Below are 72,089 nucleotides of genomic sequence, written 5' to 3' on the forward strand. Positions count from 1 at the left end.
CTTGTCAAAGACAATCATCAAGAATTTAGAAAGGGAATGGGTAAAATGAAGACATCTTCTCAAACTTTACTATTCCACCCATGTTCATATGTATAAGCACATACATTTATGCAAATAAATGCTAATAAATAGTGTGTAATGGCAGGAAATAAATGATGACTAGATGACACACAACTCACATTCCTGTGGAGGACACATGGACATGGAGCTGTAGCAGTGTGTTTGTGTGGTGCAGTGAGTCCTAATGGAAAGGCTCATTATAGTTAAAAAAAAAAAAAAAAAAAAAAAAAAAAAAAAAAAAAAAAAAAAAAAAAAAGCTTAAGAGGACCACAGATACTGAGAAACCTCCTAACTGGTGAGTTTGTAATTCTCTAATTTTCTCAAGACAAAATAAAAAAATAACCTGGCAAGTATGTATCTGGAGACATCCAAAAAAGTGAAAAATCCTGTGTGGTGGACACACATGTTGATGCTTTACTGGAATATGCACAGATATGGGCACATTTTTGTTTTGAATTTGAAACTTTCATTCCAGTGATTGAGCTTTTCTCTCAGAGGAATACTCAGATTCAAACTTTAAATTATAAACGTCAGATCCTCATGGTCTTCTCTTTTGGGGCAATAATTCCTGTGGACATATGGAAAATGATTTTTGAGTCATATAAGTCAATATCTGATAAAATGGCTTTAGCAGAAACTTTCCAAGAATTCACCTTTTGGCTGAAACTAGCCTGCAGAGTTAAAAGCCCAGAAGGGAATCTTGGAGAAAGTTATGAATGAATGGGTTCTAGTTTATTGTGGAAATCCAATTGTAACCAAGTACTACACTGTGTCTAGACTGACAGGGTTTGGTTGCCAACCACGCAGCACTCAAGTTTCACAAGAACTCTGTCTGGAAAAGTACACAAGATGCTGGATGGTGAGAACATACCAAAGGCCCATGTGTACTGTGGCCAGTGCTGGGAAGGTATTCTCCTTCCTCCTTCACAAAGGGGTGCTTATGGGTAATCAAGAAAAGAAGGAATACTGTTCAATGGACACAGGAACGTGCTGGAAGAACAAACTATTGGGGAAAAAACAATGATTTTAAGTATTTAAAATAAAATCTTTGTATTGTCTTATTTTAATTACTGTTTTGTTACTATTTATTTCTAACAATGTGTTTTGTTTTAGGTTATTTGACAAACTTATTGCTCTATGATGATTTATAATAACCTTGTTTATGATAAAATTAGCAGGTGATTGTCTCTCCTGACATATTCCCCAAATGAGCAAATTACAATTCTGTAGATCCCAAGAGGCTTCAGGGGAAATTCAAATAGAAATCAGATATAGTTCTGTCATAAAGGAATTCCTTAAGAGCTAAAAAAGAAACATCTTTAAAGGACTCCGTTTCTAACAGAATAATAAACACAAAATATAATGCTTATAGTTTGAGATTAATATCTGTATAATTTAGAAATCACCCACAAGATCATAATTTGACATAGCTGGACATTCTAGCAATGTGATAAGACAGCAGTTTATTAATGCTCTTTGTGTATGCACATACACACCTGTATATATGCATATGCAAGATCTTCAAAAGTCCAGCCATCTTCCCAAGCACTGATTTTATAAATGACTTTATAAATCCTAAAAGAAAAATTATTCACCAGAATTTTTAGAACCACTTTCAGCGCATGTCTCCAGAGTCAAATAGAGCTGTCTTCATCATTTTTACGTATAGACTTCCTCAAACACTAAAAAGAATGATAATCGCCTAATTATAAATTCACTGTTAATATAGCCTTGGAGCTGAGAACATTTAACTCCAGTAGTTAGTTTAGTCTGTGGTAAATTCTCACTGTTATTTAATGTCATTTATCACCTGCTGTTTTGTCTTACTGAGAACATCCTGCCTGCCCTATGCTGTCTACAGTACATGGACCTTCTGTGACTTTAATGTACTCCGAACAAAGGCTCCAAAGTGCTGCTATCGGGAGGATTTTGGCAACTTGCCTCAGATAAGTTTAAGCCATTTTACTGCCTGTCACTCAGTGCTGTACAAATTGAACTCAGAGGAGAGGTAAAAAGGGCCTATCAGGCACTTTTTTTTCTGGGAAAAATATGCTAATAAAGCGCCCTCAGCAGGAAGCAGTCCATGTCTGAAAGAGTTTTGTCAACTCTGAATTAATTTTGTGTGTTAAGAAACACGGGGTGCTTCTAGAGCCAGTCTGTGGTAATTAATCCTTCCTGTTTCTGGAAGAACAGAACTGTAATAAATGCAGCCCAGATTTAACAGATGTGTGCACACAATGTCTGCTTTATGAGGAGTAAAACAAAATGATAGGTACAGAACAGAAAAAAAATTGTTGATTTGAAAAAAACTAAAACAAAAGGAAAAGAAACTGAAAGAGAATGGAAATCTGGAAGATTGGAATTCCCAGAGTTTATGCAAATAGACTCCTCCTTTAAATGCTCACAGACGACGTGGTTTTGAAAACATCTGTCCATAGGATTCAATGCTGTGTGAGGAGACTGAAAAAGACAGATGTTTCGTATTCCTTAGAAATTTAAGAAGAAGAAGAAAAAAAAAGGCATGCAGACATTGGGAATGGGAGGGCGCTTGCTTTGTAGGTGTGGTTGGTGTTTGATTCTTGTAATTAAATGGTGACTTAATAGTGGGATACATTCTTGTTTTACATGTACTTCATGCTAATTGTAACTAGTAAGATCTTAATGCACACTATCAATCCTTTAAAAAAAGCAAGTACTGACAAAAATGTATTCATATACTTTTATGCAAAAATGCTTAAAATCTGTACATATATCTTTGTTTTTTAAAATAAAGTTGTTTGATTTTTTTAAAAAGGCAAATATAATATATTTTATAAATACAAAAAAGTGGGATATGTTTTTCATTATATTACTTCTTTGTTTTTTTTTTCTGCATACTTCATTATGGAAGACAAAGTCAAATGATTTCATCTGTAAATTTAAGACCTGTTGTGTGATGATTTGCATGCTTTTGCTCTGGGCAGAAGTGTTTGACTATGGAGGCAAGGCATTAAATACGTAAATTACGTATGCTACTAATTCAGACATTCAATATGTTCAGACACCTAAGTCTTACATTGAGGGGAATGGGGACAGTTCAATATGCAGTTCATTAAAACAACCCTCTTTTGGATAAAGTGATTTTAGTTTTAAAGTAACAAAGCAGTATGACCAATCTTACACATTTCTTTTTTTTTTTTTCAGTCCTTTTTTCTTTTGTCCTTATACCTTTCTTTTTATCTTATGAGACTAATTCTGCATGCCTGCCTGGGAGTCATTATTTGAATACAAGCTGGAGTGACAGTGAGAACATCCAGGTAATAACAGTCATTCTTGGTAAGCCAGCTTTAAACAGATGTTAGGACTTCTCTCTTGTTTGTAAAGAGGATATTTAAGCCTATATATAAAGACAAAAATCAAAGTTTTCAGGTCTGATGTGAAGACTGTGATAAATCAATTTTTTACTACATTGCACGTAGCCTGTCACAGAGAACACACACACACACACATACACACACACACACACACACACACACACACAAACATACACACACACACACACACACACAAACATACACACACACACACACACACACACACCAATTTAACTGTTTCCAACAAAATGTGTTACTTGTTTCAAACACAGCACAGCAGTTCTGTTGATTCTTCAACATCATCTTCAAATAAGTTGCTTCACAAATTTCCACATCAATTTTACAAGGGAAACTTGTGCTGGAGAATTTGTCTTATTATCTTCAATTTTGCTAATTTTTTTTCTTAGTTATGTGGGAAGCTTCTCCTTTATAGTTTCCACACTGCTTTGGGTATACACCAAATACAGTCGCTTAACTGTTATGTAAATTTGTTGAAGTATTTCAAAGAAATGTAAAACTTGAGTTCCATGATTTAAATCAAAAATGATTTTGAGAAAATCGAAATTGTTAAATAAAATACATTTTTTTTTAAAAAGTGAGGAATAGGCTTTGACACAATCTGAATATCTTGTTTGTTTTCAAATTGTTGTTTTTAACTTGATAAATAACCATATTTAAAAAGTCAAAGTCCTACCTAGAAAAATAATTGGTAAATCATTGTTGGTATAACACCCTCATCTGCTCTCTTTTTGAACACCAGGCAGGTATGGAGTACAGCAATGTACAGAGGAAACATACTCACACAGTAAATAAAAATAAAGCTTTGGAATTATAATGAATAAAATTCTGCTACCCTTGAATTACCTGGCTACTTTGTCTTGGTTGAATAAACTAATAATTGATCATAGCACTCAGGAATAAATAACCAAGCAAAATATTGACCATGTGTATGACAAATGGAGCACTATTTAGTTAGAAAGTAAAAATAATATTTTATAATTTTTGAAAATGCAGGTGGACTTGGAGGAAAGTATAGGTAAAAAATCCAAGTAGAGAAACATATTCTATGTCCCCTATATAGACTCTAATGTTTAATAGCAATATCACAAAAATTAAGTTAGAAACTATCAGAGTAGTTAAAGTAGTCAACATTTACCTTGATAAGAATATCAGTTTTTTCCCCCAATTCATTTGTATCTCTTAGAACCTGACAGCAGAAATAAAAGACACTCTATTAAAAAAACAAAACAAAACAAAACAAAAAAAAGCAGATCCAGAAGTAAAACTATAAAGATCAAAAGGCTGCAAAACTCAGACACCAACATTGTCACTATTTCTTAAGAATTTATACAGCATTGCCATTCACTGCAAGGTATTTAGTTCCTAAAATGCTCACATATTCCTCACACACCAATATTACATACATACCTTGTAGAGTACTTCTGAAAAGCAAACTTTTCTAAGCACTCAACATCACTGGTGATCACTATGGCAAATCTTCTCTGATACTCTGTCTCATAATCCTTCAAATGGGATGTTCATTTATTTATAAAATCACGCTAATTGGAAAATAATGGAATTTACATAGTTTCCAGGCATATTTGAGAAATATTATTTTTGAATACTGAAAACCTATATTCCAAGTCTACATTCCCCACTCACTTTCCAAAAATACCTAAAAGTAAACAAACACACTCTGATTGTGCAGTTTGTTGTAACACAAGTGTTCTTGTGTTTTAGCCTAAAGTTGCTTGGTTCATTTGAACCACATACCTCTAGACATCAGGTTTAGTGAAGGACCTCCCCTGACTGTGCATCTTCATCACAAATTTGGTCTTCCCTTGATGCTGAAGCAGATGCAATGAGAAAAAAAAAAGGCATTTACAAAAATGGATAAGAGAAATCATTTTCTAGAATGACACTCCTTCTGTCTTCAGATAGCAAGTCCTAACCGTGATCCACTAACACAAGTATTGTGCAAATCTGAGAATAGTCATGAGGTATATTCAAAATGTGGCTTACACTTCCTACTAGATCTGGACTAGCATGGTCTGTAGGGAAAAGATATATGTAGAAGTTTAATAGACACCATTCAGTAAGGTCTATGAAAGAACTCATTTGAAAAATCCTACAAAGTTTGATTCCACTTAGCAAGGAATTTCCCATTCTAGCATGTGCTACTCACAATATCTCAAGTCTATCTCTACCCAACTTTTCAGAATACATCTGTTTGTCAGGACAATTGAGCACCTTTGTGGTGGAGCATGCCTGGTAATTAAAGTTTATGACTGCAGCTGGTTCTGTGCCTTAACTTTTAACCTTAGGTTGATGGGAAGAGCTATCCTTAAAACATCTGGGTGCCTTACTGAAACAATAGCGTGGTTTCTGTGGTAATCTTGTATAATTTCTGGCGAATAGTAGGGTACATTTAAACAGTTCTAATGGAGTGAACAATACTGTTTTAAAGGGCTCTGATCATTACTTATCTTCCAGTTGATTATAGGAATCTTGTTGGAAGCATTCAAAGGATTTTTAATTTTGAGTCTCTTTATGTCTTCAACCTAGCGATGACACTAATTTCCCCCATTGCCAGTGAAAGGAAGCAGAGTTTTGTCCTCAGACTTTTTTGTTCCCTGTGTCATGTCTTTTGTGTCTGCAGATGGGGCTGATTAATTCTAAGGCCTTTACAGCATTAAGAAATAATTTAAATAAAGAGACATAGTAAAGACAAGTAAGTGTTTCTGTTTAAGCAGAGGATTACCAAAAACACATACACAAACAGAAATGTATTCAATTTTTAGTGTTATTACTTGAAATGATACTACTATTTGCTTTACGTACAAATGATATTTATTTACCAACCACTGGTGCAGAATTCCTTCGACAGTCCTGGAATAAGTAAAGAGCTAGAAAGCAGAATAGCCTCACTCTATTCCAAGGTCCAGCCCTCATAGAACAAGATAATTGTTTGTGATGGGTGAAAAGTATCAAAGGAAAACACAGCACTTGTTTATTCTGTAATTGTTACCAAAAACATAATGAATCTCATTCAATGTCTTACATATGACAGTTTTGTTTAAACACAAAACTACATCTTGTAGCATTTAGGCAGGTGTCTATAATTGAGACTTCTTTTTGCTTAAACAGTGTGTCTCCTGCAGTATTTGTTTAATGACAATCACATCCTAGCTGTGTGTCTTAGCAGATTATTTGATCATCTGTGTTTAGCAGACAGTTGGGGCTCTCTTGTGGGAATGCAAACTTACTCATTTTTGTCAGTAACAGTTTTGTGTGAGAAGTTCAATGGTGTGACATCTAAATGGACCATCTCCTTGATGGTCCAGTGTGACTATCTAGATGAAGCAATATTTGCATGTGATCTGTTTTTTTTTTTTTTCAACAGACCTAAACCAGGACAATCAGGTATTCATTTCTAAAACTTTCATTCACCAACCTGTGAAAGTCAGCATCAAAGGTTACAGGATATTTTACAGATGAGAAGCACTGTGGTGGTACTGGTAGTTTCAAACTCTAGACCAGTACAACTCCTTACCTGGGCTTCCTGCTAACCTATCTCTCCTTAAATTCATATGCACATGGTTCAATGATTTTCTAAGGATGCTTTGATTTTATGACTTCAGTCTAAAGATTACAGTCATGTTCAGATATTAGATTAAGATTTTTTGAGTATTTTATTTCAAAAGTTTCTATCTATGGCTTAAATAGTTTATGAGAAATTCTATGTCAAATGTGTATCCCATTATTCTGTTTTTTGGTATTTGCTAATTGTCTAATTAATGAAATCCTAAATTATTTGTGCTATAGGCTAGAAAAATACTAAAATAAAACATAAATGAAAACATTGAATTTATAAGTAAAAACATTCAGACCAAAGAATGTAATCGTTTAACATAAAAGTATAAAATGTAATAAATAAAAAAGGAAGATTCTGGGAAAAATAACTTTTGGTTGAGAGTGGGTAGTGTGCTGAGATTTTGCTTTGAGTATACAAGTATGGCCCATGAAGTCTCAGTAGAAGTATACAATTTGGAGATTGTTATGTGTACAGAAAGTAGGACTCTATACCAGGGCTGTGGAATCCCTGCCCAACTTAATCAAGTTCTCTACTCTACTCTTATGTGTACTGAAGTTAGACATGTTGAGTAGATCATATACCATAACGAAGTGTGTGTTCTACATCTTCTGATAAGTAGTGCAACTAAAACTCAAGTCCCAAAAAGTCAGCAGGTGAGGATTAAAATAAATACATACATTAATAAAAACCAAGCTCTAACAAATTGATAGTAATACATGTATGTATCAATAATTTATGTAAAAAGAAAGAGGCCATGAATTTGGAAGACAACAAGAAGGAATAGAAAGGAAGGAGGATTGTATATTTATATTATAATCTCAACAAATAAATGCAAAGTTCAATAATGAAATCAAAGTTTACAGTTGAGTTTTCTTAGTGATAGAAGTATGCTTCAAATTCCTTAGTACTTACTTTCTGTATTATTTATTTTAAAAAATATACATTTCTCCTTTCCTTAATCACCCCCTATAGACCCCCACAATGAACACCTTCCAGTTCCTTTCCTTCTACAATTCTCCAATTTGAAGATTTCTAAAGAGTCAATTCTGGGATCGATATATCAAAGACAATGTCTATCACTTGTTTGCCTTGGTCTGAGTCACCTAATTTCAGAATGATCAGTTTCATGTCAATATCTTAACGTAAACATTTAATTTTTCTTTAAGGTGGCTATGTCTGTATACACAACACTGAAACCTGATGAAGTAAGCCAAAACACTTGTATATATCAAGGGATAAAGGTAGAGTGGGGCTCCATGTCTCATCCTTAGTGATCTTTTTAGTTGTTGTGGTTGTTTTTGTTGTTGCTTAGGCAGGTTGATGTTTGATAGGAGAGGGAGAGCTATTCTCATTATGGATGTGACCCTGATAGGCTGCCAGTGTGCAAGGGGTGGATCTATAAATGTGCACATACTGTCTAAACAAGAGGACTCAGAAACCTAAGTATAGAGCATGTGAGGTTGGGAAGTGGACGGGAAGGAGGAACACTGAAGGAATTAAACAGTGTGAATATGGGTCCATTTGATAAACTCAGTGCATGTATATGTGAAGCTCTCAAACAATAAAAAAGATAAAATAACATTTTATATCTGCATTTAAAAAATCATACAGCCTTACAGAAGGTGGCTGAGATTTTCTTTCAAAGTATCACTTGTTTTTTTGTACTGATAAGCACCTCAGGCTGATTTTTGAAAACAGGAAGGATGACCTAAAAATACCTCTTAATACTTATAAGGCTTTCAGAGGTCATGTGCCTATTGATCAATAATGACCCCAGGAAATTGGTGGATATTTTTATCCTGTAGCAAAAGAAAATAACAAAACAAAACAAATCCTAAAGATAGTCTATTATTGTCCATTTGGATATTTGTGTGTGAGTGAGTTTGTGTGTGTGTGTGTGTGTGTGTGTGTGTGTGTGTGTGTGTGTTGGAAGATCAGTAACATGCATGAAAAGAGTTCATTTGAACTTGTATAAAATGAATATGTTTTTGTTTATATTAAAACAAAAAATTGGTGAGAAGTTATATCTGTGGTAGTGAACATCTCAAAATAATATGAAATAAGAAGCAGGAAGGTTGTTTGGTATTGTGTGTGGGTTTGTGGAGGCACTGCCTTGACTAGACTCTACTCCTAGTTTCCCTTGCTGCAGATTAATGATTTTTCAAGTTTAAAATGAGTGATAGACATGTATTGAGTCTGCCTACTTTGATTATTTCAAACTGTTCAACATTTTGAAATTTTCAAATTCCATTTTTTATAAAAATATCCTTTAGTTGTTATATTCATGCCTCAGATGATGCTTGCTAAGCATTATGTTTTATTCTATCTCTTACCAAAGTAAATTAGGTTGAGTGGTTGTTTAGAGTTTGGCATTGAATGAATCCTAACTTAAATTTAAATTTTTCCTCTGAAAATATTATGACCAAGACTGAGCGCAGAAAAAGTATCACTTGGATAACTTAAACAATTCTAAGCACCTCTTTCAATGCATTTATTAGGTGTTTGCAGATACATATGCTACCTAAAGATACACAGGAAGTCTGGGGCCTGACAACTGATGAGTATGCATGCGTGCGTGAGTGCATGTGTGTGTGTGCACATATATATCTGTGTGAATAAGCATACATATATGCATATGTACCAGACCTGTCTTCTAAATCACTGTTTAATACCTTAAATGATTATGTCTTTAACCATGTTAGGTCCTATATACCACTAATAAAGAACTACAAATGTTAGGTATTCGAATAATATACTTCTCATTTTATTTCTATAGATATTTAGAGATTTATATATTTATATCATATTGTAGTTAATTATGATTTACTCATTATATTTTTCCTAAAGGAACACAGTAATAATGCAAATGAAATAATTTTAATTTAGTGTTATTTGGTGTCTATTGACCATAGATATGAGAATCTGTTTTTATCCATTTTGAAAACTTTAAAAATAAAAAATCACTAATGAATTTGATCCAGAGATATGCAGCATCAGCCTCGAAACTTTTGGCACTTTCCCTGTAAATGCTTCAGTGCATATGAGCATACAGTCCTGACATGATCCCGGCCAACGACTTCCCATGCCTCTATTGTCTACAACCTCAGTGTAGGACTCTTATTCTGCTGTTCCTTGCCTCCCTCTTTCATATCTGATTCATACAGATATGTGAAGGGTGCCTCTTAAAGTAGTTTTTCCAGTACCTCACCTCTCATTTGTACCATTTAGTGCAAATATAATTTCATACATGTCTGGAAGGTCAGGCAACATCAGTTTCTAGACTGTAGTTTTTTCTTCATGAGAACAGAAAAAATATTTTTAACTCCAGATAGACTTTATGGATAGAGTCCAGTGATTTACTGTACATTTGCTGACAAAATCCATGAGTGACTGATGTCATCTTCATGAATTCCTCTTTCCTGCTTGAATACATTGTGCTATTTATAAGTTGCCAGCTTGATTTGTGAGCAAGTGATTTTGAAGAGTGTGAAAGCTGTCCTTGATAGTATACTTTAAGACCATCAATTTTCGAAAGAGTCATTACTGCCCCAAATAGTCATAATTATATATAGAAATGTGCTGGACAAAGTATTTACTCTACAAACATTTAAACACACACACACACACACACACACACACACACACACACACAGTAGAATAGTTCAAATGATTTATGTATGGAGGAAAAGAATAATGATTTGGGATTTATGTTTTTACCCTATGAGCACGTTATTCCTGCTACATGACAATATGTAGAATTATCTAGAAGACATACCTCTACAGAGTTTCAAGAAAGGTTTGATTAAAAAGAGTCAAGTGTTACTAAATTAAGGCAGCCCCATTACATATGTTGGGTTCTCAAAGCGAATAAAAAGGGAAATAAAGTAATTGAGCTGAATAGCGGCATTTTTTTCTGTTTCCTGTGGGTATAGTAAAACTACCTCAGTGCATTGTGATTAGATCTTTTACCTATCTGATGCCACACCATACCACCATGATAGAATATACCATCTCTTTTTCTGAAAGGCCAAATAAGTATTTTTTCCTCTCTCTCTTAACTGTTTTTCTTTCTTTCTCTCTTTCTTTCTTTTTTTCTTTCTTTCTCTCTTTCTTTCTTAATTCCTTTCTTTTCTTTCTTTCTTCTTTTTTCTTTCATTTGATTGTTCCTTCTTGCTTTTCTTTTTTCTTTTGTCTTTAGAGTTATTTCTGTAGGGTACATTGTCACACTGGTAAGAAAAGTTACCAACATACCCTCTTAATTGAAAATATTTTACATTTGTTGTTACAATAAAAATATTCCATAATATTGTTAAAGGGTGTGGCTGTTTCCAATTAAATTTTCTTGATTAGATGCTATCCAGGGGTTTTTCAAAGGCTGTGCTTTATGGAACACAGGGTGAACATACTGCAAACATACTTCAGAAGTATATTTTCTCTTTCCTGGAACCTTTGTGGAAAGGTTCAATCTGACGACAGCCTCATTTATGATTTTATTCAGGTATTCAAAACCTGCCAGGGACTAGAAATATTTTTTTTTAAAGCTCAACCATTATGCTTGCAGTGACTGCTGTTTATGAGGTGGTCCCTAACCACTTCTCTTACTTCATAGTACTTATTACAACAGCACTGTCGCATACAGTTTCTCCTAACTTTAAGGAGATGAAGGAAAAATCATCAGCTTTTAATCTGAAACAACCTGATTATAAGGCTCTTTGTCTAGTTGTATTATTCTGGAAAGATCTAGTTTCATCTCTGTTGCCATGATAAAATATTATGTAATCAATTTAAATGAGGAAAAGTTTTATTTGGTGAAAACCTCTATGCCAGAGTCACTCACTGAGGGAAGTCATAACAGTAATTCAAAGAAAAACTTGAAGCAGAAACCCTGGGGGAATGTTGCTGTCTGGCTTATTCACCAAGCTATATTTAAGTATTTTTCTTATCAAGCCCAGGACCACACATTTCTACTATAACCCTTTTCAAATTGGTCTGAGCCCCTCCTACATTAGTTAAATATCAAGACTTGATCTTTCCTCAGTGGAGACTTCTCCCCTAAGGTAACTCTTAGCTGGGTCATGATTCGTAATCTAGCCAGGTTATCAGAGACCTGCATGGTTTCCATCTTAGAGTCTATTCATACGTCAGTACCTTTATTTGAGCCAAGTGGTTACTTACAATCTTAGACCACCTCTTTCTTTTGAATAATTTGTGTTTAATTTAACTTTAATAGAAAGGAGATGTTCTAGTTCTACCTGCCTTAGGACAAAACATAACACTTCCAGAAAAAGTTGTGATGCCTGAGTCAGTTTTACAATAGGCACAAATAGGGTAGTCTGCATTTACAGGTAACATAACAGTGTTTGTTATATTCATTTTTAAATAAACAGCTTGTACATGTACTCACTTGATACTGTCTATTTATTTTAGACAGTATCACATACTCTTTCATGATGATGGATAAAAGCTCAGAACATCACAGAAACATGGCATTTATACCACTCACCTCCTTGTTAGTCTTTAACAAACAGTTCCACCAACTTGGGACTAAGCGTTTAAGTATTAGAGTGGAGGGCAGTTGTTCTCGAAATTCCTAATGCTTGGACACTTTAATACAGTTCCTTATGTTGTAGTAACTCCCAACCATAAAATTATTTTCATTGATACTTCTTAACTGTAATTTTGTTACTATTAGGAATCATAATGTAAATATCTGTAAATATTCCAACAGTCTTGACCCACATCATAGTGCTGTTTGACCCCCAAAGGGGTGGAGATCCACAAGTTGAGAACTACTAGATGGGAGGTCGTTCTCATGCAAACATCAGAGTTCCCATTCTGAGGGAGTGTCTTCCTCCCTAGTTAAAGGACTTGTTAATATCTTCTGAGACACACCCAAAAACATTTGTTTCCTAAAGCAACAAATCTATGCAAGCTGATAGGTACTGGAAGCTCTAGATAATGTGATAAAATACTTCAGCATTTATTAAGCCAATTTAGCTTTGATATTTTATCAACACCTTACAAAAGCCTTAAACAAGAACTTCCAGAGTGTAATGCATTTTTATATTTCAGATAATTATAAAACATTTCATGGGTAGAAATGATTAATTCTCCCAAGATAAACGTTAACGAACATTGTCTCTTATAATATTAAATTATCGCTCATTATGTTTACATTTATTATTGAAGAATGAATCATATTCTGACCTAATAATGTCATCCTTTAAAATATAATATTTCTGTAGGAATACATAATATAACTATTTTTGTCTTATAAATGCTTTACTTTTACTTTAATATTTAAGTTAATGAATATATTCTACATACTTTAAAAAAAATAGTAACTATTTTGCCATAATTCAGTTTCCTTCTCCTGTTTTTAAAATATCTTTCAGAGTATTTATAAAAAAGCAAAGCTATTATTTAAAAATCATTATTATAAAGTGCTGCAGATGTTTGATAAACATAAAGTTTGATTAATAAATGATTTTCATTAAATTTGTTGTTATTCTTGAATGTGCATGAAATACCTTTGTGTGTGTGTGAGTGTGTGTGTGTCTGTGTCTGTGTGTGTGTGTGTGTGTCTGTATGTTGGTGTGTGATTTGAGTTCACTTGTCTTATTTGTGTGTTATTCCGAAAGTTTAGTCTACTTTCTGCTTTGGGATACAATCTTTTTTTGGTTGTAATCTCTCATATTACACTTGTTGAACATTCCAGAAAGCTAGATAGATCCATCTGTCTTTGCCTTCCCAGGCCTGGTCTTGTATTAAGCCTATAATGTCCATATTATAAAGTATATTTTGGTGTCAAAATCAGACCTGGTACTTGTTCTACAATCACTGTACTAACTGATCTATCATCCCAGCTTTCTAATGTTCTCTTTTGTGTGTTTGAGAATTATCATAGTATATTTCTATTTCTAATATTACTTTTTAAAAAAGTTGTATGTGTTCATAGTTACATTAAAGCCATCTTTGACATATAAAATGTTATTTTAAATAAAACTATGTATTTTTTTCATTTCAGAATTCACTTAAAGTACTCCAATCTCTTGGAAATAATTTTTATTGGAAACATTAATTGCTATATAGAATATCAAGAATACAGAAATACAAACAGAATTCTGTAATGCATTGCTGCCTCGTGGAAAATATGATTGCTGTCTTTACCAGTGAATGCTTCCTAGATAGTTATCTCAAGTTCTAAATTCTGTTCTGAAAGTTTGGATACACTTTCTTAACTGGCTGTGGGAACCTTTGGAGGAATCTCTGTTCTTAATTTCTAAAATAAAAACCCTTAAGTTGTCTCCTTCTTTGCCCTTCTCTATATGCCATGTTTCTATAGCTGACATTTTATAGGCTTTGTTATTTCTCTCATCTTCTTAATTTGGCAGAAATATGGGAGTCATTGTTGACCTTTTTCTTCCTTTCACTTTGTATTTCAATAACTCCTCTTTCTCTAGCTCCTCAGTTTTTCTTTTATTTTTTTTCTTTCTCTTTCTTTCTACCTTTCTTTCTTCCTACCTTTCTTTCTTCCTTCCTTCCTTCCTTCCTTCCTTTCTTTCTTTCTTTCTTTCTTTCTTTCTTTCTTTCTTTCTTTCTTTCTTTTGTTTTCTTTCTTTCTTCACTCAATCTAAGCCCTCCTCCCAGTCCTCCATTCCCTCTTCTCTTCTTCCCTGAGAAAGCTTCGGCCCTCCCTGGGTATTCTCTGTCCTGGTTGTACTGGCTGGTTTTGTGTGTTAACTTGACACAGGCTGATAAAGTTATCACAGAGAAAGGGGCCTCCCTTGAGGAAATGCCTCCATGAGATCCAGCTGTAAGGCATTCTCTCAGTTAGTAATCAAGGGTGGAAGGGCCCATTGTAGGTGGTGCCTTCCCCAGGCTAGCATTCTAGGGTTCTATAAAAAAGCAAGCTGAGCAATCCAGGGGAAGCAAGCCAGTAAGCAGCACCCCCATGGCTTGTGTATCAGATCCAGCCTCAAAGTTTCTACCCTGTGTGAGTTCCTGCCCAAACTTCCTTTGATGATAAACAGCAATGTGGAGGTATAAGGTGAATGAATCCTTAGTTCACCAACTAGCTTCTTGATGTTTTGTGCAAGAATAGAAACCCTGACCAAGACACTGGCACATCGAGTCTCTACAGGGATAGGCACTTCTCTCTTTGAGGCCACTGACTAGCAACAGCTTTAAGGATAACCATGATCCATTGTTCATGATCTACATATGTGTAGGGATTTGAGGGCAAGTCTAGCTTATGTGTGTTCTTTGGATGGTGGTTCAGCCTCTGAGAACCCCCCATAGGTTCAGGATAGTAGACTCTGCTGGTCTTCCAGTGGAATTCCCATCCATTTTTAGGGGCCCTGAATCCTTCCCTAAACTCTTCTGTAAGAGTCCCTAAGCTACATCTAAAGTTTTGTTGTGGGTTACTGCATCTGTCTGTTTCAGCTGCAAGAGTGAGCCTCTCAACGGACAGTCATAGGAAGGTCCAAGTGAGGATAATTGAATCTCACTTAGAAGGGGGAATAAAATAGTTGAGTCACATGGAGAAAAAGAATGGGTGGGAGAGGGAATAGGAAGGAATCGGGTGGGGGATTCAGGATTAAATGTGGAGAGAAACAGGGGAGGTGTCCAGACGACCATAAGAATGAATGGATGGGGTCAGGGTTTGAGGGACATCTGAAGCAGGTGCTAGAGAACTGGACTAGGGGAAGCTACCAGGAATCAACAGGAGTGACATTACCAGACAATCACAGCAGTGGGGATACAGAACTTGAAAAGAACACCTCCTATAGCCAGGCAGGAACCTCGGAAAATCAATAGGGAAATAAACCCACACACACACACACAAAAAAAAAAAAAAAAAAAAAAAAAAAAAACTGGACCCCAAATATATCCTGTCTACAAGAAATGCAGGAATGGTGAATGGAGCAGAGATTGAGAAAATAGCTAAGCAGCAACCGGCTCAAGAAGAGACCCATCCCATGGGCAAACACCAGCCCTTGACACTATTAATGGCTTCTATATTAAAATCTTGGCTTTGTATACAAATTAGGGACCACCTACAAACATGGATATTGATCAGGACTCCTGTTTATTCACAGTTTTCAGTGTCTCTCACTACACTGAAGAATAACACAGTCTAGGTAGGCTCCCATGTTCTGGAGACAACAGAAAGCACTTCTCTAGCTCACCGCAAGGCTATGTTACCCACTCTCTTCTTTCCCATTCAACTGTCATTCTGTAATCTACTTTGGATTTTTTTTTTTTTTTTTTTTTTTTGTCACTCTAGGTCCCAAGATTGTTTTGTAATTCTGATCTTTATTGTTGAAAGTGGGTTTGTATTTAACTTCTTGAAAGGCTTCTTTTAACATCCAAGTTAAAGCAGATTGAGCTCTACTATTTCATCCCTAAACTTTATACATAGTATCTCACTGTGTGTGCTGCTTTGTTTACTCATGTCTAGTAACAAAAACAGGCACTGTACATTCTTGGTTGTCTTGTGTTCTCCCTTTAGATAATAACATCCATCATTCTGGTAATAAAAAATCTCAAATAGAAAACACATGAAACTACATTTTTAAGCAGTGTCTACACAGGCACTTGATAATGAGTTTTCTGGATTATGAATGATACCTTATTATGATAAATATATTACCACACACATAGTTTTTCTCTTTGATTATACAACTCTATGTTTTGTCTCCTAACACTCAAAGTCATAATGTACAAAAGTATAATCTATTTACTTTCTCTCTGTTTTCAAGCAGAGCCATATATACAAGCTGTGAATGCTCATAACAGTGACAAATGAGAAAGAAGGAAAAGAGAGAGCTCAGTCTTCTGGATACTGGACATAATCTAAGGCAATGATTCTCTTCTTATGGCTTTTAAGAAAAGATTTAGCCATCTAAAAATTGATCCATCTTTTAGAATAATTTGTCCAATAAATTTTAAACAGTGTTAAGTAATGTTAGTTCAAGATCTAAATAACACTGAAAATGTAACTGGGTTGAGTTTTTCTAATGCACATGTGTATTTTAATCTGCCGAAACATCAACATTATTATGTAATGTTTTCTTCATCTTAATTATCTTCCTCATCATTATCTTTTGGTGAGTATGTATGTGTGTGTCTGTGTTATACACTGTGGTTGTGGTGATCAAAGAAGGAAGTTAGCTGCCCAGTTCTAACCCTTTTCACCTTATGTTTTACTGAATCTGGAACTAGTCAGAAGGCCAGCACCAAAAGATCTCTGTGTCTCAGCCTCTCCTACACTCCAAGACTCCAGGCTAGAGGTGCAAGTGCGTGCAATTTTCTGTAGCTTTCTTATAGGTGCAAAGAAATTAAAATTAGGTCCTTATGTTTGCACAGCAAGAGCCCATACCCACTGAGCCATTTCCTCATCCTAGTAATACAGGTTGGCCATGGAAACTTATGTCTGAAACCTCACTATTACATAAATGTTTCCTGTTACAGCTACAGGCTTCTATATTCACAGATAAGTATACAATTAGTGTACAATATTTTGAGGGTTGACATGGTTTATGTATCTAAACACTGACTAGTCTTGTATATAAATAATATATGTAGAATAAAACTTGCTGGTAAGATGCTTATAAAGTCTAGGGAAATGGGTTCGACTAGGATCAATAATTTTATGTTCCCATTTGAGCTTTAAAGATGTTTAAATCTAAATGTGTTGAGGCAGACTGAATACTACAGGGGCCACATTTTTTATTACAAGATGCGATTTTATCTTATACCTAAAATATTTTCATTAAATTGGCTGCAATAAAATGAGCATGAACAGATCAGAAGATGGCTCAATAAATACCAGTTTGTTGTACAGGCTCGAGGATGTCAGTTGTATAGGCCTCAGGGTCCAAGTACAGATCCACAGGACAAGCATGAAGAAGAAGGAGTCGTCTTTTTTCTTCTTTTGAAGCAGTACATAGTTTATTCAACTCATTGTAACTATTGTCAGCATTCTCTTTCAACAGACATTATCTTGTTTGCTGAAGACTCTTCTAACAGTCCAAACAGTGTTCAGCCTGCCAATGTAGTGTCCACTTAAGCACACCTTATGCACCAGATGAACCAGTGTACACACAGCTAACATGGTAGCAGAATAATGTCCAGAGGTGACCTGTCTGATTACAAATAGTAACAATGTATAGTGAGTGCTAAATGAAAGGAGACTTTAACAGTTACCTTCAAGGAAAAAGGGGCATGAGCCAAACTGCAGTCAGTCTATTGACTGAAAATGACATCCATGATCTGTTACTGTGGGCCCGGCTTTTATTTATAAAGTTTGTATTGAATGGTATAGTTAATGTTAAATAAATATATGGTAATTAAATTATAATACAATTAATCAGCGAGCAAACATTTAGATTCTTATACTTATATCTATCTCTATTAGAAATAAGTCAATACTTGTTATAAGGAATAGTCTTAAGTATATCTGTACCACTGCAGGCAGAGACACAGTATGGTTAGAGCTTTCTGACTGTCCATGTACAACCTGTTTCCTAGGAAGGCACTGTCTCAGGGAGTAAAATGTAAAGTAATAGAGCAGTGCGTCTGGTCTTCTCTAGCATTCACTGATCTGTGCATCCTACCATACATACATATGTATGCAGAACCCACCAAAAGCATATTCACATCCAGGGAAAATAATCACAACACACACACACACACACACACACACACACACACACCCCACAGAGCCCACAAAAATTAACATGTTGCCTCTCTTTTTATTTTGTTATTTTATTTTGAAGCAAAGTTACAATTAATGCAATGAAATGTTTCCTGTGATGTGATTTAATAACTGTTTAATTTCTACCTTTTGTTAATATTAACATTGACTCACACTTGTGCATGAACTGTGCTTGAGACAATAAAAAGAAATACAACTATTAATTTGCATATTTTAAAATAGTTTTGCATTTTAGAGATGATGATTAGAATTTAATCTTTCAAATAAAATAATAACATAATATTGAGCAAATAGCCAGTAGTTGACAAGTGTATTTTAATAAAATGAATATGTTAATTTAGTTTGATATGTGGCTCATAATAACCTGGTCAACCAGTAGGGCTTAGTGCAAGTGAGAAAAACTGAAGAAATAATTATCATCACATACCCACTCCAGGGACAAGCTTTACACTCATCTCCTCAAGCTCACATAAGTCACTCTGGTTAAACCCAGTGGGCTTCAAGGCAAAAAGTCCTGAAACTGGGTGGAAGGGAGGGTGTTAATGGAGGTGAGAGGAGGGTGGGTTGCATTTGGGGAGGAGAATAAGGAAAAGAAGAGGGATGCACATGATGAGACTGTATTATTTGCATTATAAAATTGTCAGAGAATATACTAATACAAATTCATTATTGTTATTTGTACTGGTGCAATTATGCCATCTACACAAATCATTGCAAAAGAAAAACAACATTCTCTTCACTTCTTTACTTCTCGTTATTTGACTGTATAATGAGTTTCCAGTGGCTAAGTCAGTTGTGTGTTCTGAGGTGGGATGTTTTCATGAGTTAACAGAGCTGAGCATCACCCATGGTGCATGCCCCATTAGCTTGGGGACATTGTAAGTGAAATGAGCATGTCAGCAAGGTCTTGTGTGAATTCTTACTGATTTGCAGGAACACTTACTTCTCCAGTCCCTAGTATAGCTCCCGAGAGCTGCTTAGTTAGTCATGGTCACTTTGTAGCTGAAGTAGTGGTATCATTTCACAGAATGAAATCTCCACCTTCCTTTTTTTCTATGAACGAAAGTAGAGGATAAATGTCAAAATTCAATATAGGCTCCAGGATTCAGTGAAAATAGTGTTTGTTCAGCCTGTCCCCTAACTACTGAAGATTAAGCCTTTAATGTAAGTGGGACATGAGCAAGCCTTGAGAAGAGCCATTGGGAGTTTAGGATGGATATGTCACCCAGGTTCAGCTTTTCCACCCTAATCTATACATCTATCTCTAAGCAGATAAGACATATGGAAAGCTCAGTAAATCAGAGTGGGAGATGTAGACATAAAAAAAAGCTTCCTGAATTTAAAATTTTCATATATTTCAAAAAAAAAAAAGGCCTGAAATAAAGCAAAGAACTGTTGAGCATCTATCCATCCATCCTTGCTTCATGATTTCATGAGTCTGTTGTTTTTGAGACAGAGCTGCTTTTTAACCTTACTAAGCCCGATGTCATTACATTTTTGAACCTGGTTCCAAAATCACTTTATTTCAGCCTCAGCCTTTAAAGTGCAGGCATTTCAAACTTGGGACACCAAACTCACATTTTCTTCTTCTGTACCTTAAAGCATTCATTTAATATTCTCAAAGCTGATAAAGTAGATGGCTTAACAAAACCCAAATTAAAACCTTCTTCAGCAAATGTCTTCTAGGTAAGGCACACTTGTAGAGGAGCCTCATATGTCACCTTCACCATGAAATTTATTACATGTGTTTTAAGCTAGAGGCCAGAAATTTAACTCAGTAGTAGAAACCTGAGCAATATCCTAGGATTACTCCATAACACTAGCAAAAACAAAAATTAATGAAAATTGGTATTCAGAAGTATCACGTCCTGTCTAGATTTTGATTTCCTCAAGGTTAAAGATCATATTTTCTGTATCATTGTGTGCCCACACCACTTAAAGAACATCTTTACACAGGCACTTCATCACTTATTCACCAAGGTAAATGCATGCCACCTCTGAATAACACTCCCTAATGGGCCTGGAGATCAATACATGTCCATCTAATCGAATTGAATTTTGTTAGCAAGATACAGAAATGCATCATCATGTAAGGAATACATCTGACTAGATTACACAAAGACCAGTCTGTGTTTCACCTGACCCTAGGCATTCAAGAATATTTCCAGGTACCGTGGAAGAGACAACATGCGAGCTAAGAGGAGAATGTCTTAGCTCAGGAGGATAAGCTAAAACCATTTGACTATCAAGACCTGAAGAAACAAGGATTATCAAACAATCCCATGGTATATAAAAAATTGTGTCTAATCTCATATCATCTATTATTTAGTTCAATGCAGTAACTACAACTCAGCAAAACCACAGTTATCTGTTGATTTGTTAGGGTTTTTATTTCCATCCCAAGACTACCTTTTTTCCCTGATTGAGCACAGCAATAAATGCAGTGGTTTTCCAATGCTAGGATTAGCAACACATTCATTTTCCGTCCATTAGGATGATGAATGCCCTGTAGGTAGACGACAAGGAAATCCCTGGATTGCTGCCTGATCTTCCTGCTTTGCTGAGGATTCCAGTTAGCCCCCTACCACAGCCCTCCACAGGTAGCTTGGCTGCCTTCATCTGCAAATGTTTCAAGTGGATAGCTCCACAGCAAGCATTGTTACCTGAACTGTGAAGAGCTATGGTGTTTACATTGATACTGGCTGGGTGAAGATCCAAACCTGGTTGTTGTTTTTATTAACAGAAAAATAAAATTTGGTAAACATTTCTGAAAATTATGAGACAATAGTAAAACCTGTAAGTACTTCCAAAGTTTATGCAAAATATTTTAATGTAAATTTGTAATAAATGAGTATATCTCATGTAAAATTTAAATATTCATTAGAAGCGTTTTTAAAGTCCATTTGGCAGCTTGTTATAAGAATAAAATATGTGAAGTACAAATTAATTGGAGATTTCTACCCTACCTCTGATCATTCAGTTTCCAAATAAAAAAATCACAAAAACTTTATGTTTATAATAATGCTTATAGTATTAGAGCTGGACAGATACCAATCTTCTAATAACTGTCAATAACTCTGTGATTTAAGCTGCTCTTCCACCTGGGCTGCTCTTACTCTAGCTGGCAAGCTCTCATGGCCATATTCTCATGATCCATATAGTATAGCATCTTCTCTCTTCTCCTTTCTCCTCTTTGTGGTCTGTTCTACATTCTCCAAGCCCAGCAACCAAAGCCCTACCTACTTCTTTTCTGCTGAGAAATAGGATGTAGGCATCATTAAGAGCAACAGCTGCTTGTAATGTATACGCTATCTTTACAATCCCTTATTCAGTAACTAAAATATTATTTGGATAATGAAGTGATTTTTTTCTTGGATGGAAGCCTGTGTGATAAGAGGGGTTCATCCCCAGTCCTGTAGTCCTGCTGAAAGTTCATGACAAAGGAGGTTATAAATGCTACTGGTATAACTGCTAAACTTTCAGGAAACATTTGTTTTGCTAAAAGATGTTTTCAAACTGACACTTAAATCATCAAATTTGTAACTATAGACTAGTTCTGTTAACATCCTAATCAAAGAATCTGCTCTTTAAACCAAATTGGCTAATAAAGAGATAATGGTTAGTTAAAATGTTAAGAAAACAATATGGATCAATGTTCAATGTAACAAAAACAAACAAAACACAACAAAACAAAACTATATCAGTCTTCTCTGGATTAGGAAGCACTAGAGAAGAAAGATTTTTTTTTTTAAGGTGCTAGAGAAGAGCAACATTTAGGAGAACCATGAAGCACCGACTCATGGGCATTGCTTGGGCTTGGGACTCAGCTGTGATTGCCTGAATAAGCCCTACATAGACTAAGCCAGTGAGGATCCAGTCATAGATGGAGAGTACTTCTGGAAAAGAGGAAATCCATATATTTAGTGATATAGCTACTGATAAGTTGTTCATTGGATAGCTTTACCAATGCTCACAGGAGTGCCAAAAATTAAATCCAATGAGAAAATAAACATGGAAACAGACTTGGTGACAAAAATATAGGTGTTTGTCCAGGGTAGCTGACAACATGGGAGAAACACGAGAATAATATAAACTGTATATTATACACATGTATAAAATTGTCAAAGAATAAAAATAAAATATAAATTATTGGGAATGAAAGTAGAATACCACATGTGTTTTCTATGAATTCAACATCCTCTAGAGAGAATGCATCTCTTGGACCCCTTTCCTTTACTAACGACAAAAAGAAGTCCAGTTATAATGGCCAAGTATGTGCCTATAAATAAGCAGACAATTTAACATTACTCAATCACTACAATTATCTACATTTGTCAAAAATATTGTATCCAATGAGACAAGCCTAGCCTAGTCTCTGGGAAAGTAGAGAGTACTCCAATGTACTCTCTTTACCTTCTAATCATCATTTAGCTTTGTCTCCCACTTTGGTTCACTTGCCTTTTGACTTTTGATTATAATCTGGCTGCTTGACATACCTTTAAAATTAGTCTTTTGCAGGGTTTCAATCTTCTACACTGTCAGACCATGTTCCACTGAGAACTGAATAACACAAAAGGTTTTCTCCACCAAGGAAAGGGGATTTGTAACCAACAGTATAGCATTAAAGAAAACTGTATTATGTTCTAAGATTTGGTATTAAGATTGAGTTAAAAAAACTTTTGCTCAAGGTGTTAAATATTTGCCTTTGAAAAAACTACAATCAAACCTAAGGTGTTTTATTCCAGAAGTTTTTCTACTAATTTTCTCTGCATATGAGCATAAGTAAGATCATGTAAGAAAAGAGGCTTTCTTCTTCTAGCCGCCATAAAATGGCAATAGGTGTTTAAAGAGTCGTGGCTCCTCGTGAACCTCTTTGGCCCTACACTGACAAGCTCAGTGTTGTACAAGTCTTGTAGAAGGAATCACAGCTGTCCTGGGATCCAAGGCAGTGGCCATGTCTTGCCTGGGATATAGCATCCCACAGCAATTCTCTCCCTCCTCTATACCTTATCCTTTTTCCACTCTTCTCTTGTGCTGTTTCTAGAGTCTGAGGAGGGATGATAGAGGTGTCCCATTTATCAGGCCTCCAGTTGTCATGTGCATTAGTGGAAAGTTTACTACAGGGGCAAACAACCACTTTTTAATTGAGTCTAATTTTTAACTGAGGCTTTCTCCACAGGTGTGGTTTCATATACAGCTTGATAAATTTCTTCAAAATGCATGGCTTGGGAGCTCATAGGCCATAGAAGAGCAGCTACAGCTCTCATTTCACTAAATCGACACAAGATATCCATCAAATTGCCTTGCAAATAACTCATCCCTATAGATTAGAACTACTTTATGCTTTGGCCAGAGAACCCACCCTCTCCAGTGGGCAGTGGTAACAGCACAGACAGGTCAAATTACTAAGAATATTTGACTATTGATCAAAACTCATTATTTTGGCTCTTCCTCCAAAAATAGACATGAAAGGGGGAAAAACATAAACTATGGTTTCATTTTTAAAGGTTTTGAGTATCTATTTTATGTAAGGCCCTAGAAATTCACTGAGATTTCACAATGTACAGAAAGAGACACTTTACTGCCTCAAGGATCTTATGGTTTAGGAAGTCAGTTATTTTTAGTATGAAACATTTGTTAGCCTTTTTTTTTTCTTTTTTATTAGATATTCTCTGCATTTACAGTTTAGATGTTATCCCCTTTCCTCCAATCCTAGCCCCTCTCCCTCTCCCATTGCCTTCATAAAGGTGATCCCTCTCCCAACCACATTCTCAGCTCCCCTCAGTGCCTTTGCATTCCCCACACTGGGAAAATGAGCCTTCTCTGAACCAAAGGCATCTCCTCCTATTGATGCCAGAAAATGCTATCCTCTGCTACATATGCACTTGGAGCCATGGGTCTCTTTATGCAAACTCATTGTTTGGTGTTTTAGTCCCTGGGAGCTGTGGTGGGTTTGGTTAGTTTATAATTTTGTTCTTCCCCTGCGGTTGGAGATCCTTTCAGCTCCTTTAGTTATTTCTCTAGCTCCTTCATTAGACTTTCAAGATTAGAGAATTAACTCTTAAATCACAAGGAACACTCAGACTATAGTTTGTGAACCTCAAGGAAGAATCAAAACTACAGTGGCTAGGCCACACCTGAGAGAAAATCTGAAGACCCCAGCAAACTCAAGTAAGATGGCCAAGTACAGAAAATGACAGTCCATGTCTCAGTGTCTCAAATCTACTCTTGATGAATTGTAATCTAAACCATTCTTACTTGTAGGATTGAAAACACCAAACCAATGGGGAACCTATCTTGATTTAAGTGAAAAAATATTGTGAGTTCATTTGTATTCTATGTGGTACAACTATCACATTGTGAGAATGATCCACAAGAAAATCTTTAGAATGACATTGTTCAAGAGCATCAGGAAGCTATGTGAACTCTGAGATTATGAAGATTATTAATACATTTCTGTACTTATGGGGGTCAAGGTATCAGAGCCTGTGTTAGAAGCACTTGCCCTCTCTGTTTTTTCTATAATTCTAGGTTTTTCTGAAGAAATTCTTAAATTTGGAACTTCATAAGTAATTGTGACTTCTGTTTTCTGTTCCAGATTTGATGATTTCCCTGTTGCCTCCAAATCACTGTTAAATGTTTGACTTCAATGTTGGAATCCATAACTCTGTCACTCACATTAATCAAGTACTTTCTGGATATGGACCAACAAAAGAAGCATCATTACTAATATCCACCTATGTCTGAATTACATTTACAGCTGTGTCCAGTGCCAGCTGAATAGATTCTCTTTTGCACTTTACAAGTCGAGAATCTTCCTGCCAGCATGGGAACAGTGCCATCAAAGCCACAAGCCCAGTGTCCTGGAAAATTGTAGCAGAAATGCAATCTTTATTTTCCTGGGGTGTGGCTGTAAGATTTTTCTCCTTTACTTTTCTTCTTTTTTCTTTGATTCTTTATTTAAAATTCTCTTTTCTTTGCCATTGTTTCTCTTGCCTCTACTCCTTGTCTTTTACTAATTCTACTTATACTATTCAAAAACAGTCCAAATCCCTGGCGACTATGAGTAGTACTCTCTGGAGAAAAGACTTTTACAGGTCTGATTTAAGATGAGGAAATAACCACCAAATAGCAAAGAAGCCTAAATATATCACACATGTGTGAAATTTAATCATAAATTGATCCGGACTTCCAGTGAACCAACTTTTGAAAAATAAATGTCTGTGGTAGATGCCCTAGCAGCAGATCTATAGCACTTGGTTAACTTCATCTGAGAGTGCACGTAGAGTGTAACTAGATGATAATGGCAGCTCTACAGGAGTTTTATCTGTTTTCATCCATCTGTTTAACAGTCAGATACATTGTCAGCTCATGAGGGAAACCATATTTGAGAATCCTATGCTACCTGGAAGCTTGTGGACATAGGAGTGTGAGGAATAATGAAGAAATTGGGTGACTTTGTAATATTTAGTGCAAGAAAGCTCTTGATACATATGTTATATTGAACGTAAAACACCAACATGTGCTACAGGCTCCACATTCAGTCAAGTAGCATCACTGTTAGCATACACTTTTAATTGTGTACTTTCTGACACATTAAAACGGCTTTAAGAGTGCTCAGCACTGAAGTTCAAAGCATTAGCAAGACTCCCATTTAGATTCTGTCCGATACGTTTAAGACATACACTCCAGTTTTTAAAGACCTATTCAACATTATTGTATGCTTGCAAACAAGAAGCCTTAAAGTTTCCTGATGAAGATTCCCCTGGACATTTTTGCATTTAACTTTGCCATATGTTAGAGATGGAGGGCGCTCTGAAGCAGGACCTAGAATAAAGAGACCTTGGCTCATCCTTCTACCCAGCATGCTCACCCAGGCAAATACATCAGAATGTTCAAATGAAATATCCAATGACTTCTTTTGTGTGATCAATTTGTTCTATGCTGACTACAGTCTAGGGAACCCATCCTGATATGCTCATGAGAAACTTGCAATTTCCTCCTTTCCCCAGGGAGCCCTTGATTTTTTTCATCAGTTGGACACACAATTAACTTAAATACATAAGCAATGCAGACATAAAACTGAAAGTCTGATAAAAATCAGAAGTACTGAATGTTCAGTTTCATTTCCATTATGCATTAAAAGACTAGTCTTCATTTGGGTGCACAGCTTCAAAATCTAACATTTTGTGATGAAAAGTAAAAACAGATTCCTTTAAAAGTTTTTTAAAATTAAATCAGTGGAAACTGTGCAAAACCTTATAGTGGGAACCATGGCCCCATTGTCAGAGGGTTCACAGCAGGATGAGGCAGCCAGTCATTTTTCTGACACGGCTGTATCTAAGAAAGTGAAGGAAATGTTTGACATATCTTCTACAAAAGACACCTAGCCTCCCACATTACCATTTATTCTTGCACAATACCATCTGTAGGGTGTTCATTGATCGTAAAATCATAGTTGCAAGTTTCAGCATCCTAAAGATATCTTTAAGAAAAAAAATGATTTGCACATTTTAGAAATATATTTCAGTAAAAAATTTAATTCAAAGACAAGAAATAAAAGTTATTTTAATAAGTATGAAAAATTGACATTTTGGAGAATGCATGAGACATTTGAAAAAATATTCTTCTTTTAATTGAGTCTTGAACACGTGGGGATGTTTCCCAGGTTATCCTCTGATGAATCACTTTGATACTAAACATTTTTTTAAGTATCTTCTATGTATCAGATGCTAAACAGATGTTTGCCATAGGGATACTAAAATACAGCAGATAAAGGACTTGTCTTCTTTTGCATTCACTGGAGACACCCTAATGACATGGAAGAATTATGATTATACGCAGTGGGTAACAGTGACAGAGTGAAAACTGCTGAGAAAGAATATGGCTATGTTCTAATGGCCAGGGTAAAAGTGCTCCCACAGGGAGGAAACATTCCAGGTGAATCTTGAACATGGCTCAGAGGAAAGCTGAGAAGATGAGGATAGCAGGACTCGGGCCTTAGGACACCAGAGGAAGATGAGTTAGGGTCAGGAGTGGGAGTGCTTATTGCACAAGTGCAAGATGGAAGCAGAATATTGATGATCCTGGGCAGAGCCAGACAAACACCATTGTAGCATATGTGACCAAATGCAGACTCCACACTGTGGAAGGATGTATAGAAAGCTCCTGTCATTGGTACAATATGAGATGATAAAGTCAGAAGCACATAATGAGGGGTGAACTACTTGATAGTTCTTTAGACAATTTGAGCCCCATGTCTGAGTGCCCCAAGCACCATAGAACAGTACTTTTCTTTTATAAAGAATGTGTGTGTGTGTGTGTGTGTTTGTGCGTATGTGTTGAAAATAATACTTAGTTGAGTAACAGAAGCAAATTTAAAAAAATCTTATAGTGAGGCAAATGATATGTGAATATGGGCATATACTCAGCTAAAGCCAATAAAGCTTGAGTCAAAAGCAAAAGGGAAAAAAATAAGTTTCTCCTGTCTTTACATGCTAGGTGTTTGCTTCCTCACAAGCAAAAAGGCAAGAGCCATTGAGTACCACCCATACTCTTACTGGCAACAAAGCATGGGGACTGTTATGTTGTGAGCAATGCAGTATGGGAAATCCAGGGGTGGAGAGATGGCTCAGTGATTAAGAGCACTTACTGCCCTTCCAGAGGTCCTGAGCATGGTGCCCATAATCAATGTTTGGTAGGAAAAACTTCCTTTAACTCCAGCTCTGAGTGATCCCACACCTACAGGTCATAGTAAACTTCATTCACATGCACATACATGTAGTAAAAATACATTTTAGATATAGTTTGTACACACAAGCATTCATTGTTGCTTTGCACATATTGTCATTTCCATGCAATTTAAAAATAATTAAAAAAAACATTTTGTGATAATATAAGTGGCAGGTTTGATAAGTCTGAATGCATCTTCATTCAGTCAAGATACTATTTAGTGTCACAGCAGATGAATACCATGAAAGTCTTGGAGTTTGGGACAAGAATATTTGATTTGATTCAGCAGTAAAAAGTATTGCATTTGCCAACAGAAACAGAACTCTTCTTTTCTATATTTTTCTCTGAAGATAATTGCCCAACCTAAGCCAGATATTCTGAGGGCCTCTTTGGTTTTCACAGGAAGACCTGTGTGGCATGATGATATTTCCTTGAATGATACCTCTGTCACTGTTATGTGGTATGGCAAAAATTGGCTATGGTTACTCACAATGTTCTCCCTGGATTTGTATTGTGTGACAGCACTTTTTTTTTAATAACATCTTTAATTAATGTTTTTGCAAAGTAAAATATTAAACTTAAAATAGCCTTAGTACATCAAAATACTAAGCTCTTTAATTGTATTCCAAGATGGTCTTTAAAACTTAACACCCGATATATCACAGAAGAGCAACCTTGATATGCAAGTGCACAGAACGAATTTTATAGACATAATAAATACATTTACGCCCTTATACATAACAGTATATACAACAGCAGTCGGCAACTGTGGCTCTGACAGCTATGAACTGGACCCTCCCAATCTGGTGCTTTGGGAACTGAGTTAAGGAAGCTTCACTGAATGACCAATTGTTTATTTAATGCTGTTTTGTTCTCCCCTCAAACGGGAGGAAGCCTTCATTTTTCAAAATAAAAATATTAAACTATAGACCTATGGTATAAAGCCCCTGATCCAAATGGTCCACTATGGCTGTCTTTAATCAGAAAGTATGATCTGAGTAATTGAAGCAAGTCTACTATGGTTAGCTGTAGCAGATTTGTTTGAATATTCTGCCAAAATCCTGGCCTCCTGGTGGGGCTGTTACAAGAAGGATGAACTAGCTTTGATTACACCAAATATTCATTTCCATCAACCGTGGAAAGGAGCACATTGGGCTCAGCCACTCTTCCCTATATGGTCCCTCCCCACAGTCCATTTGTGGATGACAGCCCAGAGTGTGGACTGCAAGGCTGTCAGCTGCACAACCACATGAATGGTGGTGGGGTTTTCTGCCTGTGTAGTACCTTCTGCAATCTCTTCTCCAGAAGAGGGTGCCTTGAGAATGGACATGTGAAGGTTGTGGTGATAAGTTTACAAAATACCAGAGAACACCTACCTCTTATTGGGAAAGTTGGCCTTGCATGGAGAACTGATGATTTTGATGACTTTATTGAGAGTTGCTCTGTAGTGGATGTGATGCTTTTGAATGAACACAGGAAACCCTTTTGGTATGTAAGTTCTCCAGTGTTCATGAGGTCTGCTGCCTACCTCTGATGGTCCTAGTTTCCTGGGGTACACTTACTATGTTGACTACATGGACACAGAAGGAGGAGTGCACGCAGAGCTAGTATGGATTGAAGAGACTAAAGAACACTTCATTATCAGTCTGGTCCTTTACCTCCGTGTAGCAAAGATAAACCATTGGTTTAGGACAAAATGCTGAATTTTAGCAGTAGGGAGCAAAGTCTTGTTACTAGTAAGCTGTTTGTTGTTTACAACTTTTTTTTGAAAGTTACAATAAAGCATATTAATGGCAAAAAAGGAAACAAAATCTTATAATTAAAATAAAAGCTTTCCTTCATTGTAATTAGTAAGGGACATTTCCTTGTACAATAAAGTATACCAGTAATCTTCCTGTCAGCATCAGTGTTTTGTAATGGCTTGTATCATGACTAGTACTTCAGATATCTCTATTTATGACCCATGAATTGGTTGAGTTCTTACAGTTCTTATTTTGATAAAAATATGTATAAAAGTAACAGAAGTAGCAGTAACACATGATTTTAGCAGAAGTTTTTCTTTGTGAACTCTAATGAAAACTTACACCAGAAAATAAATTTATATAAGTTTATAATAAACATGCTTTGCTATTTTGGAGTTCAATATAACTGGAAAACTTCTACTCTGTAGGACTTTGATTATCCTAATGTTTCTAAGTTTGGAGTTGTAGAAATGATTCAGCAGATGAATGCTTCTGCTCTTACCCTGGACATGAGGTCAATTCCTATACAGGTTTCCAAGGGCCTATAACTATTTGTGTCATCTTCTTTTCTTCTTGCATATCTTCATATATATCTATAATCATCAAACACACACACACACACACACACACACACACACACACACAAAAAGAAACAATTCAAAATGTCTTAATTACTAGTGCCTTGTTATTTTAAAATGTGTTATCTTATAACTAGGAAGATACTCTTGGCTTGTTGAAAACCTCCTTTTTCCCACTCAGTAAGTAAGTAAATAAGTAAGTGAGTAAGTAATTCACTTTACACTGCTACCCCATTGCTGCCCCTATCACTCCTGGTTCAGTAATGAACTGGCAAGGATGATCTTTTACTTTTACTGACTCTTTCAAAGCTCTTCATGTATTCTCTGTGCACAAACCAAGAACATGCTCAACATCTATATTTTTGGCACAAACTTTCTTTGCAGAATTTAGAATATTATTTTAAATTAAATAGGGAGAAACTTCAAGCAATCAGATTAAATTGAGTCAAAACTACTACAGCATTATGATTCACAGGACATAGTTAATATTCTTCCTTTGGACTCTGATTCTGAAATGTTTATAGATGGTGGAAAGATTATTATTATCCGATATGACAGTACAGACTAGCTAAGTATAAATAGTTGAAACAGGTTTGAGGGAAAATACTTTATATGTACTAATATAAATTACCATGACATGGTAATATTTGCATTGGCATTCAAGGCCCAGGATTCTGGGTTTTCTGGTATACTAATAAAAGATATCTTAGCCCCTAAAAATAAAATAAAATTGTTAGAGTAATTTTTATTTCAGTTTCCAAGTTATAGACAGAAAGTGTATTCAATATTGTAGGTTCTGATAGCCTAATTGCACTGACTTGTAGGACATGCACAGTAACAGACAATAAAGAGCCTCATAGGAAAAAGGTTGCAGAGTAAAAAAGATACTGAGTCCCTATCCTCATAGTGGGTGATACTCTTCACAAACATTAATTTATTTACTCACTCAGTATTTCCTATATATCTTTGACCAGGCAAGCCACATTTGTCAGCAAATATTTCTTGAAGAATTGCAGAGCCCTTAAGCCTAGAGGTGATCTTAAAAATATTTGAAAAGACAGAACACAAATGAGGCAGTATTATGTCATAATGTAAGCCGAGCTAGAGGGAAGGTGACTTGAGAAAGTCATCACACACAACGGTAAAGAGGTAAGAGAATTGAGTAATATGAATACATGTAGCATTTATTGGTAAGATAATGTATGGGCAATGACTCTAGAGAGAGTTCATCAAAGTGTACGGTCCCTAAATATGAAGATAAAATATGTACATCCCTAAGATAGAAAGTAATAATCTTAGTATTCTCGACAGTGGTTGCTCTTGTTTTGACTCTATAAACAAATTACCAAAGAACGTTGTATTAAATTGGATGATTGTCTCCTCTCTGCAAATATTTTAAATTTGTGACCTCAAAATGTAGTCATAATTCAATATGAGACTTTGGAGAAAAAAAAAAAGGAAGGACCCTTATAAGCAGGATAGGTATACAACTCAAAAAACTTGGAAGCTTATTGTATGTCTCCATTCTATGAGATGAACATACAATAAGGAAGCAGCTTTGTGCAAAACAAGTAGGAAGATGGTTAAATGCAGTTGGGCACCTTTGCTCCCACTTCACAGCCTCATTAAGAACAAAAACATTAGATGTCAATAAATTAAGACACATAATAATTTGAGGCTTTGAAATGTAGCCTGAACTCCACCAGCAGTTCACAGAAACAGATGCAGATACTTAAAGCCAAGCATTGAACTGAGGGGCCAGGGACTCCTAGTTATGGGAAGAACTGAAGGGGATGACAACCTCATGGGAAGACCAACAGAACAACAGCCTGGACCCCTGGGAACTCCCAGATACTAAACTACCAACCACAGGGCACACATGGGCTGGTTCGAGGCCCCCAGAACATAGGGACCAGAGAACAGCCTTGTCTGGCCTCATTGGAAAAGGATGTACCTAATCCTGAAGAGATTTGTTGCAAGAAGGAAGGAGAATGTCTGGGGACACCCTCTCAGATGCATCAGAGGAAAGGAATGTTGTGAGAAACTCTGGAAGAGGGGCAACATTTGGGATGTAAATAAATAAAATAATGTATTTATAAAAAGTGGCTTGAAGTGATTAGAACAATACTACTGTTCCCTAGGATCTGGCTTAGATGAGAGAGGGAGAGAGAGAGAGAGTGAGAGAGAGCGAGAGAGAGAGAAAGAGAGAGAGAGAGAGAGAGAGAGAGAGAGAGATTTCAGAGGACTCTGTAATCAAGACTTTTATTAATCTCAAAATTAAATTGATACTATCAAATCCACAGAAATGGAATATTCTTATGAATCTGCAATTTTGGACTGAAACTCACATCCTTCACATTGCATTTTAATGCACTAGGTCTTTAGAGGTGGTGAATGAGAGCAGTTTAGATATCATCTATCAGCACTTTGAGTATCTGGAGCAGGGCTTTAATTTTAGAGTAGTTGTATAACCTACCATTGAATTCTGATCTCTTTAAAAGGTCGTAGGTATTTTTGTATTTTTTTAAAATGTAATTTAGCAGTTAAGGGTACTACAGTATAATTCTATGATGTATTCAAATACAAGTGTTCATGTTTGGGAATTAATTGCTTTCATTCCCACTAAAGTCACTTAATTGTCAACTATTTGCCTTGCATTGAGTCTCACCGAGGAAAATACTTTCCCTTTCTCCCAGAATTGATCCTCTAAACCAAAAATAATGACCACTTTAATCTGGAAAAAAGCTGGTGGAATAATGTTTTCCCTCTCTCATCTTTGTATCACTTTGAAACTGTATAAAAAAGGGAAAGATGAAAGAGAGAAATAATAAAACCACTCATCCATAAATGAAGGAAAATGAAGGTACAGCTTGATTGCATGGTCATATGCTCAGTGTTAAAAATGTCAGTCCCAAATGAGTACAAGTGGAAGGCAAGGAACCCTGAATGCTGTCTAAAGAGGAAGAAGCCATGCTGAAAGTCAGCTAGAGGGGCTTGCTGTCTCAGGCTTCACTCCTCCTAGATCTAGGTGCTATACTCAGTGTTATGCACCAACATTAAAAGGCTTTAGTAGAAATGCACAGTGAAAGGGAGATGGAACCTGTAGAGACTACCTCCAGTAGGTAGGCACTCACTGCCCCCAGTTAAAGGATGGGGCTACCCACTCATCTTAAAGTTACTAACCCAGAAATGTTCCTGTCCAAAGGAAAGATAGGGACAAAAACATGGAGCAGAGACTGAAGGGAAGGCCATCCAGAGACTGTCCCACCTAAGGATCCATCCCATCTGCAGAAACAAAATCCAAACACTATTGCTGATGCCAATAAGCGCTTGCTGACAGGAACCTATTGTGGCTGTTCCCTGAGAGCTTCTGTCAGCACCTGGCCAGTGCAGATACGGATGCTTGGAGCCAACCATCAGCATGAACATGGGGATCCAGGTAAGGGAGGTGGAAGAACTGGAGGAGCAGAGGGGATTGCAACCTTATAAGAACAATGTCGGCTGGCTGGAACATTTGGTATTCCCAGGGACTAGACCACAAAACAAGGTGTGTACATGGAGGGATCCATGGCTGCAGATATATATGTTACAAAGGATGGCCTTGTCTGACATCAGTGGGAGAGGATGTACTTGATCCTGTGGAGCTTTCATGCCCTAGCGTAGGAGGAGCAAGGGGGCAGGAGTGAGGGGATTGGTGGGGGAATAAACTCACAGGGGCAAAAGAGACAGGGGTAGAGAGCAGATGGGGGATGGTGAGCTTGTGAAGGTGTAACTGAGATGGGAGATATCATTTGAGATATAAATGAATGAAATGATTAATCATAATTTAAAAAGGCAAGCTATCACTAAGTCTGAAGCAGCACCAGGCATATTATACAAAACCAACTAATATAGTGAAGTTCACTGAGTTTTGTAGTTTACATTCAGTTTATGCATAAGACACTTAATAAGAAAAAGAATGTACATATGAGAATGCTCCCGTCCAAAGACAAATTGTAACTGTATCTAGAAAACTTAAAGTAGTGAATGACTTGGTTCTTGGTACTAATCCTAAAATGCGTAAGGACTTTACAGGTGAAGAAATAAAGGAATAGAGACACATGATTAGCCTTAGGAACAAAAGTATATATAGTCTCCAGCCATGAGAAATAGGTGGCCTGTAGGCTCGCTTAAGCACTCTGTTTTCAACTACCCATCTAGCAGAGGTAAAGGTATGTCTTCTTTTATCTGTTGGGGTCCAATGTGAAGTCATCAACAGTACCAAAGAGCCATGGCTCAATTCCATCAAACCTCCTAGAGGTAGAAGAAAGTTATTATCAGTGAAAATCATAGGAGGGAGAAATGAAAATTTATGGGAATACACTGTCATGTTTCTCTAAAAAAAAAAAAAAAGAAAGAAAAACACTTATTATAGTAAGCTTTGGTTCGCATTTGACACAACTTAGAGTAACCTAGGAGGTTGGCAACAAGGAGGGATACTGTACATTGGGTTGGCCTGTGGGCGTGTCTTTAGGAGATTGTCTTATTTATGTTAGCTGGCATGAGGTGATCCTGCTCAGTAAGAGCAGAACCATCCCATTGGAAAAGGGCCTTGACCTGTGTGGCAGGAGACATAGTGGGGAACACCAGCAGACATTCAATGTCTGCCATTGTCTAAGTATGCAAGGTTAAGATCAAAGTATGGACCTAATTCCTTGACTTCTCCATATTATAAACTCCATACTATAACCTAGAATGGTGCAGTAAAATAAACATTTTCTCCCATGCACTTCTTTTTGTCACGGTATTTTATCCAAATAATAGAAATAAAACTAAGACAGTACTCTTGGAATATTTCTTCATAAAGGATAAAATTAGGGCTCACAGGGTTTTGCTGAGAACAGAGGCAGCTTCCATTGTTTCCTGATTTTATGCTGGCTTTACTCAGACTAGTGTAATGGAAGTTGTCAAAATACAAAGCAACAAACAGACCTCACAGGGTTAGGTGGGTTCATTTACAATAAAATGGCAATATTCCAAGGATTAAATGATATTTTCTGTATGCACATGAGTACTTAGCAACTTGAGAACAGCCTTTCTGTGAAACCTTTGCCAAGAAGCAAGTTCCATTCAACAGAAGCTTCTCTTCTTCCCTTAAATTTCTTGTGTTGCCTGTAAACACCAAATAAAATTAATGCATTACCTACAGTATAATAGACTTTACCTATAAAAACTCTAGAATCAATTAGTCCATATTGTTTAATCTTCTTAGACAGGAAGGTTCTGAATATTAAGGTTTGTGTAAAATTGAATAATATACAAATGATATACATATATATAAATTGTATATATGATATAATATATCAAATATATATAATATATATCACATTTAAGCTAGATTTAGGCTAGGACTACCTTCTTACTGCTTTACAGCTCTGATATGAGTGCACATACACAAAATCAAACAAACACACCAACAGACACACACAATAAGCATATACTTTAATTTTAATTTCACTCCAGCTTGATTTTTATCAATTATGCCTTTGAAGCTACTACCACTTAACATATTTGTTGAGAGAGAGTATACCTCCTCTTGGTAAAACCACACAGCTGTTCTAGGAGGAAAAATTATTAACTCTCAGCTAATTTCTACTTAGAGAAATTCCCTCTATGTAAGAGTTTCCAATTAGTTTTAAGCTACCTCTTAGATGCTGATAAAGGCCTGATTTCATCTCTCTCCAAAATAGCATTAACTGGTCCAAAATTCCCTCATTTTAAGTCCTGGCAACCAGAGAGGAAGAGCATGGATTATGTATTCCAGGTATCACAGTTAAAAATCAGAACACTTTGATCCTTAGTAGATGGATTAATGTTTAGTGAGTGATTTAACTCATTAATGGGATTTCTAATATTCTTTATGCTTCTTTAAAAATCCTGCTGTCTGCTTCATTGATCTCTGTAGATGGAGTATTGCTAAGTCTAGAAGTTCTGCAGAGCAACAGATGTGTATTTGACGTCTAGCTTCAACACAGTGATAATCATGTAACACTTAAATTGTGTAATAAGCTAAATCTCACTGTATTTTAAAATATCTCTGTAAATGTGACACTGTGATGTTACTGTAATGCACAGTATGTGCTCAGAAAATAACAATTATAAATGGTCTCTGTTATTTGGATGAGATGTTCTTTTTTATTCTTTTTTTTATAAATAGTGGGTGTGCATAGGGCCTCATACCAATGATCCTTATAATGACGACCAAGAATTCTCTTAAAGAAAAATACCTTTTTAATACATATATTAATTTCACATGAGCATGTGAGTGTGTCCACTTATATTTATTTAAAGAACATAATGTGGAAAAGTACCACGTGCTGTTTGTTGCTTTATTTATCTATTTATTTATTTATTTTTGTAAATAAAAAATGTTTATTTTTCTCACTCTGTAGATTACTTTAATTTGTTTATTAATATTATTGTTATGATTATTATCTGTGGTACCAGAGATTAAAAACAAGGCTAAGTGAGCTCTCAATACTAAGCTATACCTTTAACCCTTCAATTGTCAAGAGTTGATGAGTGGGAACTTCTAGATATTCTGTCTCAGGAATTAAATTTATAATTTTACTTTTATCATCAGTGGGTGAAATCTGGCATGGCTAAGAGTGAATTTCTAATGAGAAGTCATTAGAAATGACATTGAAACCGTGAATTCACAGTAAAGAGCAAAGGCTCCTCAGCTTTACTCATCTGCAGCTGCAAAGCACCAGATACGACCCAACTTGCTCTCAGGTGAGCGTCTCATGTGCTTACAGCATCTCACCTCACCAATTCTGAGACTACTATTCACTCACATAACATATGAGCTAGGAATTTAGTAAAACACAAACTGGCTCACTTGGCACTGAACTCAGTTTGGGAGGAAGGATCACAGTTTGTTTTCCTTACTTTAGTAATCCAAACTTTGTCCTTTCTCCTCATTGTTGGTCTCCTGAGCTATGCTCCTCCATGTTTAAGATGAGGTGAATTCCATTTTAGCATTTCTTCTCTTTTGATCTCCACTGTGGATTACTGTTACACCCTGTGGATAATGGCACAGAGTCACCCTGATTGTTTAAAAGGTATCACACAGTTAAGGGCTAGAGAAGGAAGAATTGTTTTCTCAAATTGATTTCCACATGTCCTGGGAGAGACATCAACCAGCCCTCTAGGAAGTAGCTGCCACAGATCTCTGTGTTTACACTCCTCACTTGAGTTCACTTAAGTGCATTATTAATAGTTTATGTGACTCCTTGATGTTACCAGTGCTTTTATACAATGAGAGATGCTAATGGGATGCCACTTTTACTATGAGGTTTAATTGCTAATTGCTAAAAGGAAAATACACCCTGCCTTTAGATTCAGTTCCGCTGTGACGCAGTACTGTCATTGGTCACCTTTGGAGTAGGTCAGATGATTCTCATTCGGCTCCGTAATTTGTCCTACCTATTTTCATATTTTGTTTGCTTTCGTAAAGGGTTTATGCTTCGATTTGTATATGGGAGGTCCTTATTTTACATATTTATCAATGCTTCTGGGGTTTTTTTAATAAGAATTTTTTCTAATATGGAATCATATTTAATTTAAGGCCATTTAATTTGGGCCTAGATTAAGTCTCTTTCTTAAATTTTGTGTGCGTGTGTGTGGGGGGGAATTAAAGGAGACCATCACACATATTTACATAGCTTATTATACCATTCTCAGAAAATTCATCACATATTGTTTTGAATAAATTTTAAGTGCAGAAATTTCTATTGTAATCAGAGTATATTGTTGCCGATATTGCTAATTTATAAGCACATAAGGAGCTAACTAACCTTTGCTTTAGTTGACAGCAAACTTGAAGCAAATTTTCTCAAATATGCATTTTGAAGTTTCTGCCCCTGAAACATTCAAAATTTATAATGCACAGTTGCATGGGGTTGCAAAGACCTTTAACCTTATAAGCTTGCACACTGCTAGGAACAAGTGAAATTTTTTAGGGGAGGACACAGGTTAAAAAGTGTCATAGATGAGTTACTCATAAGCCCTGGAGAAAACTCATGTTTCTGACACCTACTAAGAGAGAACACAAGACTCATGTTGCATAATGTTTTCAAATACAGAGTCCTTGATAAGTAAAACTTTAAACTACTGCCTCTTATAATTTGGTAATATCTAATAATAGAAGTCAACACTTTAATGGAACTTAAGAAAATTGCAGTGCTCACTACAAACTTCTTATCGATGGATGAAGGTCTAGATGCTTAGCACCTGCTCAACTGTCACACATACTTCAGTTCTAGTTTGGCCAGTGGAACTTCAGATACTGAGTTTATTAAAGTACAGAATTCTCAGTGGTATTTTTGCCTCTGGATTTTTGTTTCTTCCTTACTTCCTTTTCCTTCCTCTCTTTCTTTGCATTTTACAAATAGCCAGTGAATTGGAAATTAAAATTAGAAATATAATTCAAAATTTTCTTAAGAAATTTTTCTTAAGAATAAGGAAAATTTAAAGGTAAAAATTCAATATTTGACCACATTTTATTCAAAAAAACACATGAAGATGTAAACATAAGACAAAATTTTCACAGTTAAAAATTTCATAATTTTAGTAAATGTTCTCAAGTATGAGAGTCATAGCATTGAATAAATCTGCCATACCATCACCAATATGTGAAAATAATTATTGATATTATCAGTATATTGGTCTTGTTTCCCCTCATTTTTTCCTCAGTGTCTACCGAATATTTCCCAGTGTGATGACTCTGGCTAGTCTTCCATTTTTATCCAGTTTAAATCTGTTTAACTGTTATGTTTGAGCATGGCATAGTGGATTTTGGTTATAATTGAACACTCAGCAGGTTGAATTCATGAGCATTATTATTCAAGAAAAATCTAAGCTATTGATTATATCTCAAAAGCATTCCCAAACAAACAAACAAATGAGTCCCTGATATATTGCCTTCTTCATTGTGATTTTCCGCCATATCTGATTTGCATGGATAAACTATTACTGTTAATTATTTTTATTGACTTTTTCTATAGTCTTGAATTTTATGCAAGTTAGCTAAAAGTTCTTTTTTTTTTAAAATTGTCCAAATGTAGGGACAAATGATATAATAGCTGTTTAAAACAGTCAACATATAAAGAGCTCAGAGGTGTGCTTTATTCTGGTCTCTACCCCATCACGGTGTCTCCTCCAGTTCCATCATGATGTAACCTTCTGTCTGAGCGTGCACATCTAGGGCCATGTGTCACATAGATGTATGCCAACTGTGTTTGAAGTTAATTAGTCTAAGGCACACATGCTATATTAGGGTGTACACCTGCCCCTTCTAAAAGTATGGCATGTGTATTGCTCAAATGTAAAAGCGGACTGCTGCAGACTCCTGTGAAATTGTAGTCAATGACATGTATTTCTGCTATTTTCATTGGTGGGACAGAAAGAACTAAATTTTGAAGTGTACATACAAACTAGTTAATCTGGCCACATAATATGTGGCCTTGTTGGTGTTTTTCTGCCTTTAAATACAGGTGTTATTATCTAATTTAAAAAGTAATAAACATCTGATTTTTTTCAATACAATATTTATGAAATTCTAAACATCCCTGTAAATACCTGCTGAGCTGTGATCATCCCAGTGACTTGAAAGAGTTTTCAGGATACAAACATAGTTACTTATAAAAAAAGAGAAACTGCCTAAGAGGAGCACAAGCTTAATAATATGAAAAGAATGATTATAATGTCCATCCCAAGTCCAGTTATGCCTCTTTTTATTTGTTTGCCTTCCTCGAGAACAATTTTTTTTCTCTTCACTGTGGGTAAGAACCTGATAGAATGAGACAGCTCCCTGACATTCATAGCAACCTTTAATAAAGAAAGAACATCGCGGGTTTAGCGTTCATGCCCACTGCTAACCATTTATACTGGCACGATCTGAACACGAAGTTTGAGCAGACTGGGAAACATATGAAGTGTCTGCCAGACAGCCATTCCTGTACTAGCCAAGTATTTCAATTAAATTTGGATATCTGTTTCTCTGTGTGCTTAGCACATACATATTTTCTTTAGGCCATGAACTTCCCCTTGCTGATAAGTAGAAACAGTCTCCTTTGTTACAAGATAAGAAAGACTGCGTATCTTTTAGCTATTTCATTTTTCTTATTGAGTGTGAAAATGTAAAAAGCATAATAATAATTGCCTGAAAAGCATGAAGAGAGTGGCATTTAGTGCAGAGTATGGTTTCATAATTACATAATTGTAACTACATTTATAAACACGCTGCTAATGCTTCATCAAAGCACAGTGAATATTCTTTTTTTCTATTTCGGTTGATGTTTCCTACCTTTTAAATATTTACCTAAAATTTCTTATTAAGTTGTGATGGGAAAACTGGTAAACTCCCTTAATTTTCACCCATTTATATCTTGTTCTCCTGGTGTAATTGGGTCTTTAACGGTGTCTCAATAACAAATACACCGCTTGGATCCAATCCTGAAGCTAATTTGATGATGAGGGAAAGGACTTGAGGGACTGAGGTGCAGATGTCTATGAAGGAATGAGAAAAAGCCAAAGTAGACCCTGTAGATGGGAGGAGATGAGCAGTTGGTTTTTGACATGATTAAGCTGAGGTGTTCTTGTAGAGGTGTTGAAGAGAACATGGATGAGGAACAAATATGAACCATGTTTGATAAAACCACAGTGCAAGGAATAGAAAAGTTTACAAATATCATCTCTAAACTTTAAATAGAGGCTAGGTTACCCATGAAACACATAATGACAATCACACAGCCCATTGACTTGAAATAGACTCAAGGATTCTCAATATGAGATAGTCTTTCTGATTACATATGTTTGTTTCAATGTGAATGGCATTCAGCCTTACCATCCTGCCCACTAAAGTCAGTCTACAACTGGAGATTTTACAAAAATAGGAAGGTTTTATTGTGTACCATTTCCTTAAAACTCAAATGTATAGGTAGTTTGTCCTTAATTTATTTGCTTCAGATTGTACTTATTGCATCAAAGTTGATGTCTTATTTTTCAAATGCTTCCACCAAGACTACAGCTATGTGTAGAAACATATTACCAACAAATATATATATATATATATATATATATATATATATATATATATATATATATATTTCATGTATTCTAGGCTAGTGAGTCAAATTATCAAACCCTGTCTGGAAATGAGCAAGCAAACAATCATTCAGTGGTAGAAAATGTCTGTCTGTACAACATAAAAATTTTCAGTGCTCAGAGACTGGCTTCAGGTCTATGAGTGGATAACAACCTAAACAGAGTCATTCTTTCTATAAAAGATACAACATTTTCACATAGCCTATCAGCACCCACTGCCATGTTTTAAATTGGCTTCATGTTATTGTTTTTGTACTCAGTTTTATGCTGAAAATTAGTCATCTCCTATGAAATAAAAAGACAAAAGGCTCAGTTGTTTAAAAACAGACCTATTTCTGTTTATTAATTTTTGATATTTTAAAATTCATTTTATGTGTGTGTTCACACACATATGTGCATGTATACATTAGTGTGTGTGTTGTGTTGTGTGTTGTGTTGTGTGTCTGTTGTGGCATGTGTGTGTTGTGTTTGTGTTTATTGTGATGTATGTGTGTGTATGCATGTGGTGTGTGTGTGGTGTGGTATGTGTGGGTGTGGTGTGTGGTGTGTGTGTGTGTGTGTATGTGTGTGTGTGTGTGTGTGTGTGTGGTGTGTGGTTTGTGTGTGTGTGTGTGCATGTGTGGTGTGTGTGTGTGTGTGTGTGTGTGTGTGTGTATGATGGCACATACCTTCCTACACATGTAGAACCCAGATACATATTTCTGGTCTCTTCCCCCATGATTCTCCATCTTCATTTTTGATGTGGAACAAATCACTCGCTGAACCTGAAGATCACCATATCATCTAGATTGACTGGTTCAGCTGGGCTCTCCCGGTGTGTGAACCCCACTAATATTACACACAACCATGCAGAACGCTGATGTTAGACCTGGTGGTTTCACTCAGATCATTTGTTGTCATGGCAGGTGCTTTAGCCACTGAGCCATCTTGCCAGCTATCTCCCGCCTGCACCAACTATTTTGAGTGCTCATTCTTATGATCCATTGGTTCAATCAGTTGACGTGAAATCTTTATATAATGTTTTAAGTGTTTTTTTGTACAAGTAAAGACTGAGATTTCTTTAATGTACAAGATTCTGGTATTACTGTAGGGTTGATGTAATTATTGAAAAGGGAAAATACGATACAAAAATATACTATGGATAAAGAAAAGAGCTAAGAGCTAAAAATATAGATTTTTTCAAAGCACTATTAATACCTCCAATAACATTAAATGTTTGATTTCTTTGTGATGGCTTGTATAGTATTTTTCATGAATAGCAGAGAAAAAAAGGATATAGAATTAGGTCTCATATATTTCCAGGACTCCATTTAAAAAAAATTCTTGTTTCTCCTCACTTGCCTCTTCATTTATAAAGGTAACTTCAGTAAACCTCACTTCTAAGAGGCTAAAAGGAGTATTGGTCTTATATGTGAGTCATGAGAATAGCTAATGTTTCCATCATTAGCTTTTATTCCTAGAAAAATGCTATTAAAACTTGTAAAAGACAAGACACACAAAGAAACTGTATTATAATGATGTGAGGACAGAACACTGGGCATGTGGTCCCCCACCCCCACCAGTATAGGCTATCCTGTAAGAAGTAATCTTTAATATAAGTCATACTGTCTTTGGTGGAGATGGCTAATTATCATTGTCTTTTATTGCTGACATGTTATTACCATGAACTCATTATAAAAAGGTGGATCTAATTAATAAGTTATTTACATTACAATACATCATAGCTTGTGTTGTATATTCCCAACTAACACTGAACTGTCTAAATTCATTAAACCAATAAATATTGCCAGAGGGTTAATGTGTGTGTTCACCATCCTGATTTTACCATTTTCCCCATGACAGCCTATATCTTTTCAAGACCCATGTCAAGAAATGTATTATTTTCCTCATTTAAAAGTTTCATTTAGATACTTGCTGAGAATTAATTTTCTAATTATGTTTCTGGTATGACAATTTATTTTTCCTCCCTTAAGGGCATTTAAAAAAAACTTTATTATTGTAATTTTATTAAAAAGCATGATTCATTACTGCTGTTGCTCTATTTGGACAAACTAAGATAGCTTAGACCTTTAAAACCAAGCACTGTCTGTGTAAGAATTATAGGAATACCTGAAAATTATTTAAACCAACCACTGCACTTTCTTCTATGCTCATCCCAAATAAATCAAACTAATTTTGAAATCTTCCCCTCTGTGCTCCAAATCTAGCAGACTGTAATGAAAGTTACTCTCTGTGTTTACACACTGTGGATATTACAAACCCCTTTCTCACAGATGCCTCAACCACAACATCTCTAACTTGATAAACAGAGGTTCCTACTTTCAGGAGAGTAGAACCTGCCTGCAACCCAGGATGTTTCACTGAGCTCATCGGGATTATTTTTAATGTGCATAAAAATAGCACTCTGGTTCATTTTGAAGACCAGGCCTCACTCTTTAAAATCGATGCAGTCTTTTTTAAGACACCTTTTTGGTTGAACCGACGATTTCTGTAAGGCAAGAGTAGGTTCTATTTGTAACTAGAAAGGACTGCTAAGACAAATCCACTTCTGGAAAATGCATCTCTAACAAAAGTACAGATAAGCCCCCAGCACTGGCGGCGCTTCCTCAGCAGCAGCCGGGTAAGAAAGAAAGCCCTGTTGATGTCAAGCTAGACTGATGCTTTTAAAAGAAAGGCTGCCAGATTCTCAGTTAGAATCATCCACAATCCAGTTCTCTAGAAGCAGTGGGTGTATTACTGCATTGCTACATTCAGTGAAAATGAAGTATTTTATTCAGATGACCTCAAGTCTACAATTTCATAGCCTGGAAAGAAAGGTTATCCCCTATCTTCGCATTGGCCTTTTTCATGGCCAGTTAGGAGGGCCTTTGTCTTTCCTTATAGTGAATTACTTGGTTGGGCTTCATGGTAATATTTTCATATCGGAAACACAATTTATGTACACACACATAGTCATAGAAACTGCTAGTTTCTATCATTTCCTAGAATTCTTCACAGAACATTCTATTTTGTTATGGAATAAGCGCGAAAGCTGCTTTTCATTATTAACTTTCATTTTTATTGGAAAATTAAGATATTTGGAATTTTCCTATGAGTCTAATGTTTTGTTGTTTCTTTAAGCACTAACATTGAATATATGTATGTGTGCATGTTTTATGTTATGCATATAATGCAAAATGTCATATATATTTCTAAAATGGTCTAAAATGATTTGGGTAAGTACTCAGGTTCTGTATCTTATTTACAGTGCCAATAAAATATATATTGCTGAGAACTTATCCTCCTTTGTCTTAGCCATCATTTCTCAGTTACAAAGAAAAATGTATGTATGTTTCTCCCCAGCCCTCTCTCTTTGTGTGTGTGTGTGTGTGTGTGTGTGTGTGTCTGTGTGTGTTCATGTATGTACCTCTTCTTTTTCTGAGAAGTTTCTTGATAAAAATATATTGGGAAAACAAACGTATGATGAACATGATTATTTCTTATATCTCAGACACAACATTTTGAAACTCCTGAATGAGCTCATTGGTTGAAAAGATCAGGAGCAGGATCCGCGGGTTTAAGATGTTTCATAGCTCTCTCCCGTGGCTCTCAAATATATGAATCATCTGGGTTTTACTCAGATGTTGCCTCAAACTTAAGAACATGGCATAACAACCTTATTATAATTCTCACTCTCTCATTTAATCAATACGCACCATCATAAGCAAAAGCAAATTACAAATTCTCCTCAAAGTTTGATTCTTCTAGACTGAGCATCGAAGCACATTAGGTTGTATTTTCTTTTTTACCTTAAATCTACTCAATCACAAATGGCTTCTGTAATATCCCCTTTCTATTAATATTTATTTTAAACACTCTCTCCCTAAAATTGGTACATTTAAAATTTTAAATCCCCTCCTTCATCTCACTATTCCTAAATAGCATCACAAAGACCTGTAAGGCTGGAAATTTAAAGGAATCAGCTCATATTTATTCACCTGGTGTGTGCTATTCAGATGAATATTATTTCTCCATTACTCAATAGTTTAGTTTATGCAGCAGCTCACAAGAATGCACTGAATGCTTTCACTTTGTTGGACACTGCTCTATGACAAGAGTGCTGGAGACAAAGTTTCCCACTCTCAGAGAGCTTACATACAGGTGGAAGAAATACTAACATACTGTGAACAACTGTGAAACCAATGCCTGCCGCTGAACAAAACCCACTTACTCTCCTGGTTCATAATGCAAAGTATAAAATATCATGTTTACTTTTCTTGCAGCTAGAAACACAATTAATCTTTGATAACTTGTAAGGAATAAGCCAGAGTAATATGTAATAAAGAAGTAACCTATAAAAAGACCATTGCTTCAGGTCTAAGTACCCTTTAATCTGCCTTACATCAAAAACAATGACCAAGAACTATCCCCATGTTTGCTCACAAAATGAAGGTGGTTGAAAAATGAGGATCAGGTATTCAGATACACAAGGGTCTTTCACACCAGAGATTCTGGCAGCATCAACCAACAACCCTTCAATATTTCTTTCTGTGCCTTTGTGAGAAAAAAATTGGCTATGAGGCAACTTCTAGGCTGTCACACACAGATGGACATATGGGCTTGAGGAAGTACTCTTACTTTAAAATAATGCTGAACTACCAGCTCCTTCCACCTTCATCCCATCCTTGTGTTTTTATAAGAGGGCAGTTGAAATGCATTTACATACTTTCTAGTCCTTGAAGAGAAATATTGTTTTCTAGTTTCTTATTTTGTTAAAATATTCTCATAATCACTGAGTACTCTGATTGCCAAGTTCAGGTCTTGGTTTTGGTCTGAAGAGCAAAATAAAGGGCAATCTAATTTTGAGACCTATCTACAGTTTTACTTAATATTCCCTTTGCACAGAGTCAAAAGATTTAGAAGAGAATTATAATTGCCTGGTACTTAAAATATTATTGAAAATGCGGTGGGCTGAATTTAAAATGTACTTGGAGGTTCAGTCCACTGATTCTAGAAAAAAAAGAAAGTCAAGTAAGTCAAGTTCATTTACAAAATTGTGTTAAATTCTTTTCCTAGGTTTTATTTGGCTATATTTAAATAGTAAGTTTAAAAGGTTGGTATTAGGTTACCAATGGTGAATGTCAGTGTTTCTTCTAGTTTAGGTTATTTTACAGTGTATATGTATGACCTATAAAAATTAGTAAAGAAAGTTTTGGGAAATAGTTCATCCAGTAAATGCTAATTGTTCAGTTATAAGGGCCCTGTTTGATCATAGAAGCTACCTAAAGAACACCAGGAGTAATAACATGGATATATAAATTCAGCAGTAGGGCATCAAAGACAGGTAGATCCTTGACCCCTATCAATTTCCAGCCTAGGGTCTTGGTCAGTTAGAGATCTCACCTCAAAAAAAAAAAAAAAAAAAAAACCGATAGAGTTCTTCCTAAAGAATTCCACTTGAGGTTGGCCTTAGGTATATGCATGCCTCTGTAAACACAAAAATAAATATGATACTAATGTCTCAGTTAATGATACTATTGTTATAGTGAAAACTATGGCAAAACAACCTAGGAAGGAAAGGATTTGTTTGTCTTAAACTTCCATATCACTATTCATCAATAAAGAAAGTCATGGCAGGAACTGAAACAGGGCAGGAACAGAGAGGTAGGAGCTGATGCAGAGACCATGGAAAGGTGCTGCTTGAATGTTTGACCATCATGAGTTTCTCAGCATGCTTGTTTATGGAATTCAGGTCCACCATTCAAAGGATAGCAGCAACCAGAATAGAGTTGACTTTCCATCAAGTACTGTTTAAGAAAATGCCTTACAGCCCAATCCAATAGGGGCATTTTCTCATTTTCTCAACTGAGGTTCCCTTCTTTCAGGTGACTATAGCTTGTGTCAAATTGACATAAAACTAGCAAATACAACCTATATGAACACAAAAATACCTCCTGTGTTGGTTTGAATAAAAGTGGTCCCCATAGGCTCATAGGGAGTGACTCAGTTAGGAAGCATAGTTTTATGTGAGTAAGTGTGGCTTTTGGAGACAGTGTCACTGAGGGATAGCTTTGAGGTTTCAAATGCTCAAGCTAGCACCAGGGTCACGCAGGGTCTCTCTTCCTGCTGCCTTCAAATCTGGATGCAGAACACTCAGCTACTTCTCCAGCACCATGTCTGCCTGCAGTTCTCTCTGTTTTTGGACATGATGACAATGGACTCAACACCTGTCAGCCAGGCTCAATTGAATGTTCTCCTCTGAAAGAGTGGTCATAGTGCCCTCTCAAGGTAATAGAAACTTTAATCAAAACACTTGGTTAAGTATAAACAGAAAGCAGTATACATTACCAAGAAGCTGTAATCCTGCCCACCTGGAGAGTTACTATGTACCCATGGCTTATAATGCTGTATTTCCTTCCACTTATAACCTTGTTCTATTATTTGTATTATTCACATAAAATGCCTTTATATGTTTTTGGAATACAATGATCCTCTAAACACAGAAGCTCAAAAATGACAAATGATTCTGAAATAGCAACCACATTTCCCTAAGCAGCCACAAATAATTTGCTTCTTATCCTCCCTTATTATGAAGGTTTGATTTTATTTTTTTCCTAAAACCACACATTTTTCCGCAAACATACAAAGATTTTATTTCCAATATTTACTTGTTTACTGACCACATATTGTAACTTACTGACAACAGCGATGGAATTTGTGTCTCTTTAGTTTCGGTGACTATTAACACGTTGATTGTGTGATTGTTGCCAATGCGTTTTGGGTTGCTTACATTTAGAGTTTTGTTTTCCTTTTTTATTTTAGTAACTTTGCATATGTCCTGCAATCAGAACTGAAGTACACTCAAAAGGTATGCATAACACAGTATTTTCTCATCTCAAGGGATCATTGGGATTTATTGATTTTTTTTTTCAAAATTATACTTGTTACTTGGTGACCTGAAAGAGTAGGTGTGCTTGGGTTGCTGTGAGAAAAAAAAGATAAAAATGTGTCCATAACCATGATGATGACCTAAATGAGTAGTAAAGAAAAGTAGAGAATCATACCTTAAAATAGATTAACCCCGAGGGGAAATGGGCCTAAAAGACTCCAACAATTGTTCTCTAGAGGAGACCAGGACATATTTGTCATCATTTGGTAGCACAAAAATGCATATGTGAAAACATAAACTAATTTTTATCTTGGCCTAATTTAGTGGATGAAATCATTCTGTTAAGGTTCTTGGTCTAAAGTCATTATTGGTAGATCAAGTTCCTATTCAGAAATCAGAAAATCATTCATCTGGTGGAAGACAGCTGTGTCATCACACAATATTCACTGTGAATTGGGAGGCTGGGAATGGGTTTCAGGCTACATCATCCAAATGCTACAAATTTGTAAATTCCATGGTGGCTAAGGAGGGATAGAAAGAATGATGAGAAACAAAATTATATTCTAGACTAGATTTTTACAAAACTCAGGTTTTAAATGTAACTGGATCACAAAGTTCTTGACTATAGTTTAGGCATTAGTGAAAAAAGACTTCTAAGTTGATCGAGTGATTATGTCAATAGTCATAACCTGAATGAAAACAGTATTCCTCGAGATATGGGGGCATCTGGGGGACTCTTTAGAGTACTCTGAGCAAAGATACGTCTTAGAATTCTGGATAGAACACAGAGGAAAAGCAGGATCTCAGTAGGAATAAGCCATGGCTTGAGCCCTCAATGAGAAAATAATTATATATAAGGAATGGCAGTTTTGTACAGGTTCATCGTAGATGTGTCTGCCCCTCTGAACTTGTAGGTTTTGTGTGTCAACTTGACACATGCTAGAGTTTTTGTAGAGGAAGGAACCTCAGTTAAGGAAATGCCTCCATGAGATTCAGCTGTAAAACATTCTTCAAAAGAGTGATCAATGGGGAAGGATCCAGCGTATTGTAGGTGGTGCCATTGCCTGGCTTTGGTCCTAGGTTCTTTAAGAAGGTATACTGTTTAGTCCCTGGGACTTCTGGAGGATCTGGTTAGTTGATATTGTTGTTCTTTCTATGGGGTTGCAAACCCCTCAGCTCCTTCAGTCCTTTCTGGGGACCCCATTCTTACCATCAACAAAAGAATACAGGTGGAGAGACCCATGGCTCCAGATACATATGTAGCAGAGGATGGCATTTTTTGTCATCAGTAGGAGGAGAAGTCTTTGGTCCTGTGAAGGCTTGTTTCCCCAGTGTAGGAGAATGCCAGGGTATTAAGGTGGGAGTGGGTGGGTAGGATGGGGAGCATCCTCATAGAAGCAGGGAGAGGGGGAATGGGAGAGTGGGGAACCAGGAAAAGAGATAACATTTGAAACATAAACACATAAAATATAAAATAGAAAAAGTAATTTTAAAATTGATAAAATCTCTAATGATAACGTATTTCAAATTTCAAATCTAGTAGTATATTTATACTGCTGTGATTTCTTTCCTACAGAGAATTTACTTTTGACTTTGAAAATCTTTCCAGTTGTTTGATGCTTATAGTATTTTTTTCACTTTATAATCTCATTATTGCTCTTTTCTTTTATCTTTGATCTAATAAATTCAAACAAAGCCTCTCTCCTAAATGAGAAGGTATCCTGAACAATATAGAGATTTAAATTAGTAAGCAGCGCCCTTCCAGGGCCTATATACCAGCTACTGCCTCCAAGATCTTGCCTTGTTCGAGATTCTGTCCTGACTTCCTTCAATAATAACCAGCAATATGGAAGTGTAAGCTGAATAAACCCTTTCCTCCACAACTTGCATTTTGGTCATGGTGTCTTAATTTTCTGAGCACTATATAACTAACTTAAATACTCTTTCAAACTTTTTTCTTGTTTGAAATTTGTCATCTTGTTACTTTTATGATGATGGCATCATAAAAGATTATTCATTTGCAAAAATTTTCTAAATAATATAACTAGAAATGAAGAATTCTAAGAAGTTGGAATGTTCATGAAAATTTATTTAAAGAGTATACATATTAAAAAAAGAGTATACATATTGATTAAAGCAATATATATTTTATAAATATATGTTATATACTATAATATATTGTATACGATATATTTATGTTATAAATAATATTTTGTGTAACAATACATAATATATGTAAATATATAAATATATAATATGAAAAGTATATATAAATTGTATATTTGAGAAAGAGAGAGAGAGAGGGAAGTGAGAGAAAATGGTGAATCTTATCTAAAGCATGAGGTGCAAGGTAAAAGAATCTCACTCAATATTTAGGACATTTGTTGTTTGGAACCTTGTTAATGACCTGTGATAAAGAAAAACATGGAGAAGTTCTGTGTAACTGAGGCTTACTCCTGGCCTCAATGGCAGTCTTGGCTAATAACCAGCTTACCTTACCTGAACACCATGCTAGTTTTTATTGATGTGAAGAATCATGTGAAGGTCAGCTTTACACCTGCCTCAGCTGAGTCCACTGTGGCAATTCGGGTGGTTTTCTCCAGCACTCTTACGGTTAGGTAGTTCAGTAATTAGAAGGAACAAAAAAATAAAACTGGTAACAAATTCACTGGAACCATATGCTGGAAGACATTTGAGAGGAATATGCCTGAAGAAACATCTGTATGTGGTTGCCTTGAGCTCTGAGGTACCTTCCCTAAGGGTGGTGGACTCAGAAAACTGACATCTTATTCAGACAGAGTCGTCCATGAGTGAAGCAAGGTTGCATCTTATTTCTAACCTATCAATAGAGGACACTTTTTATAATCAATTGATTATGATCAGATCAAAAGCTCTCCAAGGAAAGAGTATCAGGAGGAGTGTCAAGGACACTTGAATGTGCCAAGATGAAAATGCTGCCACTGTCTTTGAAAACACCTTCTCTGTCATTAATCACACTAACAACTTAAAATCTAATTGGCTCCCTCCGGGCACATTTGTTTTCATGGAGATTGGCTTTGTCCCAGTTTCTCAATTGCCATGATGTTTTTCATCATCTGAGCATTTACAAAGATACTTATGATGGGGGAATTTCAGTGTCACAGAGGGAGTGACTGTACCCATAAGCAGTGTTTTAGATTCTTTCCTAGTATTTACCTCCACTAAGTTATGAAACTGAGGTCTTCTGAGAGGGCCGGATGGTGGAAAAGTGACAGGAATATCAGACATGTTTAATAAAAAGTAGGACATCATGAAATGTTGCATAACTTTATTAAGATACTTCTTCTTTCCCTTTATGCAAGGGGACTACCGAGGACAGGGATGTGCATTTTATATGTGCATCTCTTTTGATTTTAGTATCCTGCTGTTACACTTGCTTGTCAGACTTTGTTATGCTACAGCTTTTCTCTTATAACCACTTAACTTCCTGTGTCCAAGATTAAATTTCAGATGCATCTGTACTCATGTTACTTGAACAAGGTTGATATTTTCATGGTATTCATATTGTTACCGATGAATTCTGTGTAGGTACTGCTATTCTATGATTCTGAAATGCACTTCTGACAACAGCATTGAACAGTCCTTGAACTTCAGTATAAAACAGCCAACATACTTGTGAGACTTTTTCTCCTAGTGGGTTGTCATGTCCAGGCATGAGATGAGTATTTATGCACTGTTTTATTATATTAGGCCTTATTCAATGGGTAGTCCTGGAAGGCCTGGAGGTCTGTTCTGTGGTTTTTGTTTCGTGTTGCTACTTATTTGTTTGATTTTGTTTTTGTTTGTTTGTTTTTTTTTAAGAAAATGAGGAGTTGATCTGGGGGAAACTGGATGTAAGGGGAGGGACTGGGAGGATTCAAGAGAGAGGAAACTGTGGCCAGTCAAGATGTTATGCATAAGAGAAGAATAAACATTAAAAAAAGAAGAAGAAGAGCTACCAACAAGGCACTTCAAACTATTTAATAAAATGTGAAGGAAAGAGACATTAATAACTATTTTTTTATAAAACTGGACCATTACCAGATACTAAAACAAGATAAAGGCATAATTAAAAATAAAAAAATACAGGAAAAAACTATTGATGGATACAGATGAAATTTCTCAATAAAATAATGGCACAGAAAAGCTTTGCCTTGATTGCTTTCTTCTCCCTCGCCAGTGGGGCTGAAGCATACTCATTTGGGCCCTTTGTCTTGATAACCTTGAATTCTGTGAATTGTATCCTGGATATTCCATAAATTTTGGCTAATAATTAACTACTTAGTGAGTACATACCATGCGCGTCCTTTTGGTTACGAGTTACCTCACTCTGGATGATATTTTATAGCAATCATGGGGGAGGTGGCAAAGGGAGTGAGGAGGGTGAGGGGTATTGGGGGGGAAATAGAAAAGAAGTAGTAGGGCCATCAGGATAACTGGAAATAGGCAACCTCTGGAGATAAGAGGTTGGGAAACCCTCTAGAATGTACCAGAGAACTAGGAGGTGAGAATCTCTCAGGATTCCAAGGGCATTAGATAAAATGCCCAACAGTGCAGAGAAGGAACTTGTAGAATCCACCTCCAGTAGAAAGTCAAGGCATCAAATAGAGCAATGGGGTTGTCATCCCACAGTCAAAAACTCTGACCCAGAATTTCTGTAAAAGAATTGCAGGGACAAAAAAAGTGGAGAAGAGAATGAGGGGAAGAAGGTCTGGTGATCAGCCTAATTTGGGATCCAACTCAACGGGAGGACCCAAAGCCTGACACTATCACTGATGCTATAACTTGCTACAGGAGCCTAGCATGGCTGCCCTCTAAGAAGCCCACAGCCAGCTGACCGAGACTTATGCAGCTACTTACACCCAACCAAAGGACTCAAGTCAAAGACCCCTGTGGTTGAATTAGGAAAATGCTGGAAGTTGTGGAGGAGGGTGACCCCATACGAAGACCAGCAGTTTCAACTAACTTGGACTCCTGCGATCTCTCAGATGCTGAGCTACCTACCAGGCAGCACACACCAGCTGCTATGAAGACCCAACACATATTCAGCAGAGGACTGCCTGGTCTGGCCTCAGTGAGATAAGATGAGCCTAACCCTTGAGAAACTTGAGGCCCCAGGTAGTGGGGAGGCCTAGAAAAGTTGAAGAGGTGCAGGGCCATCCTCTTGGAGATTGGGGGAGGAGGAATGGGTTGATGAACTGTTGGAAGAGAGCAGACCAGGAAGGGATAAGGACTAAAAAGTGATTAATGATAATAATAATAAAAAAGTGTTGCCTTTTATTTCAGGTCAGTTCTGCTTTTAGGTTTTCTTTTCTTTAGTCTATACCACCTGTACAGAATTTTTTTTATTCTGTATTATCATATCAAAGGTACACATTCTAACTGCTAATCTGATTTTATTTCTAGATATCATGAGATGCTCCCAATGTTCCCAATCATGTCTTACACTATCTGTGCTTGAGATAGACATATGCCATATTCCTCTTGCTACTGCTGTGTTGCTTCCTCTGACTCTCTGTCTCTTAATATCCAGGACTCACAGTTCAGCAATGTCTTAGCTTCCAGCACATTTTCTTTTTTTTTTTCTTTTTTGAAAGAAATAAATGTTTAATTCTTAAAGGATTTTTTATACATACACAAAACTGCAATTTTGCCCTCCCCATTTTTTATTTAGAAAAAATTAATAAGCATTGATTCAATTTTAAATCTATGAATAAAATTAAAAATCTTATTTCATGCAAAATCAAACATGTAGCACTCAAGAAACAGAAATAAATAAGCAAAGAGAAAGAGATTAAAAGAAAATTCATAAGAATAACATTAAACATTAGTAATAATATATAAACATATCTAATTTGAACACCTTACTACTAGCTTGAATAGTAGTAGTAGGAGGTGATATGCAGGTACCTTCTAGAACAATAGGGTCATCAATAATCCTATCCAGCTGTGAACCCATCAAGCTACAAAATGACGTACCTGGCATTATATCCCTGTGGGTTCAATAGTAGAATCAGTGTTATTTGATTACAGTTACTTCCTAATTGGGCTTAAAGTGGGAAAGGCATAACTGTTCCTCTAAATCTGGCCTGCAGTCTATATCTGAAGAGCTCATAGGCAACAAGGTTGAACCTTATATAATCATTTCACTAAATGGTAATTTAATGGTGGTATCAAACTGCCCTCTAAATCTGTATCTTTATAACTACAGATGAGTGAATCCTCCAGTCCTCATCAGAGAAGTTTTTATATGTTAAGCTGCTCAGTTAGCATAGAAGTTCAGAAATGGCCAAAATGTAGAGAATTATTTGAAGAATTTTTGGATATAAATGGGGGCACTTCTCTATAACCTCTTCCCCCAAAACCTCAGGGAATATCACAGAAGCCAGTGCAGAAAAATTGTATGAGTCACAGGTTGGCACAGCAAAACATTGCCTTATGAATATGATATGGTTGCTACATGAACTTGGAGAGCTGATCTCTGGCTGCCTACAAAGAACATTATGAGATTAAGTAAGCATAAGATTCCATCCTGGTTCTTCAGGTAGTACTATGTCCAATTTTCTGAGGAACTGCTTGACTGTTTTCCAGAGTGGTTGTACCAGATTACATCCCCACCAACAGTGGAGGAGTGTTCCTTTTCTCAGCATTTTCTTCGCCAGCATCTGCTGTCATCTGAATTTTTGATCTTAGCTATTCTTACTGGTATGAGGTAGAATCTTAGGGTTGTTTTGATTTGCATTTCCCTAATGTCTAAAGATGTCCAGCATTTCCTTAGGTTCTTCTCGGTAATTCAATATTGCTTAATTGAGAATAATTTTTTTTTGCTCTGTATCCCATTTTTAATAGGATTGTTTGATTCTTTGGAGTCTAACTTTTTGAATTTTTTTGTATACATTGGATACTAGCCCTCTATCAGATGTGGAATTGGTAAAGATCTTTTCCCAATCTGTTGGCAGCCATTTTGTTTTCTTGACAGTGTCCTTAGCCTTACAAAAACTTTGCAATCTCATTAAGTCTCATTTGGGCATATACCCCAAAGATGCTCCAATATACAGTAAGAAAACATGTTCCACCATGTTTATAGCAGCCTTATTTATAATAGCCAGAAGTTAGAAAGAACCCAGATGTCCTTCAGTAGATGAATGGATACAAAAATTGTGGTATATTTACACTATGGAGTACTACTCAGCTATTAGAAACAATGACTACGAAATTTCCTAGGAAAATGGATGTATCTAGAGAATATCATCCTGAGTGAGATAAGCCAGCCACAAAAGAATAGACATAGCATGCAGTCACTGATAATTGGATACTAGCCATAGAAAGATCTGAATACCCAAAAAATATATATACATATGTTTCACAGACCATATAAAGCTCAGAAAAAGAAAGGCCAAAAATGAAAGCCTCAGCCCTTCTTAGAAAAAAATAAATAAAACAATAAGTGTATAGCACCCTCTCAGAGTGGGGTACACCTAGACCTTAAATCATTAATAACTCGAGAGCTAAGATGATAGCCTTGTGGCAATTTTTGGCATTTAAAAATCATTATGTTTAATCTATACACACCAAGAAAATGTTGACTATTTTCATGTTATGGTTTGTTTTACTTGTACTTTATGTTTATTGTAACTAGTAAGATTTCAATGCATACTATCAAACCTTTAAAAAATCAAGTACTGATAAAAATATATTCATATGGTTTTATGCCAAAATGCCTTTAAATTTGTACATGTATCTCTGTTTTGTTAAATAAAGTTATAAGAAAAAAAAGTTTCCATCATGAAAGTGCGAGTGTCCTACACACTTCCAACTGAGAATGTATAAACAATTGTTGGAGGGAAGAATCTGCCTATTTTAATGTGGTGGTTCCTCAAGTAGATCCCTATACAGATGGATATATTTGTTCAGCATGAGCTGAAGCTGGTGGATTATATAAAGCAGAAACAAATTTAAAAAGTATACAAAAGTTGAGTATTATGTTCTGGTGTTAGAGGAAAAAAGTGATGCTGAATTTAAACAGATGCACTGCATATACATGTATATAATCTTAAAAAGAACTTTTTAAAAAGGAGCAATCTTGTCAAAACTCTGCTTAGAATTATCTAAACAGCTCCTATGATTTTTGAAATCAAGGACTAGACAAGGCTGCCCATTCCTACCTATTCATCAGAGTACCTGAAGTCCTAGCCAGAGCAATTAGACAACAAAAGGAAGTCAAATGGATTCAAATTGAAAAGGAAGAAGTCAAACTATCACTATTTGCAGATGAGATGATAATAAACTTAAGTGACACCAAAAGTTCCACCAGAGAACTCCTAAACCTGATAAACAACTTCAGCAAAGTGGCAGAATATAAAATTAACTCCCATGATTTCCAAATTGTTGTGTGTATGCCATAGGAGGTTTGGGCCACATTTCCAGACACCTCCTTCCCTGAGACTGAACTCAGTCATTGTGTGATTAGGACACCCACCTTGTCTTTCTTCCACAATTCTGCCTTCCCTCCTACCTATACACATTGGATTTCCTTCCTACAAGGTAATATATGACTGTTTTTCATCCTCTTGTGCCACAAGAGTTATTATTTTCAGCTTTCCACTCTAATGATTCTGGGGTATATACTTAATAAAATTGTCATGTTTAACTTCTAATTATTAATTTGGCTGTTGTCATTCTTCATACAAGTGACAGACAGATATTCCAATATAACTACAGTATAGATTTCAATGTTGCTGAACAAAGAATTTGTTATTTTGAATAAAAGATTTCCTTCACAGAGACTTTTGCTTCTATGCCCCTGTATCCTATAAGAGTGGAAAGGTTTCATGAAATTTTCAGTCATTAAAATTTACATTTTAAATGCTTATCAAAGCATTCATCTATTAAATGTGTCCTGTATGAATCATTTTAATAGGAAACATTCAATACAGGTTTGTAGCTCTGACAACCTATGTCTATTTAGAATGGTATTTAAATGATTATTTGTATAATTTAAATATCTATTACATTTATAAAATATTTTCCCTCTGCATCATTTTGTAGGTTTTTCTGCTTTCCCTGTTTTCAGTTGAGCATTTCATAAAAATTTCTTTTAATTGCTGATATAATTTCAATTATTTGTATTATTTAGAGTAGAGATTTGAAATATAAATTTTCAACATATCTAAAGACTCCTTTAAACAAAACACAGCAGGTTATTTAAAGCATTTTATTATTAAATTATTTTATGTATTTGCCTTCCAGAATTTGCACCCCTGTTAGTGATCGCCCCTCCTAGAGTTACTCACACTATACCCTCTCCCCTTTACCTCTGAGAGGTGTGCCTCCCTCACTCCTCCCCCCTCCCCCCAGCATCTCTCTTCCCTGGGGCATCAAGTATCTACCATTTAGGCACATCTTCTCCCACTGACGAGACAAGGCAATCCTCTGCTACATATGTGATTGGAGCCAAGGACCAGCCCATGTATGCTCTTTGGATGGACTTAGTTTCTGGGAGCTCTGAGAGTATTATTATTATTTTTTAGAGTTCTCCTTTTTATCTTCTTTTCTTCTTTTCTATTCCTATCTCCTCCCCTTCCTCTCCTCCCTCCATCCCTTCCTGCATCCCCCACCCCTGCTTCCCCCTCTCTTTTTTTATTTTTTTCAATTGTGCTTAGCAAGGAACTGTGTACTTTTGTTTACAATCATTTCCTCCATATTAAATACATCATCTTTCTATCTTCTGACATGGCTTCTGTTAGCAAGGACATTAGCGGTTTCCTTCTTCAACAAGCAGGACACTTTGATGCTCTCGCTCCTTTTAGAATTTGCTGTTTGCCTTTGGCATTTTGAAGCTTGAATGTGCATAGGTGTTATTTCCTTTATATGTGCATATATTTAAACATGCTTGATGTTTTCTGTGTATTTGGGTTTCTTTTATTACTGTCAGTAATAATTTTGAGAACCTCAGGCATTTGTACTTTGATATTACAACTGCTGTATCCTTTGTTCTCCTTCTGTGTAAATTACAAATATGCCTTATTTATTGAGCCTCTCACCTCTCCATCTCAGTTCTTGATTAATATCTATAGGTATTTTTTTATTTCTTTTGATATGCTTTTTTGTTTTACTTGTTTAAATGCATATATGGAATTTGATTTATACTTACATGGTAATTCCAACATCCACTGCATGCCCATGACAACAGTTGGGTCTTTGACTTATTAAATAAAAGTCATATCTAAAGGCTCCTTTAAACAATATGCAGTAGGTTGGTGTTGGAGGGGACCTTCAGTACTACTTTTTTTTTAACAATGAGGGAGATGATATACATTTGAAAGGATGGTTTTCAGATGCAATACAAGTTAAAATCAGAACATAATTTAGGTATAGAATTGTAACTTTTTTCCTTTTTTTCCTTTTTTATTATTTTCTTTATTTACATTTCAAATATTGTCCCCTTTTCCAGTTTTCCCTCCAGAATTCTTTATCCCATCCCTGCCCTCCTGACCTATATGAGGGTGCTCTCCACCCACACAATCACTAACCCCTGCCTCCCCACCCTGGCAATTCCTTACACGGGGCATCAGGCCTTAACAGTACCAAGGGCCTCTTCTCCCACTGATGCCCTACAATACCATCATCTGCTACATATGCTGGTGGAGGCATGGATCCTTCCATCTCTAATCTTTGGTTTGTGGTTAGTCTCTGAGAACTCTAGGGGTCTGGTTGATATTGTTGTTCTTCCTATGGGGTTGTAAACCCCATTTAGATCCTTCAGTCCTTTCTCTAACTCTTCTCATGGGAAATTGATTCTCAGTCCATTGTTGGCTGCAAGCTAACTTCTGCATTTGTAAGGCTCTGGCAGATCTTCTCAGGAGACAACTATATCAGGTCTTGGCATCTGCAATATTGTCTGGTGTTTGGTGACTTTATATGGGATAGATTTCCAAATGGGGCAGTCTCTGGATGGCCTTTCCTTCAGTCTCTGCTCCACACTTTCTTTCCATAGTTTCTCCTGCAAGTATTTTGTTCCCTCTTCTAAGAAGAACTGAAGCATCTACACTTTGGTCTTCTTTCTTATTGAGCTTCACATGGTCTTTGAATTGTATCTTGAGGTTTCTGAGCTTTTGGGGAATATCTACTTGTCAGTGAATACATACCATGTGTATTCTTTTGTAATTGGGTTACCACACTCAGGTTGATATTTTCTAGTTCCATCCATTTGCCTAAGAATTTCATGAGGTCATTCTTTTTAATAGCTGAGTAGTACTCCATTGTATAAATGTATCACATTTAATATTCCACAGTTGAGAATTTGTCTAGCTCTGTCTCCCATTTTTAATAGGGTTATTTGGTTCTCAGCAGTCTGAAGTCTTGGTATCTTTGTACATATTGGATATTAGCCCTTTTTCATATGTAGGATTGGTAAAGATCTTTCCCCAATGTGTTGGTTGCCATTTTGTCCTATTGACAGTGCCTTACAGAAGTTTTGCAATTTTATGAGGTCCCATTTGTCGATTCTTGATGTTAGAGCATAAGCCATTGGTTTCTGTACAGGAAAATTTCCCCTGTGCCCTTGTATTCAAGGCTCTTCCCAAGTTTCTCTTCTATTAAATTGAGTATATCTAGTTTTATGTGGTGGTACCTGACTCAAGGAGATAAGAATTGATTGATTTGCATTCTTCTACATATTGACTGCTAGTTGAACCAGCACCATGTGTTGAAAACATTGTCTTTTTTAACTGGATGATTTTAGCTCCTCATCAATGATCAACTGACTATAGGCATATGGGTTCATTTCTGGGTTTTCAGTTTTATTCCATTGGTCTACATGCCTGTCTCAACCTATTCAATATAGTATTTGAAGACCTAGCCAGAGCAATTAGACAACAAAAGGAAGTCAAAGGGATACAAATTGGAAAGGAAGTCATAATATCACTATTTGCAGATATGACAATATACTTGACCTCAAAAAATTTCACAAAGACCCTCAAAAATTTATAAATAACTTCTGCAAAATGGCCGGATATAAAATTAGCTCAAACAAAGCAGTAGCCTTCCTCTCCTCAAAAGATAAATAGACTGAGAAAAAATTGGGGAAATGACACCCTTCACAATAATCACAGATAATATAAAATATCTTGGTGTGACTCTAATCAAGCAAGTGAAAGATTTGTACGACATGAACTTCAAGTTTCTCTAGAAAAAAATAGAAGAAGAAGATAATCTCAAAAGATGGAAAATCTCCCATACTCATGGATTGGCAGTATTAATATAGTAAAAATGTCCATCTTGGTGAAAGGAACCTACAGATTCAAAGTAATCCCCATCAAAATTTCAACTCAGTTCCTCATAGAGTTGGAAATATTAATTTGCAAATTCATTTGAAATAACAAAAAAACATCAGAATAAAAAAACCTATTCTCAACAATAAAAGAATTTCTGGTAGAATCATGATCCCTATCCTCAAGCTCTATTATAGAGAAATTATGATAAAAATTATAAACTAAGTCAGGACAGGTGGTAGAGACCTTTATTTAAATTGACAAATATGATAGACTAGATGTTAATTGCATATCATACTTTATAATTTACATATTTGTTATGGTTATACTCAATTTATGCCTGAGAGAGAAGAACCCATTTTATTGGTCAAAAGGATGAGATGTTGGGAGTTTGATTTCAGCTTACATGGGAATACCAATGTCTACTGCAGGTCCCTGACAAGGGCTGGTTTTTTGACAGGCCAATAAAGAGTCAACGGCTGATCACTGGGTAGGGGTAGGGAGACAGAGATGGGACTTTTAGGATTCCTAGGAAAGAAAAGTGGAGGAGACAAGGGAAGAATCACCATAATCTTGGGTGAATGCAGATCTGTGTACACCCACTTGGAGGGAGCATTGAGCAGCTTTTAAATATTTACCGAGAAAAACACAAACACACACACTATAAATAAATAAACAAACAAATAAACAAACAAACAAACAAACAAATAAATAAATAAATAATAAAACTAGATAAAATACAAGACAGAACAAAAGCATCGCATTGGAGGTGTATAAACAGAGGTAGAGTAAAGTAAAACCAATATAGCTAGAGAAAGGGCAAAAACAATAAAAAGTCTACTTGTTCCACATGTGAGTCCCATAAAAACACTAAATGGAAAGACACAATGAATACACAAGGAACTACAAGTTTCTTACAGGTTCATTGATGCAGTTATCACCTGTCTCAAACGTCCCACTGAAAGAAAATTATCATTTGTCTTGGGTTTTTCTTCATTTCCAAAATTTTCTTCATTTCTTTTGAGTTTTTATGTTTTGCTTGTATACCAATATATATTTAAATGTTGCTAACTGTGTCTACCTCAGAGTTTTATCTTTTAATTATAGCTATTTTAAATTTGCTGACTAGTAATTCCTGAATAAGTCTCTAATTGTCTCTTCATGTTTTGAGGAAATATTTTGTTTTCTCTGATGTTTTTGTTTTTTGTTGAAAGCTACACTTGGAGTAGCAAAGGAAATGAGCTTGCAGGTCTTCAGTTTGAAGACTTACTTTATTCTAACTAGAGATTGGGGTTTGATTTTATGATATGTTAAGATGCCCAAGTCTTCCAATTTTGGGGGTTTTTGGTGGTCTCACTTTAACCTGCATTTTCACACATTATATCTTAATTCCCTATTGGTGTGCTGTTGACCGATGGAGGTAGCCAGTGGTTTGCACACTCATTTTACACTTTAAATGTGACTGCTACTAAGATCTATGAGTTTAACATGTACTTTATGGCTTCTCCACTTTTTAACATTTTTTAATTTTATTTTATTTTTAGGTCTCTGGCATCTTTATTATAGTACAGGACTCAGAAGAGTGAGTGAGTATACCACTGGCCTGTCTGAACAGGAAATGCAATTATATATAAAGAGTATAATTCTATCCATATAAGCACCAAAAAATAAACAAGTAAACACTTAGAAGCCCTTGAGGAGCTGTCTAACACAACATTAGGACTATTTACTTTTGGAAATAGTGATTTTTCTGTTTATCTATAAAGGCTACATTTTTTAAAAATAAATTTAAAAGGCAAAATAAAATTATATCCTACTTTTAAAAAGTTATAGAAGTAAGGCCTTATGGAATGTCCTCCCATCTTAATCTCAAAACAAAACCCAATCTGTACACAGGAGTTAGAGATCTAGGAGATACTAACAAACCACATGCTGCCTTGAAAGATGGGGTACCTGTGCTAAGGAAGGAGACCCACAAACCCCTCCGTCTGTTCAACCTAGACACATCTGTGCCCTTACAATGTGTCACCCAGAGATTATTTTATTATATGTATATGTATATGTGTCTGAGTACATGTTTGTGTACTATGTTCAAAGATAAGCCCCTACAGGTTACATATGATGGATCCCTGGAACTGGACTCAGGCAGCTGTTAGCCACCATAGAGTCCTGGGAACTCAATCTGGGTTCTCTTCAAGACTAAGTTGTGACTCTTAACCACTAAGCCATTTCTTCTGTGTCTATTCCAAGTACTTAAACTAATGAAAAAAAAATGCTAACTGACAAATATTAATAAATTATCTATTTCATACCTATTCCTTTTTTCTATACAAACTCACAAATAAAGTTTTCACAAATATTTTTTCTCATATACTTGGAAGTATAAATTTATATCATTCATATCTCTGAGTCTTTGTTGTTGTTTTAAACCAGCTCATATTTTCAAGTGCCCATACTGTGTTCTTGGATTATTCTGACAGATGTCACAGCTATAGCCCCAGCTCATCTACAGCACAAGGGTTTAAAATCTTAACATAGAAAAGGCATAATTGCTAGAGCAGGATGTAGTGGCACACCAGTTATGTATCCAGTTCTTTTTTGCATATTCACTAGGGTATATTTCAAAGAAAACCACATAAGCATAAGAGAAACATATTAAATATAAAGATACATAAATATTCATAAATAAAAATGTAAAAATGAGATACTGTATAAGCTCCAAATAAAAGTCTAGCTGGCTTGTGCTCTTAGGTCAAATAATGATAAATGGGACTTAATGAGATTGCAAAGTTTCTGTAAGGTTAAGGACACTGTCAAGAAAACAAAATGGCAGCTAACAGAGTAGGAAAAGTTCTTTACCAACCCCACATCAGATAGAGGCCTAATATCCAAGGGATACAAAGAACTCAAGAAGCTAGTCACCCAATAACCAAACAACCCTATTAAAAAATGGGTTACAGAGCTAAACAAAAAGTTCTCAATTGAGGAATGTTGAATGGCTGAGAAGCATCTAAGGAAGTGCTTGACATAATTAGCCATCAGGGAAATGCAAATCAAAACAACCCTGAGACTCTACCTCACAACAGTCAGAATGGCTAAGATAAAAAATTCAGATGACAGCAAATGCTGGCAAGGATGCTGAGAAAGTGGAATACTTCCCCACTGTTGGTGGGGTTGTAAACTGGTACAACCACTCTAGAAATCAGTCTGGCGATTCCTCAGAAAATTGGACATAATACTACCTGGGGTCCCAGTTATTCCACTTTTAGGCATATTCCCCAAAGATGCTCCAACTTACAGCAAAGACACATGCACCACAATGTTCATAGCAGCCCTATTTATAATAGCCAGAAGCTGAAAAAACCCAGATGTCCTTCAGTAGTTGAATGGATACAAAAATTGTGGTATATTTTCACAATAGAGTACTACTCAGCTATTAGAAACAATGACTTTATGAAATTCTTAAGAAATTGGATGCATCTAGAGAATATCATCCATTCAGAAAGAATATAACCCAGTCATTAAAGAACAAACATAATATGCAGTTACTGATAATAGGATACTAATCTCAGAAAGCTCAGAACATCCCAGAAACAACTCACAGACTATATGAAGTTCAATGAAAAACAAAGGCTAAATAAAAAAGATAGAAAAGAAAATTAAAAACCATTATGCTTAATCTTTACACACCAAGAAAACTTTGACTAATTCCAGGTTACATCTTGTTTTACATGTACTTTATGCTCATTGTAACTAGTAAGATCTTAATGCACACTATCAAACCTTTAAAAAGCTAAGTACTGACAAAAATGTATTCCTATACTTTTATGCAAAAATGCTGAAAATATGTACATTTATTTTTGTTTTTCAAAATAAAGTTGTTCAATTAAAAATAAAATAAAATAAAACAAAATATTTTCTTCTTAAAACAAAAGTTAAACTCTCTTCTTAGTGTTTACTTATTCTTACTTTCTTCTTTACGTTTCACAGTTTAGAAATGGAAAATGCATAAAGTAAAAGTTAACTTCTCAATTCGTTAGACCAGCTCCTGAGAGTCACTAAAGCAAAGGGATTTTAGTGGGACAATCAGGATGTTCTGAGTTTATCCTAGCACAGGACAGTTTGCATTCTATACCTAAGAGCGTTTTATAAACATCAATTAACTGACATAACAACCTGGGAACTTTGCTTCTATCACATCTACTTTATAGATAAAATGATAGCAACATGTAATCAAGCTACATGGGGTGAGATATGGCTTGCTTTCCCATAAACAGAAAGACAGAGTCACAGGTTTGAACTCAATGGAATAAAAAGAATTCTGATTGGCAGGTACTCTCATTTGTGAACTTTGTGTTTAGTAAATATTAATTTAGTCTTGGTATTTACAAAGCACTAAGTCCAGCTTGGTTCTCACACAAGTTACTTTCTGTTCAAACTTTTTAACCCTCATGCAGGCACTTGCTACCCAGCTGGATCAATAGCTTACCTTTTCTATGGATTCAGAAGCTGCTGCTGCATGCTTTACACTTGCCTCACTTACTCTCTGCATGGCATCTGTCTCCATCCAGATGTGGATACTGAAGAGGTCAGAGTGTATACTTGTTTTCTCCTGCTTGAAGTCATCCCATTCTTGCCAGACTCCTCAAATGGTGGCTCTTGTACTGAAACCCCACACATCAACCCTTCCATACCTGTCTCCTTTTTAACTTTTCTACTTAAAAATCACCCTCCTGGGATCCACTTGGTGTCCTATTATCTCACATTGTCAATACCAAATTCTTCTATAAATGTTAGTAAATCCACGTGGGACATCCACTCATTACTTATTTTTACCCTACATCTTTGCAAAGTCTCTTGAGACTATCATATTAGTTACTTAAGAACATTAGCATATAACTCACTTGTCTCCATGCCTTTCTACAGTTAAAGTCTTTTACATATCATAGGAATATTTTAAAGTTCTTCCCACTTGAATTACTGGTTGAGACTATTTTTGAGTTCTCTTCTGGATCTTCTTGACAATATATTTTTCTTTTGATTCTTTTTCTATTTTCTCACTAACTGGTACTCCTAGATGACATTTGTAATTTTATTCTCTGCTTATACTTGCGTTTTCATTTAGAAAAATTTTTTTCTCCCCCGCCCTTATAATTGAAGATGTTTACCTGCATAAGTAAGTGCTCAATAATTGGTAAGATAGTTGTATTTTCCTTAATTGTACATGGAGTGTTGAAGATAAAGAAAAATCCATAATTGCAATACTCTAGAAATATAGATGTGAAACATTTTTATTTCCACTAAAATCTCATGTATTCATATTTTGAGAACCAATCTAATCAACTTTGTTCAGTTTGAACTCTGATGCCTAGCAACCATAGCCTTGAGGTGTAAGCTAATCCTTTTACTCCAAGATCCTTAAAAGACAGGTTAAATATTCATGAAACCTTGATTTCACTTTGTGACAATTATATATGTTTCTATTCTTGGTAAAAATAGGTATACATATATTTGTATTATCACTACAGTAAGATGCATTACTCTCTAGAAACGTATTTTGTGTAAGTTCCTTAGGAACTACCTTTTTGGAGGGATTGTTATCCCTTTTTAACTGTACTTGCCCCATGATCCAAATTGTGCCTCACATGAAATGTTCCATCAGTTTAACTTAATGAAATTCCAATTTTTACTCAGGTATTCCTGTCTAAGCCAAGAGACCTATTCATTCCTCAGCCTCCATAGGAAGAGGTTCCAGACACCTGTTGTCTTACTTGTGATACTTCTACAATGAATGACCCAACCACAAACAAAGAACTTTGCTTTTGAAGTGCAAAAGCAGAAAATATTTACACTTTCATTTTTTTTTTCTGTCATAGGTAAAATAAATTTGGCCTGATCTTGCTACAAGATGCAGGATGGAAGAAGAAGCAGAACTCATCAGGAAGAGGATGGAGATGTGTGGGTGAGAATAAAGTAAAAGTCTATGTAGTTATCTCACATGGGCTTTTGATTTAGATAAAGAACTAAGCTTTTTTGGGAAGGTTGTCACTGTCATGGGTGAAAAGCCTCTATGATATTGTGTTCACATTCTGTTGCTGTGACAATTAGCATGACTAAGGCAGCATAATGGATAAATGACTTTATATCATTAAATTTGTTACAATCTATCCTTGAAAGAAGTTAGAAACTCCAAGCAGGAACTTGACACAGATACCAGAGAAAAATACTTCTTGGCTCACTTATAACCTGATGCTTAACCAGTTTGATCAATGCTACCTTCCATTATAGGCTAGATCCCTTCAATTCAAATAACAATCAATATCATCTCCCCAGACATATGCAGAGGACAATATGATTTGGAACTGTTTTAATTGAGACTCTTTTCTGTGTTATTTATAGTTAAAACTAAGTAGAATAGTACTTTTTTGTCACAGAAACACTGAAAAATAGAAAACCTTTTTTTTTCAGTTTCAAGGCACCCACCTCATCATGAAGAAGACACAGAAATAAACCTCAGATCATTACTGTGGGATTACATGGAAGATTCAAATATATTGTTCACAGTACTCTAGCCAGAAGAAAAATAACAATGTGAGGACCAAGGGCTAAGGAAAACCCCAAGTCACATCCCCAGGTACTGACTTCTGACATCTATCAGTTCAGATCTATAATTTTGAGATTCCATAGCCTCTTAAATGTCTATACTGGCTGGTGAGCAACCATTAAGCAGCCATCTCAGACAGATGCAGATCCCACAGAAAAATAGTGGATGGAGCTTAGGGATTATTATAGAAGAATAAAAGAAAAAGTTATGGGCCAAAAAGAAAAGGAACTTAACAAGAAGACTAACAAAGTCAACAAACATGGACAATTGGGGTTTCCGAGAGACTGAATCACCAACCAAGTAGCACACATGGGCTGGAGCTAGCCCCCCATGTAGCAGATGTGTAATGTGTTCTTCATATGTGTCATGAATAATTGGATTGGTGTCTATTCTACACCCTGTTGCCTAGATGTGGGATATATTCTAACTTGGCTGCCTTTTCTGGTGTCAGTTGGAGAGGATGAGCTTAGTCCCCCAGAGTCTTTATGTGTGAGGGTGGTGCCATACCTGGGGTGGGGGCAACAACTTCTGAGAGGAGAAGAAGAGGGGGAAAAGATTGTGGAAACATGTGACCTGGAGTGGGCAGTGAGTGGGATGTAAAGCGAATAAAAATAAAATAAAATAAAAAGAACATGAAACTACTTAGAACATTTCAGATTTAAGCCATAACATTACATTTTGATTGTTAAGACTCCTAGTCATCTCTTCATACAAACTTATTGTCTATAACTTCAAACTCTTAATGGTTTTTAACATTCTTTAAAGTAAGCTTTGACATTCAGTGTAAATTCTTCATCACAAGTATCTGCAAAATAAAACATTTATAAGCGCTGCATATATAATTTCAGGTTAAGCAGTTTAATCCAAGTGGGCAAGGTAGCAAGATCGAAGGCAGTAATACAATGATAGTAACACTGAAACTAGAAGAGCAGATATTAAATCCTCCAGCTGTGCTCAGAATCTATAGCTTATGATGACATCATTAGAAGTTCAGCTGATTGGATAGCCATCTCCATCCTGCCCTGTCATTTTCAGCAGATATTTCCTCTCTCAGACTGATTGCACTGGAGGCCTGAAACTTCTGTAACACGTGAATTCTGGCCACTGTCCTGTTGGTCTTGGTGCAAACTGTTTTGTTTCTCTTTGATGACTGCGATCTATTTACCCCACATGCCCTGCCTGTCCATAAGATTGAATTTAACTCTTTATCTGGCCAGACTCTCTGATGTCTAAATATTTCCATTTTCTGCTCATTGATTCCATAAATATAGTTAAAAGTAGACAGCAAGATCCATGTCATAGCCTGGAATGTTAATTGCATAATGACATTCATGTCATGACCTGAATGCTAGTTACTTAACCAGCTGTATACATGTCATAGATCAAATTATTTGTAATCAGCGATATGTACTCCAGAGCCCAAACTTCATGTTGTTTAAAAACTCACTCCCACAAGCTGGTTTTAAAGGAAAAAGTTCCTCATGACTATATTTAGTCGGAGCAATGAGCACTCTTGTTGAGGATGTCTGTACTCATTTCTTTTATGCCAATATGACCACAGTAACTCCCAGAAACTGCTTAAAGAAATATTTTCTTTGTTTTTTCATCTCAGAGTGTTTTAGACTGTCACACAGGTAAAGTGGAGTGGAACACTTCAGTTCATGGCCAAGACTGTTATAGCAGATGAGGAAGCAGAGAGTAACAGTACAGTAAGCAGCCATTTGTAATGTTGAAGTCCCAACTTCAGTGCTCTACCAACTAGATTCAATTTTCTAATTTTTTCCTGTTTCTGAATACTGCCAAGAACTGACCAACAAAGTCACAAGTCACGAGTCTATAGGAAATATCAGATTCAAGCATTAACATGAATTCTGTTGTACTTTTCTCCATGTTCATGCACCTTAACTTTGTCAATTAATCTACAGAGCTATTAAGAAATAATACTTCATACCCAGATCAATATGTGTTGGTGTTATTATGTCCCTAAACTCTATGCTCTCTTCTCTGTAGAACATGGGAGTTTTCAGAGATGATGCTGGATGCTAGTTAAAATGACTCTTTGTCATAATCTCATACCATTTGTTACTATAGCTGTGTGGAATAAGGTGGGATCCTTGACATTCTATGCTTCTGTTTTTACCAACAGGCCTCTATAGTTCTATAATATGAGATTGTAAGAATCACTGAATAGAAAAATTAATGCAGAGGTTGGCACACAACAAATATCCAGTAAGTGTTAATCATTTGTGTTGTGGAAACACTAGGTCTTAATAGAGTATTTGGTACATGTTAAGTATTTAAAAGTGGAGTATCATCACTTCAATAATTTGAAAAACAAAGCAAAACAGGCTCCATCAAAGACTCCTCATTAGTAAATCAAATTCTCTGCTGTTTAAATATATTTCGTGTTTGTATAGTAATAATAAAATTAATATTTATTTCATTTTCATATTAAACAGTTTGTATAAATTAAATGATAGATTTGGTTGTATATAAATTTATTATGTACAGTAAATGTGAATTGCTTAGGGACTTGTGCATTCTGTCTGAATTCTGTAGGCTGTTAGGTTCTGATTCTGCTTCACTTACCTGGACTCACACATGGCCTGTCTTCATCTGAGGGTTTCTTTGGGCTGATGTGCCTGGAGTTCTTCTGTGAAGGAACTTTTCTGTCCTTAAGTATTCAAAGACTCTCTGTTTCTAAATGGTATGGTTCATTATGGTGTTGTTGCCTACTTCTTTGGTGGTTAAGTTTCCTGACAGTGGGTTCCATGGAGTAAGTGATTGTGATATTTCTTCTTGTATCACACGTATGAACATCATTTGGTAGATGTTACATGGACAAGACAGATTTACTATGGAAGAGGTCTAAATAAGAAATGGTATACTTTATAATTTCATTCAGTAACAGATACAACTGGTTGTCTACATGCAGACTGAGGTGTTTCTTATGATGTGAAATGTGTTTATCTGGGAACTAAGCTTCTCAGAAACTCTATTTTTTTATACTGTGACAAATTGTCTTATAGTAAAAGAGAGTGTGCTTAAAATTGAAAGTTCTCAGTGTAGTAGCCACTGTTATTTTTGCTAAAATTAGAATAGCAGTAGGTCAATACAAAAATGCCTGATACAATAAAATATTCTGAAAAAAAGTAATTTTAAAACAAGACTGTTTATTTGTTTTATTATATTCATTTTTATGTTTTTGAGATTTTCTTTTTATTTATTTATTAATGAAAATAAATTTTCCTTCATATAGTAGGTCACAATCAGAGTTTTTCCTCTTTCCACTTCTCCCACCTCCTCTCTTCCCCTGATAAATTTCCCCTTTATTTCCCTTTCAGAAAACCACAGTTCTCTAATAAATGACAGCTGAATCAGACTAAACATGGCACAGGACCCTTCCTATAGATTGTCCTAGAGGTGGCACCACAGTGACTTATCTCTCCTACAATGATTAGAAGTCAAGAACATACGCCCATAGAAATGATCACAGGCCATCTGATACAGGTAGTCCATCATCTGATCTTTCCTTTTCCCAAGTACATCATGTTGACAGCAGAGATTAGCCATCATAAATATTATAAAATAGTAACTCATGAGCAACAGAAAAATACACAAGGATGTAGTCATTTTCATTTTCATTGATCAGGATTCCAGGAAAAGAAAAAAAAATACTTTGTTTATAAAGGTAAGACCATGATGTACTTGATTGCATGCCATTTTCATTTATTTCATATTTAAAGTTATCTAAATGAACCTTATTTTCTAATTAAAGAATTCTTTCATGGTCAGCAAATGGCTTTCAAGTTTGGCCTGTAAGTCGACAAAATGTCCCCATCATACTCTGACTCAAACATAATAAAGCAAATTTCTTTATTCATAAGAAGAATGTTTTCTGTCCAGAATTGCTTTTGATTAGTGTGGGGTTACATTACTAGGAAAGAACCCTGAGTGTATTTTGTCAAAGTGCAGTAATTGTACTGGAAATAAGATGGCAATGGCTTTTGATTGCTTTGACTTTAATGGCTGTAAAAGCCATGGGGAAATAGACTTTGTGCTACTTTTACACAGAATAATGACTGCCCATTTCATGCCCATTTCTTGCCACTGTTGTGCTCTTGATTTGGATAAGAGATAATGCTGGGTGTGTACTTAGGGCCTTTACATTCTGAAGCTCCACATTTCAAGTTTGACTGTGCTGCCAGTTTGTATGGAACAGTCAATGAAGATGGTCTTGACCTTCACTATGCCCATCTCAATTTTAAGAAGCATATTCAGAGGGCAGAGATGCTTATAGATTCAATAACAGGCAGCTATATAATGACACAGAGAAAATTCCTGCAAAATTTCCCAGCATAAGTTTTAGTTCCCCTTGCCTTATCACTACATACTCA

The 72,089-nt window shown here is 35.9% G+C and overlaps 1 pseudogene across 1 annotated transcript; it reads left to right on the forward strand.

Annotated features, from left to right (window-relative positions):
- The first annotated feature begins 29,507 nt into the window (after positions 1–29,507).
- Positions 29,508–30,165, forward strand: LOC308429938 (F-box only protein 15-like; annotated as a pseudogene). Its single transcript has one exon. The product of its transcript is annotated as an F-box only protein 15-like (transcript).
- Positions 30,166–72,089: the final 41,924 nt, after the last annotated feature.

This window comes from Micromys minutus (genome assembly GCF_963924665.1).
Source record: "Micromys minutus genome assembly, chromosome: 14".
In the NCBI taxonomy this organism is placed as follows: domain Eukaryota; kingdom Metazoa; phylum Chordata; class Mammalia; order Rodentia; family Muridae; genus Micromys; species Micromys minutus.